The 72089-nt window shown below is 31.8% G+C and overlaps 4 protein-coding genes across 4 annotated transcripts in view; 2 read left to right on the forward strand and 2 right to left on the reverse strand.

Moving 5' to 3' along the window:
• LOC111699474 (small G protein signaling modulator 3 homolog) overlaps positions 1-7043 on the reverse strand; it is a 42951-nt gene extending 35908 nt beyond the window's left edge. The window contains exons 1-5 of the mRNA XM_023470168.1: positions 7000-7043; positions 6486-6678; positions 3219-3311; positions 2897-2956; positions 2294-2410 (exon numbers count right to left, since the gene is read on the reverse strand). Coding sequence (XP_023325936.1) covers positions 2294-2410; positions 2897-2956; positions 3219-3311; positions 6486-6678; positions 7000-7021 — 485 coding nt within the window. The 5' untranslated portion in view covers positions 7022-7043. The remainder of the gene's footprint in view (positions 1-2293; positions 2411-2896; positions 2957-3218; positions 3312-6485; positions 6679-6999) is intronic.
• Positions 7044-15329: 8286 nt separating this feature from the next.
• LOC111699479 (uncharacterized) lies at positions 15330-21250 on the forward strand. The gene is made up of 3 exons (XM_023470172.1): positions 15330-15467; positions 18750-18864; positions 20977-21250. The coding sequence occupies exons 1-3, from the start codon at positions 15336-15338 to the stop codon at positions 21204-21206; spliced, it is 477 nt and encodes a 158-aa protein (XP_023325940.1). The 5' UTR covers positions 15330-15335; the 3' UTR covers positions 21207-21250.
• Positions 21251-30548: 9298 nt separating this feature from the next.
• LOC111699476 (solute carrier family 23 member 2) lies at positions 30549-57515 on the forward strand. Its single transcript, XM_023470170.1, has 17 exons — positions 30549-30601; positions 32911-33047; positions 34450-34545; positions 35281-35386; positions 35736-35837; positions 36195-36264; positions 37415-37541; positions 37904-37984; positions 42946-43025; positions 44013-44093; positions 44483-44596; positions 51737-51876; positions 52321-52560; positions 54359-54494; positions 55698-55775; positions 56701-56740; positions 56982-57515. The coding sequence occupies exons 1-17, from the start codon at positions 30596-30598 to the stop codon at positions 57031-57033; spliced, it is 1686 nt and encodes a 561-aa protein (XP_023325938.1). The 5' UTR covers positions 30549-30595; the 3' UTR covers positions 57034-57515.
• Positions 57516-61487: 3972 nt separating this feature from the next.
• LOC111699477 (uncharacterized) lies at positions 61488-69513 on the reverse strand. Its single transcript, XM_023470171.1, has 6 exons — positions 69129-69513; positions 65853-65989; positions 64529-64581; positions 63299-63361; positions 62287-62356; positions 61488-61683 (listed from the first exon to the last, which is right to left on the reverse strand). The coding sequence occupies exons 2-6, from the start codon at positions 65872-65874 to the stop codon at positions 61583-61585; spliced, it is 309 nt and encodes a 102-aa protein (XP_023325939.1). The 5' UTR covers positions 65875-65989; positions 69129-69513; the 3' UTR covers positions 61488-61582.
• Positions 69514-72089: the final 2576 nt, after the last annotated feature.

Genomic DNA, 72089 nt, shown 5'->3' on the forward strand with positions numbered 1-72089 from the left:
ATACCTCTATACATGAATTGAGTTTTACTATGACATTAAAAATATAACTATTTATTAAGATAAACGATCAAAAATCAAGAAATTTAAAAGAACTGCTGTAAACTCTTATTTTCAAATCTCTTTATCTTTGAAACCTGATATCCTAGACCTATAATATTTTAAACTATAAATTCTGTTTAGGACAAAAAAATCTACGTTTAAAAATTTGTAACAAAATGGAAATCATATATGTACAATCTCCCATAATTTACCTTGAAACAAATAAATCTTTTTTGGTTTAGTCTAAATTCAAGGTAATTCTAAATTCAAGTCTAGTTCTAATTCTAGTCTAAATTCAAGGTAAAACTAAAAATTAATAGATCTCACTAAAATAATTTCGTGGAAAATTAATACAGAAATCTCAAGTGCAGAAATAAACTTTAAAATTGTTGCAAATAATTTAAGGAATGGAAAGTCTTACAAAAATCAAAAAAAAACCCCAGGAAAATACTGAATATTTAATAGCTTTTAAAAACAAAAGAAAATATTTTGAAAAATAAATGTAGGTTTCTTCATCTTTGTATTATACTACAATAACAAGCTGTAATACGACGCCATGTTTGTTATTGTAATATTGTAATATAGAGCAGATTGAATATAGAGCAAATTACGTATAGAACAAATGACGAAACGAGCAAATGACTTGATAGAGCAAATGGAACTAGAGCAAATGACCATAGAGCAAATGGAAATAGAGCAGATGTCGTAGCGCCGTAATACGACGCCATGTTGGTTATTAAACAATCAATCTACAGGGCTACCCATAAATAATGAGATTTTAAAGACGATCTAAAACTCCTAAAATATGACGATCCCAAGGTTAAATTTCATCTTCTGCCTTGAAAGGTAGTCCTTTAATACAGGGTGTCCCACAAACCATGACATTCAATGCATTTATTTTTAGTTAAACAAATCTTTTGCTTAATTATATTTTACTTTGAAATCAATTTCAATATAACATGACTCTCATATAATATTTGTATTGGTATTTGGTATCAAACAACTTGACAAATAATGGAAAAAGGCATTCTAAACTATTCACCAACTGTCATGTTTCGTGGGACACCCTGTAGCTTATTTAATGATTTGGCATAGAAACACAAAAGTTTACATTTGCAGGGATCGTGAATAAAAGAAAACAGACAGAATTAATTCCGCACAATTGTCTCTGAAGTCTCATCCTTTGTGGGTAACCCTGTATTTACAAATAAAAATATTAGCAATTATAGCAAATTATTTATTTCATGCATATTGTAGGCGCCAATAATCCCAGAAGAAGAGATGATTCATTTCGTACAGATAGAACACTTTATGTCGTCTTTTCAAGATTTAGGGGTTCTTCGTTCACAATAACCCTGACGTAGAAACCCAAAGGAGTTATATCAGACTTTCTCGCTGTCTTTTAATTCAACGCGGCATGCCAGTAACTCCTTTGGGATTCTGACTCAGGTATATTATGAACGAAAACCCCCTAAATCTTAAAAAGACGACATCTAGTGTCCTATCTGTATTGTTGTTAATCTATGCATTTGGTGAACTATCCCGTTCAGCTGTCTATAGTCTGTATGTATACTGTACAATTACAACTTGCTCTAGCTTCCTTAAAGTCCAAATCTTCAGCTGAACCGGAGTTTACGTTGAGGAAAGCTGTTCAAATTGCAAGTACAGATTCACAGTGTAGAAATATATAAATAGAGAGGAATTTATTCAACTACAAAATACCAAGGGTGAGCCTAATTTCCTATCTATATTTCATCTGTGTAAAATCGTATGCTATAGAACTTTATTAATAATTTAATCAAACAGAATTCATTAATAATTTACTTTAAAGAATTGAACTAAAATTTGTTTTCAAGGGTTGAATTTTAAGTATTTGAGTCTGGGTAAAGAACTTGAGGAAGATAAAAGAATTATAAGTCTACGTTCTTAAAGGGACTGTTTGCGTTATTTTATGTGACCCGTCATGCAAAGATGGCAATCCCCGATTTACAACCGTACCCTTGAAACCTTTATCTGATCAATAATGTTGAAGATATTGTGAAAACCCCACAATTATTTTAAATAATCAGTTTTTAAGGCTATAAACGTTTATATCTGTAATAAATACTTGATAAAACAAAGTTTATAAGTGTACCGTTGTAAATCGGGCATTGTCATTTTTGCATGGAGGGTCACTTTTAAACAATTACGCTTACAGTCCCTAGAAGTATTCTAGCTTAGATAGAAAGAATAGAGAGAAAAGAAAGATCAGAACCTGTAGCTAATACCAGCAGATTCTCGTTTCCTGTGAACCTGGAGAAGAAGGGGCCAAATAGATCTTCTCAAGGAGTGCGGGATACCAGTTCTAACTAGTTCATCAAACCTACCATTCCTAAATATACCAGTTCTAACTAGTTCATCAAACCTACCATTCCTAAATATACCATTTCTAACTAGTTCATGAAACCTACCATTTCTAAATATACCAGTTCTAACTAGTTCATCAAACCTACCATTTCTAACTAGTTCATTAAACCTACCATTTCTAAATATACCAGTTCTAACTAGTTCATTAAACCTACCATTTCTAAATATACCAGTTCTAACTAGTTCATCAAACCTACCATTCCTAAATATACCAGTCATAACTAGTTCATTAAACCTACCGAGGCCCCAAAACCATTTTTAAAATCCGTTAAAATTATTTTTCTAACTGCCAGTGAATATATTAATGGTACAGGATTACTAACAAAGGCTGAGAGTTCAAATACAACTAGAAACCACTGTAAATTAACATTTTTTTATTCAATTAGTTTCAGGTTGTCATTAAAGTCTCATTCTTTGTGTTAAACCCTGTATATTAAACAACTTGGTTTACCTGAGCAAGGTTTGTTTGTTCTGTCCCAATTCCAACTCTACTGACCACTGTAGTTTTCTTCTGAAACATATAATGTACATGTAGAAAGTAGTAATCAATGTTTGTTTATATTTACGATCATAACTCAAGAAAATACAATTTGTTTAAAATTATGGTTTTGAAACTTTGTATATTTGTCGTCTTCTTTATTTCTTTAATCTTGAAAAATTGCTTAATTTTTTGCCACTTTAAGAATTTTACAAATTATAAAATCCTTCGCAAAATAATATCATTAAAATTGAGAATAAAGACGACAATTAATCCTGTGTCCTCTGTACTATACCTAGGGGACTCTAGGAAGGGTATAGAGAGTAGTTTGCTTGAACTGTATTCAGGTCCATCCTCCTCTTCTACTCGGAATCCAAACTCATCATATCTAGACCATCAATCAATTTAAAGGGACTGTAAGCGTAATTTCAAGTCTCCATGTCCGTTTCACAAATCGGGCATTGAGACCCTTATCTGAACAATAATATGGAAGTTATTTTTCTAGATTTAAAAGTATTCTATTCCGATATTTTCTAAATGTTTCCTCCACTAAAAATAAAGGAATTGAGTCTTTGCCACAAACTCCTATTTTATAATCCCTATATCTGTGCAACCTGAACTATGAATTCTGGGTAATATTAAAGGTACACAGCATTAGGTTGAAAAGATATAGGGATATCAAGTTTAAATTCATAGCAAGTGTTTAGCTTCTTGTGTGTTAGATTCAATTTTTATCAATCATACACATTCTCCACTGAGAGAAGAAAACAAGATGGTTTCAATAAATAATACGAACACATAAAGGGGAATTAAATCTTTGCCATGAATTCCTATTTCTATATCTTTCTTTCGAAGACCTTATAAATTTTGAACTATGATTTCTGTTAGATCAAATAAATAATAATAATAATATCAAAGGTTTACACCATCAGATTGCAAAGATATAGATGTTTGAAAATTTTAAAATTGTGACAAAGACTCAATTTCTTTGCATTTCTTTTTTTGGTAGTTAAATCCAAACTAGAGGAGCTACGAGGTCACACAGTCGCTATGATAATTTCGCGTTTATTTACAACACACTTCAAAATTGGAACACTAGAATGTAAGTAGGTAATTATAGGATTGATAGAATTTATATATATAGCTCGGCCGGACGCAGTTTAGAGTTTTCACATTTTATTTATTTCACAGAAATTTTATTTTTAACCAAGAAAAGAAAATGAAAAATATATATTTAATTTATTTTTGAGCTGAGAAAAATAAATTGAATTATAGCTAGTCAAACGAGTTTAAAGAGTATGTATTCATCCTAGAAATAGATTTTTTTTCAGGTTCATTTTTTATAATGGTTTCTTGTACATATTAGGCTTTTAGGGCGCTTCGTGTCCATCTTCTATTTCAACTTTTAATTGTGGCTTTATGTGTGAGCATCTTCGGCATCTTCTCTTTGTACACTATAAACCAAAAACAAACAAAAGTTTGCGGATTTCATAATATTTTTTCGCGCATTTTCAAAATTTTACAAAAATAAAAAAAAACTTTTAAACACAAAGTTTTAAAATTTTGATCATTCATAAACCTTCCCATGGGGTCACGTAGGCTCTCACACAAAATTTGGGTCCGATCAGTTTAGCCGTTTTGACGTTTATTGGATACACACAAACAGACACCCAAGTTAAATTTATATATACTAGCCTTAGAGGGCGCTTCGCGCCCATCTTCTAAATTAATTGTGAACATGTTCTCTTTCTGTACATCGTAAAACAAAACAAAAATAATTCGCGGATTTTCACAAAAAATTTCGTGGATTTTCAAAATTTTAAAAAATTTAATAAAGATCGAATTTTGATGGAGACAAATATTTGAAATTTTGATCATTCATAAACCTTCCCTGGGGTCCCTAAATGTCCCACAAAAAATTTGGGCCCGATCGGTTCAGCCGTTTTGACGTTTATTGGATACAAACAGACAGACAAACAAACAAACAAACAGACAGACAAGCCAAATTTATATATAGACTAGCCTTAGAGGGCGCTTCGCGCCCATCTTCTTAATTAGTTGTGAACATGTTCTCTTTGTGTACATCGTAAAACAAAACAAAAATAATTCGCGGATTTTCACAAAAAATTTCGTGGATTTTCAAAATTTTAAAAAATTTAATAAAGATCGAATTTTGATGGAGACAAATATTTGAAATTTTGATCATTCATAAACCTTCCCTGGGGTCCCTAAATGTCCCACAAAAAATTTGGGCCCGATCGGTTCAGCCGTTTTGACGTTTATTGGATACAAACAAACAGACAAACAAACAAACAAACAGACAGACAAGCCAAATTTATATATAGATATACTTGTGAAGGTCTTAAATAGAATTATTTATCTGAAAACTTTTTTGTTAATTTTTAAAGTCGGTTTTAATCGTCTGACCTCACTAAATACATGTTAAAAGTTTATTTACCCTGTGTTAACTGAGCCGAGATCTAGTATTTTTAAAATAAAAACCGGTGTTCATTAGAGTCAAGTCTTTTTCTTACGCCCAGGCCCGTAGCCAGGATTTGACCAGGGGGGGTGCAACCTGATGCGCTGCAGGCGAAACAAATTTTTGGGGGGTTTTTAATGATTTTTTTAAACAATGTTTGGTTTGGTTTTACAGTGGTATATGGTTGTTTTTATTACATTGTAAATGCACACTATAAAGGCTAACCTTTTTAACAAGTGTATTTGAGCTTTTAAGGGAGTACTGCTTAACTAACAGAGTCAAGTAATCATTTATTACTTTGACTTTGCAATATGAAAATGATATGATCTTATTTCTTATTCATTTAAAAAAAAGCTTTTCAAGGGTCAAGAGGGAAACCCCTCACCACGGAAATGACTCAAAAAAACAGACCCATAAAACGACCAAATAACGGAATATCCCTGAAGGGTTTGACCATAACGGGATATCCCTGAAGGGTTTGACAATATAACGGGATATCCCTGATGGGTGTGACCATATAACGGGATATCCCTGAAGGGTATACTATATAACGGTATATCCCTGAAGGGTTTGACAATATAACGGGATATCCCTGAAGGGTATGACCATATAACGGGATATCGATGCGGAATTAAATTAATCAGTAGATCTGCATAACCTGGAGATCAAAGCTTGATCCAGAGATTCAAAACTCAACAGTTCTGACTTGAGATTGTATATAATCGGTTTCTAATTAGATTCTAGTTTTAAAATTTCAGCTCAGGAATAGCAATCTCAACCAGGAAATCCAAAATTTAAAAAAAGAAAGTAGATATATGGCATGGCACAAGGCGACAAGAGAAAAATGTTAACTTTATTGAGGGAAAACATCAGGGTTCAGATAGGGATAAACTCACAACTTACCTAACACATCTAGAAGTCTGGGGGGGGGGGGGTATGAGAAATAATACCCCCTTTTAAGGAGCTGCTGCAAGTACAATCCAAGTACAATCGTACAGTAAAATAATTATTTATGTTTTCAAACTTGTAAATAATCCCTTTTAATAGTAAATTAATTGTACTTGAAAAGTAAATATGATTTACCTAAACTCTGGTTGGGCATTAGGGTCCTTCTTCTCCTTCTTCTCATCCCCCCTCATCTCCCCCTTCATCGGGATCATACTGGAGAGCAGAGCGGAGAAGGGATCTCCTGGAGGAGGAATCCGTAGATTTAGCCCCTCATCTCCCTCATCCTCATCCTCAAGATGTTTTATTAGGGCATTCATCCCAGATCCTCCTATTCACAGACAAAATATTAGAATTCATCCCAGATCCTCCTATTCATAGACAAAATATTAGAATTCATCCCAGTTCCTCCTCTTCATAGACAAAATATTAGAATTCATCCCAGATCCTCCTATTCATAGACAAAATATTAGAATTCATCCCAGATCCTCCTATTCATAGACAAAATATTAGAATTCATCCCAGATCCTCCTATTCATAGACAACATATTATGTAGAATCATCCCAGATCCTCCTATTCATAGACAAAATATTAGAATTCATCCCGGATCTGCAAAACAATTCCAAACAATTGTTTAAACAGCAAATATACCTGTATATTCTGAAGAGTTCATTATCTAGAAGATTATGTTTTCTGAAATATATGTAGATTATGCAGTTTAAACAAGTTTTTAAAAATAAAGACCTTTAAAAACGTTTCTTGACTTTGAAATCAAACAACCAAATAGTTTTTTAACATTCTTGTTTTAACCATAGATTAATTAACAACGACAGATAGGATGCCAAATATCGTCTTTTCAAGATTTAGGTGTTTTAGTTCTCAATAACCCTGAAGCAGTGCATGCTCTCTCTCTGCCTGCGCGGAACTTCTTTGGGCTTCTGCCTTATGGACGGTTATTGTGAATGAAAAACCCCTAAATCAGTTCTACATTCTCAGTTCACCTTACATTGCCGGTCACTCACTAAAAAATTCAAATTTGTTAATACTTATAACGCCATACTTTCCACTAAATGCTTAAACAACTAAACATATATTTCAATATTATGTTAAATGTAATACCAAGTGCACAGATGTTAAAATATGTGTGTGTAATGTATAGGACCCAGCTGTTCTAAATATATTCTGTCTGCTGGTGGTGGATAGAGAACAGCTTTCTTATCGATCCTCTCTAACCAACAGAGGGAGCCCTAGTAAAGACGAGAATATTCAATGCATAAACTAAGGAGAAGAATAAAAGTATTTGAAAATTTCAGGGAATTTTGTTAGGTTTAGACATAATTTAATTTGCTGGTTTTATTTATTATTCATTATCCCCAGCCTAGGCCGACCCCAAATGATAATACCGCAACGATACGCTTTAAAAAGTATTTTATAACTTCAGGTATTCTTTTGTTTTATTCAGTGACTGATAACCAGAAAACTGCAGAATAGGAAGACGACATTAAAGAAATAATTAATTGTATTTGATGTGGTTAAAACACATTAGTTATAAGAAACTTATTAAATCACTTACTAAGTGAATTGTGCCTTTTTACATCGCACAATTTTAAAGTCATAAATTGAGTCGAAAAGACTTCTTCCTATTTCTATTTTCAGTTTATCATTGAACTAGATTAATTTGCTGGTTTTAAACTCAGACAAGAAGATTTTCTCTCTCATCTACGTACAAACGCAAGGATACACAATAAAATATATTTGAAAACTTTCTCTAAGGTTTAAATGATTTAATTTGTTGGTTTTAAACTCAGACATGAACAGGAACATTATTATTCCTAAAGTTATATATACTGGGATTATAGAAAGTGAATTTTTTGTTTTAATGTAATTAAAAATTTCATTGAAAATTGTAAGGAAACGAAGACATGTTTTAAAGCAGCACTTATACATACAAAATAAACTATTAAGATGTTTAATAAGTTTTTCGCATGTGACGCCCCCCCCTTTAATCATTCTCCCCCCCCCCTCAGGAAAAATCTAGCAACGGGCCTACTCCAGCCAAAACTGAAAATTAAAAATTAAAAACGCTAAATATCCATCATATACATACATATAATAAATATGTAGTGAACCCTATATTTATGAACCTGAACACACCTAGATATATATTACGTTGTACATTGTCTGTAAACCCAACTACGCTTGTGAATAACTCAGGTAAAACTTGTAATTACGTTCATTAGCTTAACTTGTATCATAGAATTCAAAATATATGTTAGTTGGAATAATACTCCGCATGATTACGGTGTTAGAGTAATATATCCTCGTGTAGCGAACGAGACGGATTTGAGTTGCATCTTGTAAGACAGATATAAAAGAATACATAGAACTAGTAGTATCTTGAGAGATAATACTAAAGAATACAACAGCGTCTTATCTGGATTGATAGAGATTGAGTATTATATAGAGAGGTAGTTGTATCCATAGATAAATAAATAAACATAGATAGCTTATGTACGCAAATTCACCAAGTATTGTACAGTCCGCGAACTCATACTTCTAGGGGTCAAAGTGTACTTCAATGATAAGTGGGGCGGTTTGGTGTTTTAATGGATTTCATAATAGAGTGTAAAAAAACTCCAGGAATGGAACTATTTGAACAACAATAATTCACTGAGCAATATATCATATTGACGAGAACTAAAGAAGGGCATGAGAAGGACTAAACTAACTTAAATTTCTCTCTACAGAACTCATGTACACCACAAGTACTCAATGGCATAAGAACAGCCAATGTTCACAACCAACCAAGTTAATCTATATAATAGATTAACTTTAAAACATCTCTGTACATTTATATTTTTCAAGATGAAAAATGTCGTCTTATGCGCAATCTATCATTATCTATTGTTGTTTCTGATTGATATATACTAAAGAATACAACAGCGTCTTATCTGGATTGATAGAAATTGAGTATTATAGATAGCTAGTTGTATCTGAGCTATAAATACACAAGAATACAACAGCCTCTCATCCGGTTTGATAGAAATTGAGCATTAATGATGGGACAAGCGAGTTTGAGAGTGAGAATTGTATCTTGTAAGACAGATACATGAGAATACAGAAGGAGTTGTATCCGGATTAATATTGAATATTATTATTGAGATTGAGTTGTATCTTGTAAAACAGATACCTAAGGATACGGAAGGTTATTAAAACGAAATAAACTGCAAACAGCCTTTAATTTCTAATACAAAGTATGGAAGACGACATTAAAAACTATTTACCAACTGTCATGTTTCGTGGGACACCCTGTACTATCAATAAATACTAAAAATGAAATTATTTGACTCTCTGTAGTCCTTTGCAACAAAGACGACAAATAGCTAGAAAAAAGATAATATAATATTATTTAAGAAATGGAATTTGTTTACAGTATTTTAATACGGAAATACCTCGTCTTTTCGTTAGTAAATGTCGTCTTCTTTTTAGCGGTTTTAAGAATTGAAAAATAAATGAATTTATATTATTCTACAGGAATTTCATGTACAAATCAAAGTATATTAGCACCAATTCTCAGCACACAGTAGTTTTGGTGAAATACTTGTATTGAATGCTTTGTGTGAATTTTTCACAAGAAGGAAGAGACCCAAGGAAGTAAGTGCACATGCCGCGTGGAATTACATGACAGAGAGAGATCCTGTTCTATCTGCGGCGCACGGCCCCTTAGCCTGTCCTAGCCGCAGCGCACGGCCCCTTAGCCTGTCCTAGCCGCAGATCTCGGCCCAGCAAGTGTCTAAACCTGACCCAATCCTAAATTATACACTAATCTCTCTCTTTTTCTAATTCACCGTGGCAAGTGCACATAACTTCAATACAAGCTAGGATCAACTAAATGAATTAATGTTTTAAATCTGTGGATTGTACTACGAACAGATATATTTAGATTGTTGGTTGGTTGGTAAAAGGCAAATAGATTCTAGAACAATAGATGGCAACGTAGAATTTGTACACTCTCCGTATAGCTGTATTTTTACGTCACACGTCTCAACTCAGTTTTTGTGTCCGACAAAATGATTTTTAATAGTGATAATTTTAGAAAAAAGTGCTTATCTTACAGTAAAATAAGTGCAAGTTTATCTGTTCTTTATCTGTTTTTTATTTAATCTTGGAAAACATGTCAACTAATGTAAGCAAATTTCGTTTTCATTGTTATATTTGACGCTTGTGACGTCGTGTTTAATATGTCCATTTCTCTGGTAAAAGGTAAATAAAAATTAATACAGTTTGCAGAAATCAAAATTTGAGGCACGGAAACAGAATAGCAAAGGCTAGGAGACGTAGGGATAGGCCAGAAGATAGTTTTGTGGGGCTTGGAGGTCATTCTGCGTATCAGGAGGCTCCGGAGGTCAGTTTGTGGGGCTCACGGTGGCTCTGCATCCCCTCCCTCAATGCTCGTAAACTGGAGGCCTGCTGGAGGGTAGACAGTAAATAACCTTGGTAAAGTAAAATTGACTAATCTTCTATGTTTTACGTTAACAGGAATCAATTTATTTAATTGGAGGATTGTTAAAATTGTTTATCTGATATTCTTAAGAGCTATCATCTTGTTATATCTGGCCAAACCCGGAGAAAGGTTAGACCAAAATATATTGCACTTAACTAGAGCTTGACACCTTCACACATTAAGTCGTTCGTTAACGGTTAGTTAAACCGTTCAGGTTCAGGTTCAAGTAGCCATTCGTTCTTTAGCTAAAAACTGAACATTGCGTTCGTTACCGGTATTTCCCCTGATTTTCAAAGTTACCGTTCATTAACAATCTCAATTTCATTTATTTGGCATTAACGAAAAATATTTTAAAAAAACTGTTTGAGCAGGCACCAGGGGCGTATTCAGGAATTTGTCCAGGGGGGGCTTAATTTTTTTTTCTTTCCAGGGGGGGGCTCAGCACCCGTTGGGGCATGAAAACCCCCTGAAATCAACAGATTTCACTGGTCCATGGGGGGGCTTAGCCCCAATAGCCCCCCCTGAATACGCCTCTGGCAGGCACGATGCACAATAAAGGTGGTGACTGGTGATCGATAAAACATTTTGCTCTAAAATGCCGTTTTAACCTTTAGAAAAGTAGGTGTCATATTCGAAAATGTGCTCGGTCTCTTTTAAAAAGGTTTCCAAAAAACATGTAATAAAATTTATTTTATTTTTCTTTATTTTTCTGTCTGTTATTGTTGTAATGTAATCATGAATCTAAAATATTATATTTGTAGTTTGCTTTGAAAATCCTTTGGATAAAAGACTTTAAATGTAAAAACGGCATTTGAGGGCCTACTCCAGCCAAAACTGAAAATTAAAAATTAAAAACGCTAAATATCCATCATATACATACATATAATAAATATGTAGTGAACCCTATATTTATGAACCTGAACACACCTAGATATATATTACGTTGTACATTGTCTGTAAACCCAACTACGCTTGTGAATAACTCAGGTAAAACTTGTAATTACGTTCATTAGCTTAACTTGTATCATAGAATTCAAAATATATGTTAGTTGGAATAATACTCCGCATGATTACGGTGTTAGAGTAATATATCCTCGTGTAGCGAACGAGACGGATTTGAGTTGCATCTTGTAAGACAGATATAAAAGAATACATAGAACTAGTAGTATCTTGAGAGATAATACTAAAGAATACAACAGCGTCTTATCTGGATTGATAGAGATTGAGTATTATATAGAGAGGTAGTTGTATCCATAGATAAATAAATAAACATAGATAGCTTATGTACGCAAATTCACCAAGTATTGTACAGTCCGCGAACTCATACTTCTAGGGGTCAAAGTGTACTTCAATGATAAGTGGGGCGGTTTGGTGTTTTAATGGATTTCATAATAGAGTGTAAAAAAACTCCAGGAATGGAACTATTTGAACAACAATAAAACAACAAACACTTTATTTTACGACGTTAAATATTAAAAATAGCTTAAACACATTTTTTCTTCAGAGACATGCTGTTGTTAATACCGTATCATATCTATACTAGTTTGGGAACCCAGCTTTGAAGCAATTTCTTAAACCTAGTTGAACACATTCACATGGTTCTCACGATTTACCCAATCAAAGTTTGAGGCAAACCGGTCGAGGGGCCATGAGGATGATTCGACATACAAACAAACAAATTGAGATTTCTACGTAAAGATACGGATTGTTAAATATGTATTTTTAATGAATATTAAATGAAAACCCCCTGGGCTCTGAGAGAGCGTATTTTTGATGAAATTACTAGCTCTGCTCTATTTGTATAACCACTTCTAATCCAACCGTCGAAGTGACGAGTATATCACATTTTTATTATCAAAACTTTAAAATTTAATTTTTCAAATTTTTGTTTGCGACATTATGACTATTAACAAAGAAGAAATGCGTAGTAGTGACGACTCTAATAAAAGTGATTATTTCCAACATTTTAATTATTTTGTTTTCCTCTACATGCTTGTCATTTTCTTATTCTCCAATTTCACCGCCGGTTCTATCCGTGTATACAGGATATCCCTGGTTTACCTTCATGTAAACATTATCTTGAACCTAAACTGCCTTCTGGTCCAGGCATTCAATGCTATCGTCACTATCATGGTAAACTTTAATAAATAGCTAATCGGTTGAAATCAAATAACACCAGAGCGTAGACTGTAGTTTTAAAACTTCTACAGGGTGAAACAGGGATTAGAACTTTTTAGTCCTGTTAATTGTTAAAAAAGACCCGAAGTTGCTTTTAATTTTAGTTGAAGTCGTATAATAACCTTTTAGTCGTCCTATCTTGCTATTTTGTGTAACATTATTGAAAATCTCAGCTTTAACTTTAAATAACCAATATTGTTTTTGACAGAAATATTTTATTTAAATATATCTGAACCCCCTTAAATTCTATGGAGAGAAAGCAAAAAAAAAGAGGTTGCAGCAATCCCGGCCCTAAAGTTGCAAACAACTTTGATGAACCTTAGAAAAAGACAATTTTTTTGTTCGGCATCAAAATGGGGCCTCCTATGACATAATTTGAAATAAAAACCTTTATCATAATTTCAAGCATATTTTTTCTCTTTCTGTAATATAGATTTGTATAAAATAAAAAAAATATTAATTGTTAAAAGTTAACAGATTTAACTAGTTTGTGACTTTGCTTTCAATCTCCCCTTTTAAAAAAAGGTATCAAAATTCAATAATACTGCGCAATTGATATTGCAGGTTTTCTTCAGCATTTAACCCGCTGTTTCGTTGATTTTTCTTGACTTCCGTCTCTGGGTCCTTATCCAGGTTTGGTCTTGTTTGATTTGATTCGTTTATCTTTTTGTCCTTCCATTCTTCTCTAATTCTGTTTGTTGCTTTTACTTCTGTTCCAGCTGTGTTTTCCTTACCTCTGTAAGCTCTTTCTAGGATGTCATTCTTTTCAATATCGTTCTCAGCTGGAGCTGTGAGGGTAGGAGGAGGGCTGGAACCTGTTTTCACAACTGTAAGACTTGCTTTTAACCCATTCTTATCGGCTGGTTGTCTCTATAAACTTTAATTCTTTTTCAAGTCATTACCATCATTCAATTTCAGGATTTCCAAACATCCATAGATAGAACCCTTTAAAAACCCGTATTCGATAATTTTCTTAGTTACCTCTTAAATATCCTTCTTGCATTCCGCCATTTCCGCCATTTGTCCGCCCTCTTTTCCTGAATTATCCCAAGAAATTGGTTCTTTGTTAGTATTTCCTGTCTTCTTGTTTGTATTCTTCTCCTTCCAGTCTTCATAGGACCCGCAATTCATCTTGTGATGACCGGGTTTCTATCTCTGGCTTGTAGCACGTTGACACCACCATGGACATCTCTCCTCTTTCATCTTTAGGCTCGTACACAATTATTCTTGTTATTGTATTTACTATCATGGGTATTTTTCATGATTCCCACATCTCATCAGCTTTCTAGCTGGTTTCTGCTGTCTCGAAACTATCTATATTTAAACCCTTTAACCCGTCCATATCTTGGGATATCTGGCGTTTCAGTACTGACTTAATCTCGTCTCGGTTTAATTATTATGGTGTAGGTATTTGCGACATGTATATACAGTTTCGTTGATTTTTTTCAACTAAAATAAGTGTTATTTTAAATCTGAAGCCAAACTTTTTTAATTAATTTGAAGGCTTTAAAAATTAGCGAAAATGCCCATAAAAGACGGAAACAATCTGAATGTTCATTCTTAATAACTTAATTTGTAAAAAAGGCGAACATGATCATGTTATCGTCTGAATGTACATTTTACAGTTCTGTGATGACCATGTACTGTACATAACATTGTAGGTAGTTTTTACAGGGCTGTGCTGTGATGACCTTGTACTGTACAGTACACTAAATATGTACATTTTACAGGGCTGTGCTGTGATGATTCTTGTACTGTAAAACATAAAAATGTACATTTTTACAGGGATGTGCAGTGATAACCTTTGTACTGAACAGTACACTGTATGTACATTTTATAGGGCTGTATAATGATGACCTTGTACTGTTACCAATTACCTCCACATTTTAAAAAAGATTTCACATTATCAAAAAATATCAAAAAGGCAAATCTTAGATAGATTTACATTAAATATAATGTAAACAATAAATATCTAATTTTCCTTTCCTTTCCTATCATTTTCCTTTGATTTCTATTTTTATATTTTTTTTAGAATTGGGGGAAAATATTCCGACAACCTCTATTTTTAGAGGTTTTAAACTGTTCTCTTCTGAATCACTTGATTTTGTATGTTTTTATCGTATTTCATAAATAAATAATTACTTACTTATTCTCACTATAGTACACTATATGTACATTTTACAGAAATGTGCTGCTTTAACCTTGTACTGTACAGTACACTGTATGTACATTTTATAGGGCTGTGCAGTGATGACCTTTGTGCTGTACAGTACATTCTATGTACATTTTGCAGGGCTGTGCTGTGATGATAAGTTCTGTTGTATCAATGCCCTACTGGTTTGCTTATATTGTAGAAATATTTATATTCTACTTTGTAAACCTCACCCTCTGTATATCAATGGCCATATCTATCGCCCGGCTACTCTCAATCGTGCAGGTAAAATCTACAACAAAGGATATAGTTACACAGCCTAGAGAAAGGCAAAGGATAAAATAACACAGTCTAGAGAAAGGCAAAGGATATAATTACACAGCCTAGAGAAAGGCAAAGGATATAATACGTCTTCACTGTTCATCTTGCGGAGACATTATAGACACATCTTAAAAGTATTTTACCCTTTTCATAAAATAAACTCTAGCAGACATAATAATATTATGGCTTTTGAAATTAGGTATTACAATGCTAATTCATAACAAAGACGATATCCAATTCGCCACTGAATTCCCATGTTTTTTGGGACACCCTCTATATGCTTTGTAATTATATGTTTTGTTATAATATATTTTGTAATCATATTTTATGTTACTGACACAGATTTACTAAAGCTTAGTAATTTTCCAATTGCAAACTTTAAATCTTTAGAAAAAGATTTATCTTTAAAATCTGCTAAAAAACATGTTTTTTTTATAACTTTACTCCTTTATCCAGAACTTTGACTGTAGACTTCGGTCATCCCATGATTTAAAAAACGCTTTATGAAAAATTCTAAAGATATTTAAGTAAAAACTTCCGTTGATATCATTTCAGGCAGGTGACGGAGGGGGGGATAGACAAAACTCTCACGTTTGCGCGAATATCTCAATTTTGTACATTAACTTTTTATTATTGAGGGTTAGGTTAGGTTAAGACAATTTCTGGGCCAAGGGCTGCGGCTAGGATGGGCTAGGGGCCGAGCGCTGCGGCTAGCACAGGCTAGGGGGCCGAGCGCCGCGGCTAGCACAGGCTAGGAGGAGTTTTGTCTTTCCCCCCCCCCCTCCGCACCTCTACGTCCCATGCCATCATTTCACCTCTTTCAATCTGTCAAGGGTTAAGAAACATATTGTTGGTAACTGTGTGTTTTTATCATATACTAGCTTGGGAACCCAGCTTTATCTGGAAATCTTAACTTTCCTTGTACCAGTCAACCAACGCAACTTTGAATTTTTAAACCTAGTTAAGAACATAAAACTATTATAACGGAGAAAAGTTAGAGTATAGAATGCTGATAGGCAATGTGTACAGGGAAATTGTACAGTCCCCTTAAAATTTGACGAAAAGGTCAACATGTACTTATAACGAAGAGGGGGATTTTTGTAGACGTTATTTTGATTATGAATCAAACTCTAGGGACTAGTATTAAGCCTTTGTCCATGGTCCCTAAAGGAACTTAGACGTAATATTTAGTTCATAGAGGGCCGGGCCCCTTAAAAAAATGAGTAAGATCAATATTTTAACTTTAAAAGTAAAAGGGACTGGCAAAAATGGCCAGAATTAAAATACTTTACAAGTTAGCAAAACGATAACGACGATATCTTCCAAATTATTGATCAGACAAAGGTTTTAAAAAATACCGTTGTGAGCCGGGCACGCTCCTCTTTAAATGAAGGGTAATGAAAATATATTACGGATAACCGAGTAAATAAAATATATTACGGATAACCGAGTAAATAAAATTTATTACGGAAAACCGAGTAAATAAAATATATTACGGATAACGGACTAAATCAAATTTATTAAGGATAACCGAGTAAATAAAATTTATTTCGGATAACCGAGTAAATAAAATTTATTACGGATAACCGAGTAAATAAAATATATTACGGATAACGGACTAAATAAAATTTATTACGGAAAACCGAGTAAATAAAATATATTACGGATAACGGACTAAATAAAATTTATTACGGATAACCGAGTAAATAAAATATATTACGGATAACGGACTAAATAAAATATATTACGGATAACCGAGTAAATAAAATTTATTACGGATAACCAATTAAAGTTTTGGGAATTTTGAAAAACTCCATTATCATAAAAGTTTTTTGACTAAAAATATTTTTTTTTTTGCTCCAAATTAAGAATTTTACTCAAAAAACTACTATTTTTCTCACGATCAATTTCTATTCTATTCATACGCATGATAAAATTTAACATCCAACATTTTTTACTTTAAAAGGCTTATTTGATAACTACATGAAGAGTACTAGACACAGTTAAATTAAATGGCAAACCAATATCTAAAAACTTTATACATTTTCCAACTAGAAAGAAAAAAATCTAAATCTGACTAAGCCTAAGCCGTAAGAATAATTCTATGAAGAATGGACAGCATACTGGGCAGAACAATTTATTAATAAAAAAAAACAATATTCTAATTGAGTTTCAAATTATTCTGAAATACTCCGCAACTCCTCTATTTTTTTCTTTTCTCAAAGATTTCTTGAAATAGAACTTCATGGTTTTCCTGATTTCCTTCACATGTGAACTTCATGCAGTACATAAATCTTCTGACAATCCCGGCATCATGAAACCTAAACAAGTTTAAGATTATTATAAGAATATTTGTTTCTTAAAATTAAAATACACAGAATGTATTCTCGGGGGTCGGGTGTGGGGGGGTTGGTGACAATTTTGCTGAAAATTTAGAAAGAACAGCAGTTGTTAGGTGTTTGAAAATGAGAAAACTTTTTAAGAATATGTGGTGGCCGTGGGCAAGGCATAACTCCCCCCCTCCCCCCCGAACGCCCCATCTATACGCCCTTGCTATGAACAAATAATGAACTGTTCCTTTAAAATAATCGATGACTATTAGTTGTAATATCTGAATGATTTTTTATAATAATCATGAAAAGCAAACTTATTTTTTTTGTGTTCTTCACTCTTCAGTTAAGATTTGAAAAGTGTGAAAGGCTTGCAGAATTCTAGGGGGGGGCTACGCCCCCCCCCTTTACAAGTCTAGGGGGGGCACTGCCCCCCATGCCCCCCCCCTGTATACGCCCTTGAGCGCGAGCACTCTCTCTAAAGTAGCATCGCGATATTTTATACCTTCTCCTTGAAAAGTTCATATTTCAAAACTCGGATTCTATTCAATAGTTTAAAGGGACAGGGTCGATGTAATTTCAAGTAGCCTATCATCTAACGAGCGGCATTACCAATTCACATCGATACCCTGTAAACCTTTTTCTGATAACAAAATTTAGGACATATAGTCGTTTATTTTTCACAGAAAACCTTCCATTGAAAATAATCAATTTTCAAAGAGAAAATGCTGGATAACACATTCATTCTTGATGACACAAAGATTTTGTTACAAGGTACTGCTGTCAATCAGAATCTATAAATGGACGGTCATTTGAAATTAAGTTCACAGACCCTTTAAATAAAAAAATATCGAATTCCTGGAGGTTTACTAGATCTGATACTATTGTGATGGATAACACCATGTTAATGTTCTAGTTTGAGAGAATGGCAGAGTTTGAACCTGAAGAAACATCAACGAAGATTTCCTTCTTTCTCTACGTGTTGACCGGTCTAATCACCTGCTATCCGTCCTACTCAGTTCTACAGACAGGTATGCGTCCTACTCAGTACTATGCAGGCAGGTATCCGTCATACCTAGTACTACAGAGAGGTATCCGTCCTACTCAGTACTACAGACAGGTTTCCGTCCTACTCAGTACTAGACAGGTATTCGTCCTACTCAGTACCACAGAAAGGTATCCGTCCTACTCCGTACTACAGACAAGTATCCGTCCAACTTAGTATACTAGACAGGTTTCTCAGTACTACAAACAGGTATCCGTCCTACTCAGTACAAGACAGGTATCTGTCCTACTCAGTACTAAACAGGTATCCGTCCTACTGAGTACTAGACAGGTATCCTTCCTACTCAGTACTAGACAGGTATCCGTTCTACTCAGTACTACAGACAGGTATCTGTTCTACCCAGTACTACAGACAGGTATCATCCGTCCTACTCAGTACTAGACAGGTATCCGTTCTACTCAGTACTACAGACAGGTATCTGTTCTACCCAGTACTACAGACAGATATCATCCGTCCTACTCAGTACTACAGACAGTTATCATCCGTCCTACTCAGTACTACAGACAGTTATCATCCGTCCTACTCAGTACTACAGACAGGTTTCTGTCCTACTTAGTACGAAACAGGTATCCGTCCTACCCAGTACTAGACAGGTTTATCCGTCCTCCTCAGCACTAGACAGGTATCCGTCCTACCCAGTACTACAGACAGGTTTATCCGTCCTCCTCAGTACTAGACAGATATCCGTCCTACCCAGCACTACAGACAGGTTTATCCGTCCTCCTCAGTACTAGACAGGTATCCGTCCTACCCAGTACTAGAGACGGGTTTATCCGTCCTCCTCACTCCTCAGTACTAGAAAAGTATCCGTCCTACCCAGTACTACAGACAGGTTTATCCGTCATACTCAGTACTACAGACAGGTTTATCCGTCATACTCAGTACTACAGACAGGTATCCGCCCTACTCAGTACTAGAATTAAGTATCCGTTCTACCCAGTACTACAGACAGGTTTATCCGTCCTAATCAGTACTAGACAGTTATCCGTCCTACCCAGTACTACAGACAGGTTTATCCGTCCTACTCAGTACTAGACAAGTATCCGTCCTACCAAGTACTACAGACAGGTTTCTGTCCTACTCAGTACTAGACAGGTATCCGTCCTACCCAGTACTACAGACAGGTGTATCCGTCCTACTCAGGAATGATTTACAAGGAGGTTTCTGTATTTATTCTCAACTCTTTTGCATCGCTTTAACGTTGATTGAAAGTATTTGGTTTGTAGACTTTTTTTTTAATTAACATTAAATTAAAATTTAAAATAAATTTAAAGAATAAATATTAATCAATGATTTTTGTTATTGATTTTCTGAATTGTTTTTTTTTCTAAGTTCTTGTTAGCTACCTAACACCTAACAAATACTCAGAATAGCTTAACTAGATACCTAACAAATACTCAGGATAGCTTAACTAAATATCTAACAAATACTCAGGAAAAGAATTAAAGAATCAATATCAAGCTTACGTTCAATAAAACCTGTTTAAAAAATGATATCTTTTAATAACTTTTCTTTATAAAGTGATTTGCAATTACAAATCAATCAAACTATCCGATGTTACTGAGCCCAATAGTTATTTGCAGAATAACCAAAGAAAGCCATTTTTACACCTGAAATATGGAAAGAAATCATTTCTTGTATTAACGTTGGATAGCCCGAATTTTAATAAACCAAATTTTAATGATCGATTTATGAAATGAATGCCAGGCTGTGACATCCGTCTTGTGTTTACATTACCGCGAAGAGACAGTACAAAAGATGCGTACACCTCTGAAATAACTTTCCTTGTATTATAACCTTGCTATATCTCATTGTTTAAAGTCCCATTACCGAATTGAGCGCGAAATTTTAACTAAACATGTAACTACTATAAAATAATCGGGAGTCTTTATTTTAACTAAATAATTTTTTTTTAACTTTTCGGATTTTAGAATTTTGTATTTTTCTCGATATTTCCCGTATAATTTTCTATATTTTCTATAATTTCGGCCATCTTGAGCGGTAAGGTGGACTTAAAAATTTGGGGTATAATTATAATTTTTACTTAAACTTAAACTTAAATCTGATTTGAATCCAGGTTATGTGTCCCCCCAGCTGACCTTCTACACTGGTCTGACCGGAAGTAAAACCTTTAATCCTCACATCATCACGACAGTGCTACTCTGCGGAGTCTGCTCAGCTACTTCACTGGGATTCTTCCTCTACGGAAAATACTATCTTCAAAAATACCACAAAATCTGGAACGTAATTAAATTTCAAGACATCTTAAACATTTTCAAAAATTTTTTTCTGAAAAGTTCAGCTTAGTTGCCGCTCGTGACTTAACTTAAGCCTTAAGCTCAAATATTTAACTCCCAAAATCGATTATTAAATTATTTAAACCAGTAAAATTGCAGTTCATTTTCTACCAATCAAAAATAATTCTTTAAAAAAGTGGCATTGTTGTATACAGTGGCGTTTGCGTGACATGCGTAATAATAAAAACTTTAGTAAAGATTTTAAATTAAATTGTTTCTACATATATCATCATAGAAACAACACAATACATAATTTGTGTTTTTATAGATTGACTTAAAAAACCTTAAAAACCCTATATTTGACTAGAATAGAAAACAATGATGAAGTCAGAACATATTTTTTTGACAAAAATCAAAGCCTGAAAATTAAATTTTTTAAGATATTTAAAGACAAAACCCTAATTACAATAAACAATAATACATAATAAGGGAAAAAGCTTTTAATATGTTTAAAGATAAAAATCTTTCTTACAATAAAGATATATAAACCATATTAATGAAATAAGCTTTTAAGAAACTAAAAGACAAAATCTTATGAAAAAGTACTTATAATAAAGATATAATATTATTGAAACAAGCTTTTAAGATGATCAAATTCTGAGAACTAGTAACAGATTAAAATAAAACCTTACTTTTATTTGAAAGGTGGGTACTGGGTATATTTATTATAGGTGAGTGAGGGGGNAACTGTCTTCAAGTCAGTGAACATACGCTTTCTTCAAAATGAAAATGAAAAAATAGAAAAATAAAGCTCGAGAGTTCTATTGCTAGAAAATTACAAAAGTTCAATACAAGAAAATTTGTGATTGAAAAAATAATATTAATATTGAGAACTACAAATCCTATTTTTGTAACTAGATTTGTTGTTCTTCTCTTCTGCAGTTTTTCTCCATAGAGAGAAAAATTTAAATAATCATTCTCAATTTAACCTCATTGAATAATTGTTAATTACGGATGTTGATTAAGTGTAAGGTCCGAGACGGCCGCAGATTCCTCCAAGAACATGGTGAGCATGAAAACTGTCCTCATCACGGTGTTGATCACGAGTTTCTCGGGAATCATCGTCATTTTCCTCCACTACATCGACCAGAGCCACATCCCATACAATCTCATTCTAACTGTGGCTATTTTCACCACATACCCGGTCAAATTTATCCAAAATCCTAAAATCCAAGAATTCCTACACAGGAAAATGTCGCAAAAGAAACTGCATTGGAAAGACTATTTGCTTGGCTTGAAAGAATCAATCTTAAGAGTTAGATCAAGAAGAGTGGGAGTTGAAAATATTCTTTAGAAAATGTACAAAAAGAGCACGAACTCAACCCTGTCTTTACTCTCCACTCTAAAACCCACTTTTCTTTCGGTCAGTGTACTGGAGCATGTCGAAAACATAGTTGAGGATATTTTAGTTTCTGGACAAGCTTGTTGAACTTGAATTTTTATAAGTCGTACTTTAAATGTTTAGCGGAATTAATCCTAGTAAGGTATGGTCTACGGGGATCGGACTGGACCGGTACGAATTAATTAGAGCAGGCCCCGTCAATGACTTTCTTATAAAGAGTGAACGAGATAGAGCTAAGATCATCCGGACTGTACTAATATATGCTTATCCACTTTATATCTGTTGTTCAAAATGTGATCTTTTAAGTTTAAGGATCAATAGTTGATTTTACCTTAATTAAAGTTATGAACATTGAACATCACGAGGCATTGAAGAGGAATTAAATCAACATGTAGATCTGCATAAGATGGAAATCAAAATTCTAAGTTTTGATCTCATTATTTGATGAATAGTTTTATATTTGTGTAAATATAGAGCACGGGGAACTAGGGTCCATTGGAGTTTGAACCGGACAAACCCCTTGTACCGGCCTTAGTGACGCGTGGAAAGTAACGGCCCGACACCATTCTATAACGGCTCGGTTTTAACTTTGATGATGTGGCCAGACTTTTTTCAGAACCTGTCCTATCCCATTAGCTTAGATTACTGTGATAGTGTAGATTGCCTCTAATAGCAAACTACACTAGCAGAAAACACAAAAAGTGAATACAAGAAATATCTTGCAAAAACAATAGTTTCTCTTTTAATGACAATTAATGAACCTAAATAGTTAAATTTTTTCTCCATACGCTTTTTAGCAAAAGATAAGCAAGACAAATAATTATAAAAAGGAGTTAATTGAAACTTTTTAAACATAATGATTAGTTATACAAAGGAACATTTTATTGATAAGTAAATTAAAAAATGAATGTCTGTTTTTTGTTGAAAAATAAATAAAAACATATATAGAAATATGACAAAAAATTAAATTACAATATAGACATAATTTTTAGATGAAAAAATATTTACTCACAAATTCCAGTGTTTTTTCTTCAAGTATACACTTTTTTACTTTTCTAAAATCCTAAAAAATCTAGATTTTCGAATGAAAATGTAAAAAAATTTTATAATGTTACAGAGTGTCTATTTAAAATTGTGAATTATTTAGCAGTATAAAAACATTCGGAAAAAAGCAGTCTTAAAAAACGGGGGACCAAATTTTATTAATTTAAGCTAGGTCGCTAAACTACCTACCGCCTATTCAAATTTGAATCACTGATTCAAAATTAAAGATTCCAGTGGATCTAAATATGTGATTAAAGATTTGAACCTGGCGGCGGTGTAGGTAGTTCAGCGACCTCTCCAATTCATTAAATTCGACCCTGAATTCTCCTTGATTTAACCAACTGATGTTTAAATGTACGGTTCAGATAAACTGTGCGTTTAACAAGAAACAAGAAAAAACAGAATCACGATAAATTTTTTATTTTAAGTAAATTTGTTTTGTGTTTTATTAATATTATATATTTAATTTTTAGTTGAATGCTTTTGTAAAGCTATAACTGTTAATAATCAGAAAATTGTTTTTGAACCAGAAAATACTAAAAATGATAATAGGAACATTTTGAAGTCGAACTATTATAGTCACGCTGATTTAGCACTTTGGTCCCTTTTCCAGCAAGCTGTGACTTTGAAGTCGAACAAAGTCACGCTGATTTAGCAGTTTGGTCCCTTTTCCAGCAAGCTGTGATTTTGAAGTCGAACTAAGTCACGCTGATTTAGCAGTTTGGTCCCAGTAAGCTGTGATTTTGAAGTCGAACTAAGTCACGCTGATTTAGCAGTTTGGTCCCAGCAAGCTGTGACTTTGATCACAATTTAATCTATCAACCAAATGTTTTCCTCTTTTTCTTTTTTAGATTATTTTTTTTGCAAGTTTTATTTTAAAAGATTTTTTTGTGTTACAATTGATTGTGAAGAATTGTTAAATTTTTTTATTTCTCTGATTGGTCCGATTTGTTCGTTCAACATTATGTAATTTTTCTACACGACAAAAATTTGTTTGTTTAGAAAAATTTCGTTTGTTTAAATAAACGATACCAATTTTTATATAAAACTGCTGTGTTTCACGCTCATTGAACTATTTATCACGAGTTTTATTGGTTAACAATATACATATCTGTCTATTTATCAACCTAACAATGTATTTATGTAATGTCAATGTTTGATAAGCAAGATTAAATATGTTCTGTATTCCACAAAGAATGAAACTGTCATGAGGATATTTGAATCTCTTGATATATCAAGATTTCATGGTTAAATTAAGTCTTTAGACTTAAGTATAGTCGTCTAATCACATATAATGACTTTTTTTAGTTTTACAAAGAAGGAAAAAAGTTAAAATTTGCAAGAAACCATGAATTTAAGGCAACAGACAGTAAAAAAGTCATAAAGTCGTCTCTTAAGAATTATTTACCCCTGTATTTAATAACAATTGATCACTTATATTATTTAAGCGAACAAAGAATAATGAATATTTTATTTTGCATTTTTTGATCCTCAAAAGAATATTTTGGTTATCGTAATAATGAACTAAAATTGATATTTTTATTATTTTCAAATTAAAAATAGGACCATTCTATAACATATAATCATTTGGAAAGAACGGAAATGAGTTTTTCTAAACCCACTTTACGACCCAAGTTCGCACACCTCTCATATTTCAATCTATGAATTCTGTTAGATCTAATAATCTAATTTTAAAATATAGAAGGTTCACACCAAATTTGAGTTTGAGGCATAAACTCAGTTAAATATATAACAGTACTTGCACGAAACTTAAATTATCTAACATATCTTTGCAACCTTGTAGTGTCTCCAACATCAGAGAGCAAGATTAGAAATAGATATAAGATTAGAAAATTTGAGTTTCGGCAAGCATTCAGTTTCTTTGCTTTCTATTGTAACATGTATGTACTGTGCTATGTACTTTGCTGTGTACTGTGTTTGTACTGTCCTGCATTGTATTTTTTTATTTTACGATTGCCCTGTATTCCGCATTATTTTAACTTTATTTTAAAATTCGAAAACTTTTTCAAATTTTATTATTTTAATTTCATTTTAAAATTCGAAACCCTTTTCAAGTGTTTATTATTTTAATTTATTTTAGAATTCGAAACCTTTTCAAGTGTTTATTATTTTAATTTATTTTAGAATTCGAAACCTTTTCAAATTTTATTATTTTAATTTCATTTTAAATTCGAAACCCTTTTCAAATGTTTATTTTCAGCATATCAATATTTCCCAATAATATCTAATTATAAAATTTTGGTCAGATTCAATATTTAGAATAAAGACATATTTTTATTATTTCAAAACAGATTAAACCCACTTTACTATAAGAATATTCCGTCAATATTTTTGTTTGCAGATTAGAAAAATTAAATCATTACAATTAATAAATTGTTAATTTCATGCACTATTTTTATAGATATACTAATAATCTTTTAAGACAACTATATCGATATAAAGATATTTAGAAAACAAATTCTTAAAGGGAGTGACCGGCAATGTATTGAAGTTGAACTGAGAATGTAGTATTGTTGAGAAATCTTTTAGGAATAATATTAGACCTAGGCTATGAGACGATTTTACATTCCATATTTGTTCAGCAAATTCAATCTTTTATTTCATTATTGTTCATTTTTAAGGAAAGATTTAAGTATCGTTTTTAAAAAATTATTCAATAACGACAACGAAAAAATTTACGGTAAACTAATAAGTTGTTTAGGAACAGCTTGAGGAAATAAAAATTAACTATTATCATCAAAAATAAGTAATCTTATTCAGTTATTGGTTTCTGTAATGTCTCATTGTTCAAAAACATATTATGAAGATTTATTTCCTGGAATTTTTATTAAAAGACGACATTTGAAGAATTTGTAGAAATCTGCGAACAAATTCTTATATAAAAAGAAATTCAATATAATGATGTAAAAGAAATAATTAAATCTACCATTGATTTATTGACAAATTTGATTCTTTTAATAAAAATTAGTTTATTACTGACCATTCACTAAAAAAGACTAATGTAGAACCCAAGTAATGTTTAAGCTTAAGTCAAGGGAAACTATTTGTTCACAATTTATAAATGCAGCGTTTTTTCTTCGCAGCGTTTTTTTTAGTAACGTTTGGTGTACTTTGGTTCATATCAGGACTACATATTTTATGTACTGTGGTTCCGCTCATTGGTAAATGTTTGGTGCACTGTGGTTCAGATCATTGGTAAATGTTTTGTGCACCGTGGTTCAGATAATTTTTAAATATTTGGTGCACTGTGGTTCAGGTCATCCGAGTTTGTTTTCTCTAGGCAAGGCTCGTGAGGATGCAGGGATGTTCGTGAATATCTCAATCAGTGAGGAATTCTTGTGTTCCGCCCATTCTGTACACGATAGTTGAGTTGCTTGCTTCGGGAGATAACTGAAAGTTTTCATGGAATATCTAAAATAAGAGAAAAATGTATTTTTTCTTCTCTTTATGATTTGTTAGATTTCAAACCTTAAGGATTTGTCTCTTTAAAGCTTCGCCTTTAAAATGGCTAGAACCACGGAGGGCGCCATCAGGGTTGAAACGTACCATTGTGAATCCGGAATGCCCCTTATATTAACCCGCCAAAGAGAGTGTTTTGGTACACATGGTATTTGAGCTGAGAGTGCTGTATTGTAGAGAATATTTTTAGAAATCATTTTAGACCAATAAGATTTTTGTACGGTGTATAATTCCTAACTAAGAGCGCAAAATTGGTCTTTAAAATCCTCCTGGCTCTCCCCTCCAGTCAGGTTATGACCCGGCCAGCGGTACTTCTGCCTGCAGGTTTTAAAGATTGATTTATTCGTACAAATGTCTTATAGATCTCCAATGATTTCTAAAATATGTCTCTACAATACTGCACTCTCAACTCAACTGCCATGTCTAGCCAGACACTCCCTTTAACACTCTTTTCAATTCTACTTCTTGGTGATATGTTTAAAAATTAGTAAATAAAGGGTTCCAATAGCGCCCCTTAATGAGTCAATAAATAGTTATCATTAATATTTTTTTTGTAGGGCACACCATTTTCCCCTCCTGTCCCTGTTTCAGAGTTATTATGTAAAAAATACTAAAATTCCTGGCAAGACATGCCATCGTTCAGGGATATTTTTTTTACATAAGAGGAGATAATCACCCCCCTCGGTAAGTTCTTAAGCCTCTGTTTACGGTCTAGTCGGTAAAATTTGAAAATGATACAATTGATAAATATATTTTTTATCAATGAGTGTTTACTTATTAATTAAGAGTATTGTATTTATATGTAAAATAACGAACTGTAAAAAGCTTAGAAATATTTGTTATTAAACAAGATAAAATAAAATACAAGTTGTGGGAATATGGTGCTATGGAAACGCCTCAACACGGTATCGGATCCAAAAAACGGAAACCTCCCCAAAATGATTTTTTTGATACGTTTCCTGCTTTTTTTTCAAAATTTATCGGAAATCACTTAAATCTAATTTTTATATGAATTTCCCGTTTTTTTTATCCGTTTCCTTGATTTTTAGGACAGATTCCAGTTTATACAGGTCTTATATTTTTGAGGGATTTCCCAATATTTTCGATTCGTTTCCTCATTTTTGGGGTCTATTTCCGGTTTTCAGAAAAAGTTTTAAATTCTCCGTTTGTTGATCGGTTTCCCCATATATTTTGTGGGTCCGAACTTCCACATTTTTTGGGTCCGTTTCCGGTTTCCAGAAAAATGTTTCAATTCTCAGTTTGTTGATCGGTTTCCTCTGTTTTTGGGTCCATATATTAACTCCGGGCCGACGGTCGCTAATTATGTGAAGAGTGGTTTACTGAAGGGACTGTAAACGTAATCTCAATAGTTGGCCGACAGGTGTCTCTGCTCTCAATGTTTCGTGTGTATGGTTCCACGTGAAAAAAACACTCAGCGGACAAAAAAATCACCATTTTAACTGCATTGTTATTTAAACAAATAAAAAATATTGGGAAATTTTAACTATATACGAATGCCTTAAACAATCAATGCTTAAAGGTTGCAATACCTGAATTAATTTGATAATAATTACAATCTGAGTCGAATATTGCAAGTTTCTGAATTTGTATGGACGCTACGTTCTTGGGTATAATCATTATAATAAGACGTATGCATAGTCTTTTTTATTTTTCACAAATACTCCCTTTATGAAACAGTAAAGAAATTATCAGAATTAAACTCTTCCAAGCCAGACAAACGACATTATATTCCACTAATGGTCAGATCAAGGTTTCTAAGTCACTTGTGAATTGTGCATGCCCCTCTATTGAATAAAAAGTAAAACTTTCAGTTTTTATTCCAATTTTATTTCCCCCATTCGCCTACACTTTCCCCCCTTGAGTGAAGCCAATATATCGAACCTCTCTCAAACTGTTAAAAATGTTTTAAACTTAAAGAAAAATAAAGTTGAAAAAGGAGCAAATTTTAGATCTTCAAATCAATTTACACTTTTATCAATTTGTTTTAATTTATATATTTATCAAAAGATAAGCGAAAATTTAGTTTTTTCATACAAGAACAAAATTCATCAAGTCGTTCAAGATACGTTTAACTATAAGTGAATTTTACTTTAACATAAACAATTGATTTTTTTTTCTCTCATATAATCGTTTTATTTCTCTGCTCTTATTTGATCTTTCCTCATTTTTCCTCTTTTTCTTTCCTCATTTTTTCTCTTATTCTTTACTAATTTCCCCTCTTATTCTTTACTCATTTCCCCTCTTACTCTTTACTCATTTCTCCTCTTATTCTTTACTTATTTCCCCTCTTATTCTTTACTTTTCCCCCCTCTTATTCTTTACTCATTTCTCCTCTTATTCTTTACTTATTTCTCCTCCTATTCTTTTCTTATTTCTCCTATTATTCTTTACTAATTTTTATCTTATTTTTTACTAATTTCTTCTCTTATTCTTTACTTATTTCTCCACATTTCTTATGGTCATTAACTAAGTCTTCCTCCTTCATTTATTGTCCTGTACTCTCGTATAGAATTCAAGTTCTTTGTATATTTGTGACATTTGCCTGCTTTATGCATGTTCAAGCATATTCAATTCAGAATAAGAGCGTACAGAGCTTAGTTAAACATTAGACTCAGTTCTAATCAGTCATTATAATTAGTTGTATGTATTGGGGGGATGAGTGCAAGATATAATTGTACAACCCACAGTAGAATAAGCTTTAAAGGGACTGTGGTCGTTATTTTAAGTGATTCACTGTCGTTTTTTTGGTTTCAATAGTTAATATTTCTAATAATTTCTTCATTCCGAAGAAAGAAATGTGCTTTGTGCAAGTCACTTTTGCAGAGAAACCACAAATGAAAATAGACAGTTTTCAAAAACAAAAACATGAATATCCAATTCATTCTGGATCTTGTCAATTGGACATCCCACTCTTTCAATGGAGGGTCACTTAAAACTATGTTTACGTTGTCAATATTTATCATATAATTCCATCCAGGTTCCGCTAGTTTCAATTTGGAATCGGACTTGATCGGTGGAAATACTGGGATCACAGCTAGATCAAATGTGATCCCCTGACCTGGTCGCCTGTTTAAAGTTGACACCAGAAATCAAATTTGAAACTTTGCGGGAGACTAAAACTGGTTCATAACCGGTTTTAAATCTTAATTTGGGCTTTATTTAAAGGAGTAGTAGCTCAGTTCCAGTCAGAAGCGATTAATTTTATTATCGTATTTTTGGTTCGATATACGCAGTTAGGACTACAAGTACACGGAGTGATCAATAATTTTCAACGCCATTTTTTTGAAGTAACAAGATTAGGTTAGATCCAGAGTTTAAACTAACTAATTCTAACTAAAATGCTTTTAATATTTATTGTTGCCCCTTTCCTGATTCTTTGTTTTATTTTATGAACAGATAGATTTTTGTCGCTGCGAATACTTTTATTCATATTCTCGTTTTTGTATTTTTATGAGGGTTTATTTCAGATTTAGTCTAGATATTTCAAATAAGAGGATATTGGAGCAAGAGAAATGGAGGTAGTACAATTTTACTAACCTCAAACTCTAATCTTCAAATTTTTATATTTTTGCCAACGGATGCAATTAACATTTGAAGCTTTAAAACTTTAACAATCTGATAGAGCCGATTTTATTGTTAGAATTATTATCACAGGTAAACGACATTAAAAAGTGTTCTAAAATATAGAGAAATGAGTTTGTAAAAGGACCATTTTTTAATGGGAGAGTTCACGAAAACTGAAAGTTGATGATATGGAGGTTGTTACCTTTTCAATTTAGCATTTGAGTGACCAATATCAATGCTTCCTTTTGTTTCTCTGTAAAGAGAAATTAAAATTAGATAAAAAATTTTCTTTTGTATACATGTTTTGTAATGTTTATTTTTTCAACTATTTCTTTTAATGAGAAAAGACGACTTTAAACCTCATGCTTTCATGGGACGTCCTCATAAAGATAGATTGCGCATAAGACGACATTTTTCATCTTGAAAGATATAAATGCACAGAGATGTTTTAAAGATATTCCTATTATATAGATTAACTAGGTCGGAATTGTGAACATTGGCTGTTCTTATGTCATTGAGCACTTGTGGTGTACATGAGTTCTGTAGAGAGAAATTTAAGTTAGTTTAGTCCTTCTCATGTCCTTCTTCAGTTCTCGTCAGTATGATATATTGATCAGTGAAATATTGTTGTTCAAATAGTTCCATTCCCGGAGTTATTATACACTCTAATATGAGATCCATTAAAACCAGGGGGCGGGCATAACTCTCCTAATTTTGCCTGGCTAGGTTTATACTGTACAGTGAATTTTGTCGAAAAATGTTTCCTTATGACTGAGTTGGTATCATAGAGTACAGTGGGTTTAATCATAAGTACATATAATTGTACAATATTGTGTGGACAGTTAATTTTAATATTTTTCAACAATGAGATATTGTAGTGTCAAGAATTGTGTAAACAACGATGTTTCGGGTTCAAAAATTTTTCATAACATACGAAAAGAGTGGATAGAACAAGTTATCTGGAATCAAAATAACCCAATTTTTATATGCAGTGAACCAAAATGTAAGAAAATGGATTGCGTCAAAAGCTTTCAAAACTGGTTCTCCTACAAAGCCAATAGATTATTTATAATTAAAAATTACTTGTTTCACGTTAAGTTCATTTATGTAAAATAAATATTTCAACAGTTTTCAGTTCTTCAATAACTTTAAAATTAAGTCTAACCTAATTTAGATCTATTATTAGTTGAGAATTGCTTTTCATTCTAAAAGTCAGAAACATATATTACTAAGAGTTAATGCACAATGTAGATTTCAGAAGTAAAGAATTTGATAAGAAGCAAGATGTTATTGAGAAAGATTTTATTTTTTTTCTCTATTTGTCATGTCTCATTTTTATACAAAAATCATATGGGCTTGTTTTCTTTGCTTGAATATTGTAGGCTTCGGATTCAAACTATAATGTCTTAAAACACTAATCTACGAATTGTGATCCCCCCAGGTAGAATTTCTGATCGGGTCATTGTGTACAGTAGCTGTACAACAAGAAGTCTAAAATTCCAGATGCCCCCTCTATTACTAATATCTCGATGATTAAAACAGCAAACCACTCCGCTCATTTAAAGTACACTTTGACCCCTAGAAGTATGGGTTCGCAGACTGTACAATTCTGGTGATTTTGCGTACATAAGCTATCTAGTATCTATGTTTATTTATTTATCTATGAACGTCCTATTATATTATCTACTTCATTGTATTTATATGAAAATCATAATTTGAGAATGGAGCAGGAGCTGTATTAAAGAAAGTCTATCATTCCTTCGGTAGACTGATTATAACCAAATTCACAAAACATCAAATGAAAAATATATATTATAGATAATAATATCGACGCAAATCACATAAGATAATATATCCTGCCTGCATGATTAAGAAAATATCATCTGGTCATAATAATCTCACAAGAATAAGATAATTCATTTGGTGTACAGTACTGTAAAGTTTTAGCCGTCAATGGTCCGTAACGTTCAAATTTTTCATAGTTTCCGGTCAGTTTATCAGTGTCAGTTTTCGACGTTTTTGCCACGATAGCAGCTTATTATGCAATCTCTATATAGTAAATAGTTTTGTTGTTGTTTTCTCTAACTAATCAGAAGCGAACAGCAGCATATCTTGTCAATCAGAGTGTTCATCAGGACGACTTGGATTTAATAATTTTCGACTGTTTGATCAATATAATAGGATTTTTTCTAACAGTTTGTACCCCGGCAGCCAAAATCCAAAATTAGTACACAGTACACACTTCCTTTAAATACTATTTTAGAATGGGATTATTTTACAAATGAATGGGAGGAAAGGATCGGAAGAAAAGAAAAGTAAAGATAACGAAGAAAATGGAAAGGAGAATCTGAAGAAAACACAAGAAAGTGTTCTCTACAAAATTGAAGATATACCCCCTTGGTAAATTTTAATTAAATACTGTCCTGAAAGTCATAGATTTTTTGACTACGTACTATTTGTAATTAAATGTTGTGTAAAGTACTTAATGTACATGTTAAAAGACTACATCCTTAACGTGTACCGGGATTTCCATAATGCATATATATAGGGCTACAAATTACAACACTATTTGCCTGCATGTACAATCTATATATTTAGGTACTTGTACAATACAGGTCCAGGCACTATCTACACATGTACATTTTATATATTTAGGTACAGGTACATGTACCTAGGGCTATACAGCACTATCTACACATGTACATTTTATATATTTAGGTACAGGTACATGTACCTAGGGCTATACAGCACTATCTACACATGTACATTTTATATATTTAGGTACATGTGCATGCTCCTAGGGCTATACAGCACTATCTACACAAGTGTATTTTATATATTTAGGTACAAGTACATGTACCTAGGGCTATACAGCACTATCTACACATGTACATTTTATATATTTAGGTGCATGTGCATGCTCCTAGGGCTATACAGTACTATCTACACAAGTACATTTTATATATTTAGTTACAGGTACATGTACCTAGGGCTATACAACACTATCTGCACATGTACATTTTATATATTTAGGTACAGGTACATGCTCTTAGGGCTATACAGCACTATCTGCACATGTACATTTTAAATATCTATAGGTACTATGCATGCTCCTAGGCTATACAGCACTATCTGCACATGTATATTTTATATATTACAGCACTATCTGCACATGTACATTTTTATATATTTAGGTACATGTGCATGTTCCTAGGGCTATACAGCACTATCTGCACATGTACATTTTATATATTTAGGTACATGTGCATGCTCCTAGGGCTATACAGTACTATCTACACAAGTACATTTTATATATTTAGGTACAGGTACATGTACCTAGGGCTATACAGCACTATCTGCACATGTACATTTAATATATTTAGGTATCTTAGGGTTACAGTATTATCTGCACATGTATATTTTATACATTTAGGTACATGTGCATGTTCTTAGGGTTACAGTATTATCTGCACATGTATATTTTATATATTTAGGTAAATGTGCATGTTCTTAGGGTTACATTACTATCTACACATGTACATTTTATATATTTAGGTACATGTGCATGTTCTTAGGGTTACAGTACTATCTGCACATGTATATTTTATATATTTAGGTACATGTGCATGTTCCTAGGGCTATACAGCACTATATGCACATGTACATTTTATATATTTAGGTACATGTGCATGTTCTTAGGGTTACAGTACTATCTGCACACATGTATATATATATATTTAGGTACATGTGCATGTTCTTAGGGTTACAGTATTATCTGCAATTGTATATTTTATATATTTAGGTACATGTGCATGTTCTTAGGGTTACAACACTACCTAACTATGTTTGGAGGAACAATATCAATTCCATTTATTCTTTGTGAATTCCTCTGTATTGGGTAAGCACTGAAGATTTTGAGAAGTCAAGGGAATGTTAACTTTTTAGAATCAGATTGTTTTCGTCAAATCATCACTATAATAATTTTTTACGATATTATTATCAAACTTATTATCATTATCATCATAACTATCATTATCATTATAACTATCATTATCATTATAACTGTCATTATCATTATAAATTACCATTATCATTATCATTATCATTATAATTATCAGTATCAGTATCAGTATCAGTATCAGTATCAGTATCAGTATCAGTATCAGTATCAGTATCAGTATCAGTATCAGTATCAGTATCAGTATCAGTATCAGTATCAGTATCAGTATCAGTATCAGTATCAGTATCAGTATCAGTATCAGTATCGTTATCGTTATCGTTATCGTTATCGTTATCGTTATCGTTATCGTTATCGTTATCGTTATCGTTATCGTTATTATTATTATTATTATTATCTATATTAATATTACTATTATTATTATTAGCTGGAGCTAGTGGTGGAGTATATAGTTTAATAGCTGCACATCTGGCAACCCTGGCTTTAAACTGGCAGGAGGATTCTTCAGTCAAAATACGAAAGGTAAATTTGATAATAATTTATTATATTTGACAGTCCGATACGTCCAACATATAAAAGAAGATAGACCGTACCAGAAACTCACATATTTTGTTTTCAAGTTTAAAAATATGTCTGATCGGAACTTAGTAAGAGTTTGTTTTTAATTACTATTAGAGAGACAGATCCTGCCCGGGGTTATATTATTTCTACAATATTTTTTGTGTCTGGCATTGTGACTCTTCTACAGACTACAATAGGATGTCGTCTTCCTATAATACAGGTTAGAAATTTTATACAGGGTGTCCCAATAAACATGGGAATTCAGTGACGAATTCAATTTCGTCTTTTTAAATAATTTTTTGATTCAGTGCTTGTCCTAGCAAGTTGTAATTTTTGACTAATTTGACCATCTAAACATGAATTTTTCTATTATTTTCTTTTAAAAAAAACTTGTTGGCAGATGTGTTGATGAAAAGATAACTCCGTAGTTTTGAAGATGTTTGAATTAAAAACTAAAATACGATTAAAGTTTTTAAAATAGATAAACCGAACGCATTTAGCCCTGGTTAGTGGTTTGTTCGGGATGATAAACAAAGTAACAGAAAAAAACACTCCTTATATTATTACAGGGTGGAACATTTACATTTATTGTTCCAACCTTGGCTCTTCTAAACCTGGATAAATGGACCTGCAAGGAGACGGATCCAGTTGACCCTCAAGAATATTGGCAGGTCAGTGAACAATGTTCCTCCTCGCCATTAAAGTCGTTATTGACTTTTTAAAATAATAATAATAATAATAATAATTCAGCGCATCTTTGTATCATGTATCTTTGAGAAATATGAAAAATTGCTAAAAGGAATGATTTGGGCTTGTTTCTGACATGTAATTAATTTTTGATACTAAAAAAACCTGTTCACAGTTCATAGGTTCCGATATGACACTTTGAGATTGAGTTGGGATCAATATGATAATAATAATAAAGTAATATAATCGATTGAGGATATTTAAAATAAAGTAATAGAATAATAAATTTCTAAAAAATTAAGTACAATTCAAAAATAAAGCTGTAAAGATCATTTTATTAGCTTCGAATGCGGGAAGTTCAAGGAGCCATTATTGTATCCTCTCTCCTTCAAGTTATCATAGGGTATACAGGTATAATCATATATACACTAGATTATTATTGTATTCTCCCTCCTTCAAGTTATCATAGGGTATACAGGTATATTCATCTATACACTAGATTATTATTGTATTCTCCCTCCATCAAGTTATCATAGGGTATACAGGTATATTCATCTATACACTTAGATTATTATTGTATTCTCCCTCCATCAAGTTATCATAGGGTATAATCATCGACAAACATGTTCAATATTGCATCCGATCCTTTCTTATTTCGAAATTTTGTATTATTTCGCTAATTTTAATATTACACAAAATTAGGGTTAACTTTAATCCTAAACAGGCTGGGGGGTTGGGGGGGGGGAGGTCATTTGATGCTCTCCTCCCTCTAGTTTTTTTTGTCCTAGCACTCTCATTTTTGACACGATCACAGTGAAATTGTGTGACTTTACGGGTGGTAAAAAGTTCGCTCTGTGTAAAAAAATCTAAAATAGCACATAACTTATTTTGTGACAAAAGCTGCAGATCTAAAAATTATATTTTCGAAAAGTCCTTTAAACGGATGTAAAAACATGTGTCAAACTTTGATATTTGTTTAAAACAAATAAACATATTTTTACATTTTTTTTACCCTTTTTCGGCAATTTTTTTAACCCTCCCTAACTCCTAAACTGTTAAAGTTATCTGTCTAATTTTTTTTTCAATGAGCTGGCCTTGAAAAATTGGGCTATGAACATGCATTTCTACCCGATACCTATTCGATCAGGCTTTTTTCTAAAGGGGGACGCCCCCCCCCCCCGGCTATGCTATAGATTCAGAACCCCCAGCCTTTATCTTTATAGGGTTAACAGTTTAACAAACAATGGAGAGCAATTGCGAAGGAACTTTCAATATTGACAATCATCCAGAGCGTGGAGAATTCCCAACTTGTTAGAATTGCTTTATAATATTGACATTTAAAAAACTTTTGTAATTCTGTGCTTTGTGAAAAATGTCTTCAAAGAATAAATATTAAAGTTTTGATTTAAGCATAATTATTCAATGTAAAATTACGTTTTATAAATTATCCAACATTAAGCCTAGCTTGCAATATCGTTACATAGTTTATTCCATGCTTTCTCCAATGATAATTTTTTTTTTACATTTTGAAAATTGAAAATCATCCAACTTTATGTTTAAGGTTTGCTAAGTTTGATAATGAGATGGATAACACCTTTAACAATTGGACCCTCTGTAGCTATGATTGGTTTATCTCTCTTCGATGTCGCAGCACATAATGCGTCGGGACACTGGGGAGTAGCAGGAGGGTAATTATCACTTCAATCTAATGTTTTAAGAGAGTGGTGTTGTTTGTTTAAAATAACCATTGTTCTGTCATTTTTTATTTGCTCGGAGATCTAACGAGTGATTCAATCAAAGTTTGAGGCAAATCGTTCAAGGGGGTTTAATCGGACATAGAAACAGGATTAAACTGGATATTATTTGCTCAATCTTGTTCGTATTTTATGATGTTATAAAGCAAATGATTTACCGGTGTTCACTGGACAATTGCTTAGTTTCTTGTTCCTTGGACCATTTAAAACCAAAACTTGAGTTTAACAGGTCGTCTTCGTATTCCACAGTATTCAGTGTGTCAATGTATACTAATATCTAAAAGTTGAATATTTAGAACAATCCTTCTGATGATCTTATTCTCCCAGTACCTGGAGAAAGCCTGGATACCTTTACCTGGAAGGAAGAATATGATTAAGTAAGGTTTATTTATTCATATTGTTTAGTTTAAAATATATTAAGAACATTTAGATAAATACTTCGGATTTAGATTCATTTTCCGTGCACTGAGATTGGAACTTTTGTGTCAAATCACACTAATCTCGACAGTTTAATCTCGATCTCCGATGTGGAGACTTTTAAATTTTGAAGATCATTCATTTTAGTTATCCCAGAATATTACAGAGCAATTATTTTTAGATTAATCCATAAGATGAAGATCATTTCTTGATCCCGAGATTCATAATATAGGAGTTCTGACTTCTGATATTTCTTTTTTACACTTCATACCTTTTAAGATTACGAGGAATTAAATTGGGTGATTTTCTTTCTAGATTTACTGCCTCTGAGATCAGGTCTATATTTGTGGGTTTCTTTCAGATATTCTGTCGTCTGGGATTATCTATATTTGTAGGGTTCTTTAAGATTTTCTATCGTCTGAGATTGGATCTACATTTGTAGGTTTATTTCAGGTTTTCCGTCGTCTGAGATTAGATCTACATTTGTAGGTTTCTGTCAGATTTTCTATCGTCTGAGATTAGATCTACATTTGTAGGTTTCTTAAAGATTTTCCGTCGTCTGAGATTAGATCTATATTTGTAGTTTCTCTCAGATTTTCTGTCTTCTGAGATTATATCTATATTTGTAGGTTTCTTTCAGATATTCTGTCGTCTGAGATTAGATCTTCATTAGTAGGTTTCCCTCAGATTTTCTGTCTTCTGAGATTAGATCTACATTTGTAGGTTTCTTAAAGATTTTCAGTCGTCTGAGATTAGATCTACATTTGTAGGGTTCTTTCATATTTTCTGTCTTCTAAGATTAGATCTACATTTGTAGGTTTCTTTCAGATTTTCTGTCGTCTGAGATTAGATCTACATTTGTAGGTTTCTTTCAGATTTTCCGTCGTCTGAGATTAGATCTACATTTGTAGGTTTCTTTCAAATTTTCCGTCGTCTGAGATTAGATCTTCATTAGTAGGTTTCCCTCAGATTTTCTGTCTTCTGAGATTAGATCTACATTTGTAGGTTTCTGTCAGATTTTCTGTCGTCTGAGATTAGGTCTACATTTGTAGGTTTCTTTCAGATATTCTGTCGTCTGGGATTAGATCTACATTTGTAAGTTTCTTTCAGATTTTCCGTCGTTTGAGATTAGATCTACATTTGTAGGTTTATTTCAGATTTTCTGTCGTCTGAGATTAGATCTACATTTGTAGGTTTCTCTCAGATTTTCTGTCGTCTGAGATTAGATCTACATTTGTAGGTTTCTCTCAGATTTTCTGTCGTCTGAGATTAGAGCTACATTTGTAGGTTTCTCTCAGATTTTCTGTCGTCTGAGATTAAATCTACATTTGTAGGTTTCTTTCAGATATTCTATCGTCTGAGATTAGATCTTCATTAGTAGGTTTCCCTCAGATTTGTAGGGTTCTTAAAGATTTTCAGTCGTCTGAGATTATATCTACACTTGTAGGGTTCTTTCATATTTTCTGTCTTCTAAGATTAGATCTATATTTGTAGGTTTCTTTCAGATTTTCTGTCGTCTGAGATTAGATCTACATCTGTAGGTTTCTTTCAGATTTTCCGTCTTCTGAGATTAGATTTACATTTATAGGTTTCTTTCAGATTAGATCTACATTTGTAGGTTTCTGTCGTCTGAGATTAGGTCTACATTTGTAGGTTTCTTTCAGATATTCTGTCGTCTGGGATTAGATCTACATTTGTAGGTTTCTTTCAGATTTTCCATCGTCTGAGATTAGATCTACATTTGTAGGTTTCTTTCAGATTTTCTGTCGTCTGAGATTAGGTCTACATTTGTAGGTTTCTTTCAGATTTGCTGTCGTCTGGGATTAGATCTACATTTGTAGGTTTCTCTCAGATTTTCTGTCGTCTGAGATTAGATCTACATTCGTAGGTTTCTGTCACAGTTTAAAATGATATGAAATAAAGTGACTTTTCAAATAGAGGATTTTAAATAAAAGTTTTTTTTATGAAAATTCATGAAAAAGTAATCATTAGATTAAATTCGTTTATTAAATTTCAAATGGATTTTATATAAGTTTGTCTCATTTCAATATTTAATTTTGCCCCCTTCCTTCCTTCCTTCCTTCAAAGCAATTTAGTCAGTTATACATAATAGATACTTCTCTTTCTTCAAACAAACTCTGTATTCCAGGGTATTAAAAAATAGGGGGAGGTTGGAAACATAAAGATAATATACATATTAGAATTAAAGGGACTGTAAACGTAATTTCACATGATCAACCGTTTAAATAGGAGTATGTCCAAGTAACCTGATGGCTGATTAATAATGTGGAAAAAATGTACGTTAAGTCTAGCTTGAACAGTGCTTATGGTTTTAACATTTTTCTCCATTGTTTTAATAGCAAGAAACCAAAATCGGAAGTTACCAATTATCATGGATTCCTGATCAATCAAAGCGTTTAAGGGTACCGTTGTGAATCGGACATGACACTTTATAAATGGAGGGTAAATTAAAACAGTCTATCCCTTTAAACCTCACACTTTTGCAAAACTGATTTCGGAATGATCAGACCTTGAAGTAATCCAGACTTGTAAACTTTTAAATAGGAATTAGAAAAAAGTCTATTTTAGTGACGTCATAGATTTTGTTTGCATTCTCTTTCTATCCATCTCCATCCATACAAGATTTAAGGAATCGGTGGGGGCTCCATGCATTATTAAGCTCTCCCAACATCAAACCTTCAACTTTTCATGGATGGGAATATTAAATATTTACGAAACCTTGGAATTACGAAGAATGGATTATAGATTTATAAATCCCCGTATAAAAAGTTAACATTCTCCCAGGGGAGGGAGGGGGGGGGGGTTATGTTTCCAGAACTTTGTGAAACCAATCAACCAAGTTTAGGAGAAAGACTCTGTTTCTCATACTAGAGTTAACTAATTTTCATTCGCTAATCAATCATGCAATTATAATAAAGGGTGGCACATATAGGATGAGAATTCAAAGACGACCCTAGGAGTATAATTCATACTATTTTGTCTGAGTTCTCATGATTCCCTATTGCTTGAAACTTTTGTTTTTCTTTAAAGCATGCATTTTTTGGATTTTATAATTTTGCCCTAAGAAATGTTGATTAAAGGGACTGTTAAGGTAAAATGAAAGGCCGGGTATAGGGTGAAGCCTAAACATTTTAGAAGTTGATCGCAACCAATATTAGTTCTATCTGATGTCTTTATCTAAAGAAATTGATATGAAACTGTTTATATATATATTATATATGTATTATATATATATATATATATATATATATATGTGTGTGATTTGGTATATGAATTGAAGTTTCTAACAGAACATAGCAAATACGCTTAAGAGTTTAGGTGCGTATTATAGTTTGAATATAATATTTATTACTTTTTAATATATTTAATTGAAAATATAATTTTTACGTCTGTATCACATGGTCAGAATTTCCACCAATGGCAGTGAAGTATCTGGTCACGTGACCAGAATTTCCACCTTTGGCCCTTCAGTATTTGACCACAATGCTCCTTCGGCCATATGAGTCTTGGTATAACTTTGAAACAGTTTTATATCAATTTCTCTACACAAGGAAATCACATAGAACTAATATGAACTCCAATGTGTAAGAAATACATAGTTTGTAAACTCTAGTTTTATGAATATTCAAAAATCCAAATATTACCTCTAATATAAAACGTTATATGCTCATTTCACAATTAAATTTCTCTGCTGCAGAAATCCACTATTTAAGAGAATCCATTTATTAGACAAAACCAAAAAAAACTATGTAATTTTTTGCTCAGGCAGTGGTTTAAGGCTTGACACACAAATCTTTCATGCAATAGAGAATAGTCTACAGACCCTTTCAAAACAAACCCACTGTTATAAATAAGTTACTAACTTGCAATTGATATCAAATACATTGATTAGAATAATGGATTGACTAGACAGGGGTTGGGTAGTATATTTCACCACAGTTCTCGATCACTGAAGTTAAGCAAAATTGTCCGCAGCCAGTAACTAGATTGGTGTCTAGACTGGAATACACGGATTCGATTCCCGCACTTAACTCAAACCTTTGGTATTCCCGCACTTAACTCAAATCTTTGGTATTCCCGCACTTAACTCAAACCTTTGGTATTCCCGCACTTAACTCAAACCTTTGGTATTCCTGCACTTAACTCAAACCTTTGGTATTCCTGCACTTAACTCAAACCTTTGGTATTCCCGCAATTAACTCAAACCTTTGGTATTCCCGCACTTAACTCAAACCTTTGGTTTCAAGAATATCTGAAGCTAACATCTAGCTAAACAGCTATGACGGATGTAGGAGGACCGAGGGGCAGCTGTCAACAGCCCGGCCTTGCACCGAAAGGGTGCATTATTTCTACTCAACAGGATCGAAAACTTAAGTGGAAACGCGGCTTAAAAATAACCCCTGGCCGATCGATAAAATCCCTACAACACTAAAATTTCGAAATAGAAAAACTCCTAGATTTGGTTGTTACAACCGCAACCCCGATCGTGTTCTGGGGACAAACAAATCTATAATAAATCATATGAAATAATAGATATTGCATGACCGACATAATATTGCTTGATCGAGTAATAATCGGTTGATTGTTTAGAGATTGATTTTAAATATGTATCAAGCTAACCTGTCCTAAAATAAGATTGAGAAATATATGAATTTTTGATTTGATTTAATTTGATTTGATTTACCTTCTAGAAATAATTTTACAAAATTATATTTTTTAAACAATCATTTTAAACCAAGTCAACATTTTCAGTCTGTGCCTTATCCTGATGTTATTGTGTAATATAATTTTTAAACCATAAATCTAATTGGAGGTGTTTCGGATTTCGTTCAAGGGGGAAAGTATTAGGAAGTGAGGGACTGTTTGATTAAAATTGAATATTAACACATATGTATTTCAGGTTCCGAGTATTTAGCTTGTTTCCTGTTCTGCTGACTATCCTGATAATGTGGGGTATATGTGGCATCTACACTATACTAGGTATCTATATCTATTTATCCTGATAATGTGGGGTATTTGTGGTATCTATACACTATACTTGGTATCTATCTATTTATCCTGATACTGTGGTGTATATTTGGTTTCTACGCTATACTAGGTATCTTTCTATCTATCTATTCTGATAATGTGGGATATATGTGGTTTCTACACTATACTAGGTATCTATATCTATTTATCCTGGTGGGGTATTTGTGGTATCTATACACTATACTAGGTATCTATCTATTTATCCTAATAATGTGGGGTATATGTGGTATCTATACACTATACTAGGTATTTATCTATTTATCCTGATAATGTGGGGTATATGTGGTATCTACACTAAACTAGGTATCTATCTATTTATCCTGATACTGTGGTGTATATGTGGTTCTACACTATACTAGGTATCTATCTATTTATCCTGATACTGTTGTGTATATGTGGTTTCTACACAATACTTGTTATAAATCTATTTATCTATTCTGATTATGTGGTGTATATGTGGTATCTATACACTATACTAGGTATATATTTATTTAATCAAAATAATTTTGCAACACTTTTAAATATGTAAGGAATAGAAGTTAATTTATTCATGTTTTTTAACTCTTTAAAAAAAGACGACATTCAAGACGAAATATTGTTTCTTCATATTTTCTGGAATTGCTACATTTAAAAACTAATTTAACCGTATCTTTAAGTTTAGCAGATGTTTATCAATGCATTCATAATATGATATTGTGGAAAAAGTGTCCAAATCATCAAATATTGTGGGGAAAGTCCTGGCATTGTTTCACGGCCTGACACTTTTAACACCTCACCGGAGATATAAATAATTTCGTTCAGATTTCAACTTTTATTAAATAAATCAAATATTGTTGTAAATCAGAACGAAATTCTTCATATCTTAGGTAATATTGAAAGCGCCAAAAAAGCAGACCACATTTTGGAAATGGAAAATAATTTAACCTTGACATATTCTAGATGGAAGCAACCCAAACATATCTGTAACTGCCAGGAAGGATCTTTTCATTAATTCAGATTGGTTTCGAGTTCCGTATCCATGTAAGCGTTTTTACACTTGTTTTTGAAAGGAACTGAGTTCTTGCCACAAACTCAAATTTTACAATCCCAATATCTTTAAGTGTGATTGTGTAAACAGTTGATATTTCAAACTTGATAATTTGACATAACAGAATCCATAGTTTAAATAACAAAGGTCTACGACATTGGGTTATACAGATGTAATAAAAAAATCAGGAACTGGGTTCCTTTTATGATGTTTCAAGTTTGAACTACTAAACTGTTATATTGATACAATATTTAATTTTTAATGATGCTTCAATTGAATCTTTAAATCTTTAATGTTGTTTCAAATCATTCATCAGACCTAAGAAACAGAAATCTGTTTCTACTCCCAATATTTATGAAATAATTGTAATGATTGTATTAAGTTCAATGGGGAACGCCCACAGTATCTGTTGAGGGCGTGGTTGGGATGATGGCTGGAGTGCTAGCTTCTGCTATAGAAAGTGTCGGAGATTACTACGCCTGCGCTAGGTTATCAGGTTAGTTTGAAACTTCTGCAGAATATTGTTTTTTTAATGTTTCTAAAATTAGCTTCCTTTATCGGACGTCTTGATTGTATCTCACTTGGGTTTCCAGACAGTCTGTGTAAAAAAGCGCTGTACCATAAAAGACTGCTTATCGAATTTGGTACGCCCAGTTTGTACTTGTATTTGTACTGCATGCCGGGCAAATTATGGTATAATTGGTTAGTATGACAGCCATCTAACGCCTTTTGTTTCAACTATTCTATTTTAAGTTTAGTGAAATTTTAAAAACTTAAAAACTTTAAAAAGCACAAGCAGGACAAATACAATAATGGTTTAATGGTGAACCATGATAAACATGATTCTAACAGGTTGTTACTTGTTAATTGTTCAATTAGAACATGATAGGATCTTAGTAATCGTATACCTAGAAAACAAGACCCTATTAGAGGCAAGATAGAACTCATTATTGCGAAAAAACTTTGGTTCTCAAGTTTTCCTCATGAAAGGGACTGATTACTTATCTAAAACGCGACTTGGTTAATCTTATCTTGGTCCTTTGATATTTCAAACTCTGAATTAAATTAGAAAAATAGTCAGTTCGAATTAACGAAGATATATGCACTGCCAATTTGCAAAAATAAAGCTATGAGATAAAAATATAGCTATGAGATAAAAATATAGCTATGAGATAAAAATATAGCTATGAGATAAAAAATATAGCTATGAGATAAAAAATATATTTATGAGATAAAAAATATAGCTATGAGATAAAAATATAGCTATGAGATAAAAATATAGCTATGAGATAAAAATATAGCTATGAGATAAAAAATATAGCTATGCGATAAAAAATATATTTATGAGATAAAAAATATAGCTATGAGATAAAAATATAGCTATGAGAAAAAAAATATAGCTATGAGATAAAAATATAGCTATGAGATAAAAATATAGCTATGAGATAAAAAATAAAGCTATGCGATAAAAAATATATCTATGAGATAAAAACTATAGCTATGAGATAGAAAATATATAGCTATGAGATAATAAATATAGCTATGAGATAAAAATATAGATATGAGATAAAAATATAGGTATGAGATAAAATATATAGCTATGAGATAAATATATAGCTATGAGACAAAAAATAGCTATGAGATAAAAAATATAGCTTTGAGATAAAAAATATAGCCATATGATAAAAATTATAGCTATGAGATAAAAATATAGCTATGAGATAGAAAATATAGCTATGAGATAAGAAATATAGCTAATTGAGATAAAAAATAAAGCTATGAGATAAAAAATATAGGTATGAGATAAAAATATAGCCATGTGATAAAAAATATAGCTATGAGATCAAAATATAGCTATGAGATAGAAAATATAGCTATGAGATAAGAAATATAGCTAGATGAGATAAAAAATAAAGCTATGAGATAAAAAATATAGATATGAGATAAAAAAGTGGAGTTTTCAGTTACTTTAAGCTCAATGTGTTTTTTGGTAGAAAGTATCTCATCCAATCTTTGAAAAGTCAGGATTCAGAATTTTGCCTTGAAAAAAATCTGATCTTAAAAAAAACTTCGCAGTGCAGTGCATTGTGCATGGTCTTGTAAATTATATAAATTGCTTCACATAAAAATGATGTTTGACATGACTCTGATTTATAAAACATCTGTTGTCTGAGAAAACATTTGATTGAAACTATTTATTTGATTCTTGCTTTATGGAAGACTTATAAATTTGCATTGTTGACAATTTTTCAAATCCTTTTTTAATAAAATTTGTTTGCTTACAACAACCGTCCATCACGGCAAAGAATCAGAGGTGTACGCATTTTTAGTACTGGTCTATAAAGTAAACACAAGACAGATGTAACAGCCTGACATGGGATCCATCTTTCACATAAAAAATCAATGAAAAATTTTGGTCATAGGAAACTATTATGTTTGGTCTGAAAGCAGTTCTAGGAGTAAGGCATTTACATGCCATTATTAAATTTAGAGCCAACTAAATTAAATTAAAAGTCAATATTGAAACTTTATGAGACACAGAACTCGTTAATTTTTACAGTTTAATCTGTGAGAAAGGATGTTACTTTATATCCTTCTATCTCCCTGGTCGTAGATTCAAGTTTAGTTCCATTTTGTTCTGCAAGGTTGCCAGAATACCCGATATACAATGTCGATATAGTTTCTAATTTTCAAATACAGGAGTTTTTTCCCACTTTCATTCAGAAAACAACAGTTATCTATTCAAACAGAGGAATTATTTTTATAAACAATATACACTCTTCCTTAGAGCTTGATTTCACCTGAATCATTTTGGGTAAAGGAGTTGAGTCTTTGCAACAAATTCTAAATTTATAATCTTTATATTTTTGCAACCCAATATCAAGGACCTTAAATATTTTAAGCTGTGAGTTTTCTTAGATATAATTATCTAGCTTTGAAATGTCAAAGTCTTCCACCATCAGGTTACACATATATAAGGATTAGAAAATTTGAGGTTAAAAATAGGTTAGAAATACAAAAGGTACAAAAAAATCATCATATTAAACTGTGAAGCACACAATGATCCAAATTTTGCAAGCTCACACGTAACAACCGGTGAGAATTTTACCAATTACTTTTTAAAAACTAAAGCTAAACACAAGCGCTTTAAAGTTTTAAAATTTATATTTTTGAGGCTATAAAAGTACTGTTTAAGTGAGTTAGTGACATCATATCAAAGAATCAAAGACACTGAAAGCTAAACAGAAAGAAAAGTTAAAATTTATGGGACATTACTACAAAGACATTGTGACCTCGTAGCGCCTCTTGTTTTAATTTTAAGCACACGTATGGGAAAAAGAAAAATATGGGGAATTACATACCAGAATATTCAAACATTTTGTTCTTCTCAGGAACTCTAAACAAAGGAAGTTAAGATGGAAAACATATATAAGATTTTATTCTTACTTTCAATTTACTTTAGCTTAACGTGAAGATGGGTTTTCGATCATCTTTATATACTTTGGTTGTCTGTTTGTGTATATCCAATAAATGTCAAAACGGCTGAACCGATCGGGTCCATTTTTTTGTGGGGCCTCGCGTGATGGGATGGTTTGAGAATAATATAAATTTCAAAAATTTGCCTCTAACAAAATTCGACTTTTGAAAACTTTGAAAATCCACGAAACTTTTTTTTATAAAATCCGGGAAATCTTTTGTTGTTTTTTTGTTTTACAATGTATACAAAGAGAAGATGTTCACAATTGAAATGGAAGATGGGCTCGAAGCGAAGCGCTCTAGTAGCCTAGTCCTTCTAAATTTTTTTATCATGGTTTGATCAATATTTTTCTATTTCTCCGTCTAGTGTCTAGAAGTCGAGATTTCAGTCCAATTCTGTTATCTTCAAGTGCCAGGAATACCCTTGCCAAACCTAAATGGAAAATTTGTGATTGTTAAAAGTTAATATTCACGTCAAACTAAAGCAAATTGAACGTAAGATTGAAATCTAATATGTTCTCGTAAAGCTTATTCAGAAAGAGAAAATTGTTATGCATTTCTATAATCTGATACATTTGCGTTTCTCATCTGGGGCGTAAATAAAAATAAAAAAAGTCATACAATACATTTTACATTTTCATTTTGTCTAGTCTGATTTTTATTACTTCTAAAGAAACTTTCTTCGTGTCCCTATTTATCTTATTTGAAAATGATTTCTCCGTCCCTTTATATTTTCTTCTTATCTCTGTTTATCTTATTTGAGAATAATTTCACTGTCCCTTTATATTTTCTTCTTATCCCTGTTTACCTTATTTGAGAATAATTTCACAGTCCCTTTATATTTTCTTCTTATCCTTTTTTTATCTTATTTGAAAATAATTTCACAGTCTCTTTATATTTTCTTCTTGTCCTTTTTTTTATCTTATTTGAAAATAATTTCACAGTCCCTTTATACTTTCTTCTTATCCCTGTTTATCTTATTTGAAAATGATTTCACAGTCCCTTTATACTTTCTTCTTATCCCTGTTTATCTTATTTGAAAATGATTTCACAGTCCCTTTATACTTTCTTCTTATCCCTGTTTACCTTATTTGAGAATAATTTCACAGTCCCTTTATACTTTCTTCTTGTCCTTTTTTTATCTTATTTGAAAATAATTTCACAGTCCCTTTATATTTTCTTCTTATCCCTGTTTATCTTATTTGAAAATGATTTCACAGTCCCTTTATATTTTCTCCAATACTGCGGAATAATAAGAATAAATTTAAGATACACGTGTCTCTAACTTCTATTCCTTTTTGGAATGTTTTCAAAACATTTAGTGGACTGAAAACTTTGCAAGCAAAATCCAATATTTACAGGCAGAGCTTAACGCCTAAATTTGTGAAATTAATTCATAGAAGGATTGTTTCAAAAGATGTATGCAGCAGAAATAAAAAAGAGATTTTCACAAAAAACATGTTTAAATATGGGAAAACGATATGTTAGTATAATGATATAGCTAAAGTGCCCGACGTTGCCCGTTAAATTTAAGAAACACTTCGAATAAAAAAAACTTTGATTTAAAAAGAAAACTTTATTTAAATTTTGTAGAAAACTCTTTTTTTTTTAGCCTATGTTACCCCAGGCTACCAATGGGTTACCTCAAAAACTTTTAGCCAACTTGGTCCAGCCGTTTGGCCATATATAGCTAACATATAGACACATTATTTTAAAGACTACTAACTGAAGTGCCCGGCGTTGCCCGTGGAATTTAAAAAAAATTTAACTTTGAAAAAAAAAACCATTTTTTTAAAAGAAGAAAATTCGAATTTTTTTTCCCATGGGAACCCATAAACTTCAATCAACCTGTTCCAACCGTTTGGCCAGCTATAACTAACATACAAATATTTATGAGCAAAGTACTTTATTATATAGATTCCAATAATTAAAGCAAAGTATTATAATATTAATACTAAAATAATATATTATGAAAACACTACAAATAAACAATATCAGAATCCATTCAATTTTATAGTTTGCGCAATATACTTCAAATATATTATTGCTCAGAGAATTTTTGTCTTAGAAGAAAAAGAAGATAAATATGTAAATTTTATATTTTCAAGAAATTTAATATTTTTCGATTTTGAAGAAATAAATTTCATTTCCACATTAGATTAAATAAAATAATACTTTTTCAAACAATTAATTTAACTTCAAAATTTTTGAATATATAAAAAATGGGTTAACATTTCATGATTATTTTTAAAGGGCCAAGATTTGAAAATGTGGATTAAATTCTTCTCAAAACTGATAATTATAAAGAACAAAAAATCTGCAAACATTTGTAACGTAATGCAAAATTTAGAAAACATCTTTGCTGGTAAAAAGAGCTGCAAAACCCTTGAATTTGTTTCTTCATTATTTAAATCAATACAGACCTCGGTGTTATGGTTGAAAAAACTTGTATGAAAAGTTTTACTAATATATATCACACAAAATGGCAGGTTTGCCACACAGTTTATAAGGTCTGGAGGGGAGATTAAGCAAATATATGATTTATACAAAAAAAGTTTGTTTTAGTTTTACTAATATTATATATATCGCACAAAATGGCAGGTTTGTCAGACAGTTTGTTAGGTCTGGAGGGGAGATTAAGCATATATATGATTTATACAAAAAAAGTTTGTAGTAAAATGTTTTTCGTCTCAAAGAATCAGGCAAAATTCCTAAACTTAATTAATATAGAAAAATAAAAATTGAAAAGATTAATTTAAAACATCATATATTTCAAGTCCAAACATAATTTATTTTGCCAGTCGATGTCCGGGACATTGTCTAATCCTAATAATTGATGATAGGAATATCTTTTTTCTGTTGCCTAGCGTTATTCAGCGTTATTCAACGTTATTCAGCGTTATTTAGCGTTATTCAGCGTTATTTAGCGTTATTCAACGTTTTTCAGCGTTATTTGGGTTTAGTCAGCGTTATTCATCGTTATTAAGCGTTATTCGGCGTTATTTCAACATTATTTTGAGATTTAGACAAAGCCAATTAATGGTTGAGGAAAACAGCATTAAATATTTCAGTGGTAAGAAATACTATTTTTCAATTTCGAATGAATATTTAATTTTCATTTGGATAAATTGAACTTCAGGGTTTAGATGTGTGTAGTTAGTTAGATAAAGCTTTTGTGTTACTTTAAGTAAACTTGAAGTTATTGTTCAATAAAACTATATATTACAGGTTTAATAGGGTTGTTTCTCTTAGGTTTGTAATAATTCATACCATGGTCACATCAAATCATGAAATACAGAATGTATATAATATGAACTGTATTATATACTAAAAGAAAAAAGTATTTAAGAATTCCAACAGTTTTTTTTGTATGAAGTAAAAATTTACGAAATGCTGAATGCATAAAAAAAATTTAATACTTTTTGTGGACATTATTCTGTAACATTGTCGGTGGTTTCAGTGCATTCTCTAAATAAAATATGGATTTAAAATTTGTTTTCAAGTGTTTTCTAAATATTTTTACTCTCGTGACTGTTTAAAGGTGTTAATTACTTTCATTCTTATCAATATAGCTTTGCAACCTGATTGTGTAAACCTTGTGTAAACTTAAAGAATGCCAAAAATCGGTGCAAATTAAAAAGAAATGCTTAAAATACCCGTTTTGTGTAGAACCTATATCTTTATCACAACCCATTAAACCTTTTTTATCTTTTCAACATATCAAATAAATCAAAAAATTTTAATTCTAAAAAAATACTAACAATCCACCCCCAGCTATATTTATCGTAATGTATATAATATGAAACTTTCTTTTCCTTTCCTTTATTTTTTTTATTTTAATTTCAAATAATTTCAAACTATATTTATATACAGAATTTTTATATACATGATACATAAAAAGTCTACCCCTGATATTGCCAAGATATAAGTTATACATTTAAAATAGAATAGAGTTTTTGCCACAAACTCAAATTTTTAATACCAATTTCTTTGCAATCTTACTTTGATATTTCAAACGTAGACTTTTTTCTAATAGAATTTATAGATTGAAATATCAAAGGTCAACAACATTTGGTTGCAAATATATAGGGATTAGAAAATCAGAGTTTGAAATTCATTTAAGATTATAATCAGTTGTTGAAAATGTTCTGTATTTTAGGTGCTCCACCACCCCCCAGCCACGCTATAAGTCGTGGTATAGGAACTGAAGGTCTAGGATGTGTTATTGCTGGTCTAATGGGAACTGGAAATGGAACAACCAGCTACAGTGAGAATATTGGAGCTATAGGCATTACGAAGGTAAAAATTGGTTAAAGAGAGAGTTATGAAACAATAATGGAATTATTGCTTTTAAAGGGACAATCATTATAATATCAAGTGATACTCTATTTAAAGAGGGATATGCCCAAATTATAACCTTGACACCTTTATCTTAATTTGGAAGATATCATCTTTGTTTTAAAGTATTTATTTTGACAAATTCTGAAAATGTTTCTGCACCAGAATTGTGCAAGTCAGCTTTGTATTCAGTATTCGAATATGGACATTTCATTTAATCTTGGTCAGAGAAAGCTATGTACGGTACTGTTATGAATTGGACATGCCACTCTGTACATGTCAGGTCACTTGAAATTTAGTCTACAGTCCCTTTAAAGGTAAGATCAAATAAGGTAAACACTCCCTTTCTGAAAATATAGAAGGATATGTATTCCTGGTATAATCTAAACAATGATGAATTGTTAGGTGGGAAGCAGGCGTGTTATCCAATATGCTGCTCTTATCATGATTATGTTTGGAGTAGTAAACAAGTTTGGAGCACTTTTTCTCACCATTCCCACACCCATCATTGGAGGAATATTTTGTGTTATGTTTGGAATAATAACAGCTGTTGGTCTCTCCAATCTTCAGTTTGTGGATCTCAACTCGACTCGAAACCTTTTCGTTCTTGGCTTTTCAATATTCTTTGCTCTTGTCCTTCCGAAGGTAACTATTGCATTATATTTATTACAGCGAAATTTTGAAATAATAAAATGCAGGAATTTTTGTTTATTTTACGAGAGAGAATGATAGATGTTAAAATTGCCGCTGTTGGTTTAAACATTTCTCTGACTTGTGACAATAACAAACAATATTCTTAAATATTTTCTTAAACTTTCCAGAAATTCAAACAAAAGGGTTTAGTACATCGAAACCCTACAAATTTTACATAAATATTACAAACATATTTAGTTATGTTTTTGCGTAAAGATTAAGATATTTTAGTTACTTAAATATTACGGGATTAAACATTAAATTTTCTATATCTTACATGAGGTTTCTAAAAATTGTAGGGAGAATATTTCCAACTTGTTTCATACGTTTTTTTTAGCAATACGCACAATGTTTACTCTGATAGAAGACCTAGATACGAAAATATTTTAAACATTTTGTTTTTGTTTTGATCAAGTCAATATATTCGACCAGAGTCAAAAAAGCACACTTTAGAGCATTTTCGCACAATAAAAATCAGAAATATTACAGCAATGAGGGAGGGGGTGCAGAGGCGCCATGATCCCCGCAAAAATGACCTCCGAGCCTCAGGATTTGCAGAATTACCTCCAGGCCCCGCAAAACTGGTCTCCCAGCCTCCGTGACGTTACCAAGCCTCCCGCCATTCTGTCTCCACGCCCCGCATTTTGGTCTCCGCTTGTTGTTTTTATTTTTGTTTAAATTTATTGGCTTAACCAAACAAATATCAAACTATATCTCTTCATAGTAGACTCAGTCATAGTTTAAAGAATCGTTTAATCAACAATTTTGACATGTTAATTCATTCAATTGATCTGAAGTTGCTTTTCTGTAAAAGTTTACATTAAGATGGAATGAGTAAAAGACGACCTTTATAAATGACTTATCTAATATTTTGAAGGCATCATGATTTTAAGATTTTATTAACTCTCGATTCCTTAGCATTACATTTTATCATAAAAATTAATGAGGATCTGTCCTATAATATACGAGTTTTTGCGCACCCCCCCCCTCCCCCCCTCCCACCTCTGTATATCAATTTTTTCAGTGAAATAAATGAATTCTCTCGCTAAAAGAAAAACTATTTAGAATTAAATTTAACTTATTAAAACAACAAGATATGACACGAAGCTGCCCTAACCTGTTAGTATAGCATGTAATAGATATTTAGATTATTTTAATTCTTTGTTTCAATTTTTAAAAAAAATAGTTCTTCAATATTTTCTAAAGCATACGATAAAATCACAAATACAAGGATTTCACAAAAACTACCTTGTTTTGTAAATTGCCGCTGATTTTGTTTGATTTGTATATGCGACCCCTCTAAAATAATATAAATTTTTTCTATCTTTATACAAAACTGCAATAGTTCTTCACAATTTGAGGAATTTTTGAAATTTAGAAAAACAAAATACAAGCCTTTAATCTTCATTAAAATTCACTTTTTAATACAAAATGTTAATGTATCATTCTGAACTATTTTATCATGTTGAGAATTTTTTAAAAAAAGGTTCTTGGTGGAAATAAAAGCCAAATATTTTTTATTGGAGCCAAAATGCGGGGCGTGGAGACGGAATGGCGGAAGGCTTGGTGACGTCACAGAGGCTGGGAGACCAGTTTTGCGGGGCCTGGAGGTAATTCTGCAAATCCTGAGGCTCGGAGGTCATTTTTGCGGGGATCATGGCGCCTCTGCACCCCCTCCCTCCAGCAATATGTATCTCCTTCTATATAGTATATTGTATAAAGTATCGTACATAAACAATATGTACTTCAGTGGATGGAGAGTGAGGAAGGGAAGGGAAGTATAAAAACCGGTTCTGATGCAGCTGATCAAATAATAACAGTACTGCTCTCTACCAGTATGTTTGTTGCTATGTTTCTAGGATTCGTTCTTGATAATACAATTCCAGGTAATTTGCTTTTAAGTAGATTAACCTCATGGATTGATTTTTTTTAGTTTTCGACGGGAATTTTTTATTTTAGGATTAAAGCCTTATCTCTTCATTTCAATTATCCCTTCCGATTATGATAACCATGTGGGATATCGAATAAAGATTAAACTAATCTGTAGATTATTAAAAGATCAAGATGAAGCATTGATCTCAAACTCCACAATACAAGATTCCTCACCTCTGTATGTATCATATACTCTACAACTTGCTTAAGCTACCAAGATGTCTATTTGATACTTAAAATAAACCTAGTTTACCCCCCCCCCTTTATAGACCGGGAATTGATGTGTTTTATTTTCTTTCAACTTTTATAGGAAAATATTATGATTTTCCCCTGGAAAATTTCCCTACATTATACAATAAAAGAACTACTTTTGATCACGCTAGTCAAAGGAATTGACTTTTTGTCACAAAATCTGATTTTCTTATCCCTATATCTTTGCATTTCAATGTCGGAGACCTTAGATATTTCAAACTATGAATTATTTTAGATCAGATGATAATAGTTTGAAATATCAAAGGTTAACACCATCAAGTTGCAAAGATATAACGATTTGAAAATCCGAATTTGTGGCTAAAACTCAATTCCTTTCTTGTTATAATTCCCATAGGGGGAGAAAATTATCTTGAGATTTTTAAACGTACGTTAAGTAAATTTATAAAAAAATCCTTTCTAAATATTTGTTTTGATTTAATAATCAATAAACAAACATTTTCACGGATTTTTCTGTTAACATTAGTGCATTTAATTTTTCTTTGATATTTTTCTAGGTAACATTTTTCCAACTTGACGGTCCAAAAAAGTTCTTTTGGGCCATTTAAGTTGCAACAACAATTAAATTAAACTTGATGGTGAACATCTAAGATAGTTCAAACTAAGACTAATTCATCTTAAAGTATATCTCAGTTCTATGATATAGGGTTGTAAAGATATGGGGATTTCGAAAATCAGAATTTCCTTAGTTTAGACCCGATCGACTGAGTCGCTTTGACGTATCTTGGATACACAAAAACAAAAGTAATAACAGACAGGCATGAATAACGTATATGCATATATTCAGAAGATTTATACTTTTTATATTTTTATATTTTTCATATTTTTTTTATTTTTATATTTTAATGTTTTTATATTTTCTACATTTAAAAGTGAAATATTTTTAGGGACTGATGAGGAGAGAGGACAAATAGCTTGGAAGAATCAGCATTTATCAGAAGAAAACTATGATGCAGTCACAATAAGTATGTTATAGCTAGGGAGTATTTTAACTAAGGAGAGGTAGACTGGGTTGTGAGAGCTAGGGAGTATTAAAACTAAGGAGAGGAAGACAGGGTTGTGAGAGCTAGGGAGTATTAAAACTAAGGAGAGGTAGACAGGATTGTGAGAGCTAGGGAGTATTAAAACTAAGGAGAGGAAGACAGGGTTGTGAGAGCTAGGGAGTATTAAGGATTGTGAGAGCTAGGGAGTATTAAAACTAAGGAGAGGAAGACAGGATTGCGAGAGCTAGGGAGTATTAAAACTAAGGAGAGGAAGACAGGGTTGTTACAAAGTAAATAGCTTTTCAGGTAAATTATTTAATCACTTATTAAGTTAAATGGTGCTGTTTACACTACACAGATCACACTTGCTGTGTCTCGTGTTCATTTGATTATTTAAAGTTATAACTTGAGTCTAAAAGTCGACTTTCTATTCCAGAATTTTCTGGTTTTCACTGTATATTGCTTTTGGTTTAAAATAAGAGTAGTTCTAGAGTTCTCAGCTAGTTTTTTTTATATTATGTAAACAAACCATGTTTTCTCTTAATGCATAGACTTTAACAAATTCTTTAACTTTGCAGTTAAAAGGCGTTAATCTTTTGTTTATCATTTCTAACTTTAAATCGATCAGAGCTGGGAAGTTTAGAATGGGATATCCTTAATACCGATCTAATTAATCTGAAGATTAATCAAGAGGAAAAAAAGCATTATTTAATCTCGAGATTAAGAAAAAGATCAAGCATTAATTTCAAAATCCACCATTCAAAAGTTCCCAGCTCAACTTAAATAGTCAAAGTTTGACATATGAAAGGTTTACAACAACACAGGGTTCAAAGTAAAAGAAAATGTTTTCAGTTTCTTTGATACTCGGTAAAGGGAAAGTTGTCTTTTTAAAATAATTTTCTTTTAGGATGTTATGATTTGCCCTGGATTACTCCACTGTTAAAGAGGTAAAAAATAGGTACCGAAAGCCCCCCCCCCCGGGTTTCTTTATGTAAGCAGCTAGCGTCCTATTTATGCCCAAAAGTCTACAATAATAATAAATCACAGATTTTTTCTAATTTCAGCCCCTCCCCCCAGCTCGGCCTGTTTCTTAAAGCTTCTAGCTATGCTGATGATGATGCAAATGACAGATTTTCTATCAGTAGATAATTATAGCTTTCTAATTATAGTTTTCATCTTGTAATTTAGGATCTCATGGACTAGATATTTACCCTTCTCTCCGACCTTTCAGTACTGGTGAAACTGTTCGAGGCCCTTGGCCCCTTAATAGTGAAAAGTACAATATTTATCTTATTCTAGGCCCCTTAATAGTGAAAAGTACAATATTTATCTTATTCCAGGCCCTCAATAGTGAAAAGTACAATATTTATCTTGTTCCAGGCCCTCAATAGTGAAAAGTACAATATTTATCTTATTCTAGGCCCTCAATAGTGAAAAGTACAATATTTATCTTATTCCAGGCCCTCAATAGTGAAAAGTACAATATTTATCTTATTCCAGGCCCTCAATAGTGAAAAGTACAATATTTATCTTATTCTAGGCCCTTAATAGTGAAAAGTACAATATTTATCTTATTCTAGGACCTTAATAGTGAAAAGTACAATATTTATCTTATTCTAGGCCCTTAATAGTGAAAAGTACAATATTTATCTTATTCTTGGCCCTTAATAGTGAAAAGTACAATATTTATCTTATTCTAGGCCCTTAATAGTGAAAAGTAAATATTTATCTTATTCTAGGCCCTTAATAGTGAAAAGTACAATATTTATCTTATTCTAGGCCCTTAATAGTGAAAAGTAAAATATTTATCTTATTCTAGACCCTTAATAGTGAAAAGTACAATATTTATCTTATTCTAGGCCCTTGATAGTGAAAAGTACAATATTTATCTTATTCGAAGCCCTTAATAGTAAAAAGTACAATATTTATCTTATTTATGCTTTTTAAAACTAAATATATAGTCTTCTCTAAATTTTTATTTAGACGAGTTTTTTCGCAGAAAAAGAGCATGCGTTCACAAATCAAACTTAAATTACTCGAAAAATTGTTGCATTCATTATCGTTACGCTAAAATGTGACAAAGATGGTTTTCAGGCACACGAGTAAAATTTTGAGTCTTTAGGGTTTTTGGAGTTGATCTAATAATGTTGATATATGATTTTATTGTACGATTGTATGGCAGCAGATTCACGCTGGAACTGGTCTTCTTATTTTACTCAATAATGTAAATCGCACGCAGAAATAAAATCTATGTTAACAATAAATGAGAAGGTAATTATTTTTTTGCGACAAATCCCAGGCAAACTTTAGTGTGTGCACACTTGCAAGTAAATATGTCTTTTGTTCTAATTTTTAGTGCGGCATTCTAGAATTCGGTTGCAGCAAATTTATTTTTCGAAAGGAAAGGAATTGAGTTTTACCCACAGGCCACAAACTCTGTTTTCTAATTCCTATAACTTTGCAACCCAATTATGTAAACATACCTTAGATATTTCAAACTATAAATTCCCGTAGATTGAAGTAAAAAAGGATGTTAAGATGTAGCTAATTAGAGGTCGTGTCGGTACAAGAAGCTGATTAAAGAGCTGCCCGGAACAAGAAGCTGATTAGAGGTCGTGTCAGTACAAGAAGCTGATTAGAGGTCGTGTCGGTACAAGAAGCTGATTAGAGGTCGTGTCGGTACAAGAAGCGAGATTGATATAATTTGAAATATTTTATAGCAATTACGAATTACGGGAGTGACACGACACATTGGGAACCTTAAAAAATCAAGCCTAATATAAAGGGAACAAAGTCAATTTCTTGCAAAAAAGATTTACAAAAAAATGTAATTTTCGCACATATTAAAGCACGTTAAAATCTAGAGAGAAGCTTGCTTGTAGCCTATGAAAGTGATATTCAATGAAAATGTGCACTTGAAAGAGTTATGTATGGTAGAACTATACCTCTCTAAATGTAATACATTTATTTGGTAGAACTTTCCAAAGTTCTAAAGAAATCTAATCCTATAAAGATAGAAAAGATTTGTTTGACTCAATTCTTTATTTTTACTTTTTCTTTATCTATACAGTTTTGTTAATACAATATACAAAGTATTTAGAAAGGTTTGATAATGTATCAAAACTGAAACTTATTAGACATTAATTAAATACAATAGATTGACATTTTAAAAATGCTTGTGAATAAAAATTTTGACATTTTTTCTCAACATTTAAGTTAAAAAGCTAATTTAATTTTATATCTTTAATGATGTAAAAATAATTGATAAAAACACACAATATAAGACTCTACCATTGAATAGAATAACGTCATTGGGGTTTAACAAAAGCCTTCTTTATTAAACTTAATAAGGTGGAATCAGATGAATAGAAAAAATATTTTTCACTTTTAAATTTGTTTATAACAGTAAATTATTTGAATATTTTGTCTTTTCTGAAAATCAATCTTTTTTTCTTGATATTAGCATTTTATATAAGGAAGTCTATCTTAAAATCCCTGTCTATACAGACTGAACTCTACCTTAAAAACTCCATCTCCACAGACTGAACTCTACCTTAAAAACTCAATCTCTACAGACTGAACTCTATCTTAAAAACTGTATCTCCATAGACTGAACTCTACCTTAAAAACTCTAGATCTTTACATACTGAACTCTACCTTGAAAACCCCGATCTCTACAGACTGACCTCTATCTTAAAAACTCTATCTCTACATTAAAAACCCTTTCTCTAAAAGCTCCTTGATTCAAACTCAATAAAACTAAAAAGTAAAAAATCCCCATAAGGAACTATATTTATTAATACTAAATTAATGGTAATGAATAAAATTAAGTATGTTGGAATAAAACTAATATCAAAATAGTAAGAACAGTTTATTATAAATTTCTTTACTTTGTTCATTGGTCTAAACTCTAAAGAATTAACGTTTGTACAAACTGACAAAATGTCGCTTAAAAGATGGTAAAAATATTTGTAATTTTTAAGTTTTAAATTTTAAATACTAGTAAATACATTGTTTGTTTTTTTATGTTTTATAATGTCCTAAAGGGTTTTACAGTATGATATAATTTTTCTATATACTTTAGAGACGGATTGAAAGAATTGAGTCTTTGCCACAAACCCAAATTAATCCTTATATCTTTGCACCTGATGGCGTAAACTTTCCATAATTCAAACTTAAATTTTTTGATCTTACAGAATTCATAGTTTGCCATATCTTAGGTCTACGACATTGGGTTGTAGGATTAGAAAATCTGTTTGTGGCAAAGACTCAATTCCTTTATTGAAACTGTTCATTCCCTGAAAATGTTTCTTGTATGAACAAGGTTCGTCCTTTCGACGGACGATAGTTTGGCCGCTAGATGTCTCAGAATATTTCAAAATACACTTTTAATGGGATAGGATTTAAAAACTTGAAGTAAAAAAGTCCAAATCAAATCAAATCAAAAATCAACATCAATTAAAGGAAAATAAATTCCAAATGATTGTTTTGATGTACAAAGTAGACAATAATATCAGCATATTAAATGACAACTAATCACTATGGAAAATTTCATCTTTAAGTAGGAAAGGACTGTATGTAACAGTCAGAACTATAAATTTTTATTTACCATAAACATACCTTTTTAAACATACAAACGTAAACCTAATGTCAAAGGGTTTCACCATCAGATTGTACAGATATAGAGATTCGAAAATTTGAGTTGTGTCAAATACTCAAGTTCTTTAAAACCCCAAGGGACTTAATAATAATCCCGAGGGCCAATGACATTTTCTTAGTAAATATATTCTTAATCAATGATCTTTTAATTTTCCATTTAAAAATTTGTTAAAAAACAAATAAACGTGAAAGAGATTCTAGTTTTTACATAAATCAAAGTTTGTTTATTTAAAATCAATGTATATTCTAAGATTAGAATTTCTTTTGGAATCTAGTAGGAAGGGATCTACATAGTATAAACTACATGTACATTGTACACACAATACGGTTACATATCGAGGTTTTGATTAAAATAAATTTATATTTATATGTGACAAGTTTTACATAAGTTTTCCTGAAAAACTAAAGAATCAAATTCATGCAAGATGATTTTTCCCTCCATTTGCGGAACTAGATTTTGAAGTAATTATTTTCTTATGATACATCCGGTGTGAACCCTAACTTCCATTCTTTCACCAAAAAATTGCCCAAAACTATTACAAAAAATCACAATCCATTTTTTGTGTTTCTGGACTTAATTTTTAATATAAAATGGCAATATTTTTACATAAACGCTTATAAAATAAGAACATTTTGGCTTAATTTTTTTATTGTTCAGGAAAGTATATTATATAATAATGGTTGGCACTATTTTAATATTAATCAAAAACAAATACAAGGTAAAATCGGGGGGAGGGAGGGGTGGGAGAAATAGTTTTAAATATGTTGGATTTTCATGTATGTAAAAAAGGGGCAAATAAAATTTTCAAAGGGGCACTAATCGACTTCCCCCCAAGTACATAAATAAATATGTATAAGTCAGGGAGTAAGGAATAGAAGGGAGATAGATATAACTGACGCGGTTCGCCCTACCATGTGATTATACATGCTTTGCAGACGGTACTCCATTTGAATAAGAAATATTTGTCTGATGTACATTTACCGCGTACACAATAACCTATTCTGAATATTTCATATACAAATGGAGTACCTGTCTGCAAAGCATTTATAATCATATGGTAGGGCGAACCGATTCAGTTATATCTCCCTTCTATTCCTTACTCCCTGGTATAAGTTTAAAAGTACAAAGGTTAAAGAGTACAAAAGCAGCAGTGTATTAATGGTTTTCTTCTTTTCCTTCTAATTCTCCATTTTCTGCGGTCCTGCTCTTCAGAGGTTAAACCGTCAATTGCTGAATATTTAAAAAATATAAAAAACTTGAAATAATAAAATTTATTTTAGGAACTGTTCCTTTAAAGGAACTGTCCTATAAATATACTGTCGTCATATTATTATTTGATCTTCCTTTTAAAGAGGGGTGTGCCCGATTCACAACAGTACCTCTGAATCCGTAATCTGATACTGTGTGGAGGATAACGTCGTTTTTCTGGCTTAAAGACTGTTCGAAAATGACAAGCTCTGTATTGTTTATGGAGATAAAATTCTTGAGTCTCTTTTGCAAAGAAATCACAAACGAAAATAGAGTATTTGAAGGAAAAACTATAATACATACTGGATGATTTGATTCAAGGGTACTGTCGTTAATCAGACATGCCACTTTACTCTTCACCAATATTACCTTTATTTGGATCTTCTCTGGGTAAATGATCAGCTATATCATCAACAATATTACCTTTAGTTGGATCTTCTCTGGGTAAATGATCAGCTATATCATCAACAATATTACCTTTAGTTGGATCTTCTCTGGGTAAATGATCAGCTATATCATCAACAATATTACCTTTAGTTGGATCTTCTCTGGGTAAATGATCAGCTATATCATCAACAATATTACCTTTAGTTGGATCTTCTCTGGGTAAATGATCAGCTATATCGTCAACAATATTACCCAGTTCTCTCTTATCCTACACAAATTTTTGTAAACTTTATAACTTCGAGAAAAAAATTCAATTCAACCAACATTTGTTGAATGATATCTTTTAGATTTAGAATTTTTTATGTAATAAACCAAAATCTTGCAGCGAAAACTTTCATTCGGATAAAAATATTCACATTCTAAACAAAATCTATTTTAATATTTTTTCGTGGATATTCAGAATTTTACGAAAATAAAAAATTTTTGAAGTCAATTTTTTTTTATTTTGAACATCCATAAAGATAAATATATTTAGATATAGATACAGAAATTGTTCATACAGTTAAAAATATCAGACAAATTATTAATAACGTCTACAGATAGTGCTGAGCAGTAGAATATCTCAGCAATTCTACAAGCTTAGACAACATTTCTTTTTTTTCTAAATTGCTAGAAGGGACATGTAAACAAAAATACAGAATGAAGAAGAAAAAGGCTTGATTTTTTAAAGTTTCTTCCCCAAGAGATTAAGAGCCGTCATTTAAAGCAGGATTGTCCAAACCGAATATAGTCCTGGCATTCTATTTCCATGACATTGGGATATCAATTTCATTTTTTTAATGCATAAGGTAGGGTACAGGGCGGTAAAAAAAATATAAAATAGCCCATAACTTTGATATATGCTTAAAACAAAATTTTTTTTTTACATTTTTTGAGCTTTTTTTGGCATTTTTTTTAACTCTCCCTAGCGCCCAAACTATTAAAGTTATCTGTTTAATTTTTTTCAATGAGCTGGCCTTGAAAAATTGGGCTATGAATATGAATTTTAACCCTATATCCAATCCCCCAGGCCTTTTTCTACGGAGGAAGCCCCGGGACCCCCCCCCCCCCAGTTTAAAGGTAGATTAATCTGTAGTAAACCCAATAATAAAAAATTTTAAATAAAAATAAATAAATGTTAATTAAAGAAACTTTTAAAAATGAACTATACCTTCTCTACACTAGCTATCTCTTCTATATTGAAGTCAGGACGTCCTGTGTTGCATAATACAATCTAAAATTATTTAAAATAAATTCTAAATATTATATTCAACTTCAACACTTTCATATGACGTCTAGAGGCTGGAATTAACCCTAATACGCTTCATTTTCACTTTTAGGGGTTCATCTGAATCGTTTCTCAATCTCTTGTTTTATCCGTTTCTACCTAATTTTCGCTCAACTTTCTCGGGTTGACCTGAACCGTTTCTCAATCTCTTCTTTTATCCGTTTCTATACCTAATTTTCGCTTAACTTTCACGGGTTAATCTGAATCGTTTCTTGATACAGAAGTCAAGATTTACAAAAAGGAATTTCATCCGTTTTGGCAGATTTCAATAATTCTTTTTATTTAAAGCTATATTAAAGCTATATTAAAGCTATATTAAAGCTATATTAAAGCTATATTAAAGCTATATTAAAGCTATATAAAAGCTATATTAAAGCTATATTAAAAACACAATTTATCATTTTTAAATTTGAGAACACGAGAGCAACTCATTTGAATATTAAACTTAGGGTTCAACTAAAGATATCAAGTTTAAGGTAAGTACTTATTTACCCAAAAGTTTCAACCCCTGGTGTATGAAACAAGGTTGTTCCAATTCTAGGAGGCTCAGGGATGAAACTTTTTGCAAAACACACTCATTATTTTCAATTGTGGTTTCTCTACAAAAGTGACTTGGGCCTTTGAACCTAGAAAACAACGTTAGCTCCCATCAGATGAAAGTTTCAAGAGTACCGTTGGGATCTAGGTATTGGAAATTGGAATCCATGGAGGGTCACTTGAAATTAATCTGACAGTTTATTTAAAAGGGTTCATTTTAAACAAGCTGGTTGTATAATTAGGTTAGATGCTCTCCAATGTAGGTAAAGACGACCTTTATATGGACACTCAAATCTTCATGTGACGTCATCATTGCTTATTTTAAAGAATAACAAATTTTGCGGCTCGCTAAATATTAAAGAACTCCAAAATTGAAAACTTTAATTAGAATTCAATTTTTAATATTCAAACTTGTAAACACAATAATTGTAAACAATTGTGATGATTGTTAGATTGTTAGTTAAGTATCAGTGACGTCATATGAGTATTTTGAGTCTCCATTGCAAAAAAAGACGACATTTACCTACATTGGAGCGCATAAATCTAACCTTATATACAACCTTTATAAAGGGTCACCTGAGTTAACATATTTCCAATCCCAGCGCTCACAGGACGTTTGGACATCGCTTCTATAACAAAAATGCAAAATAAATTTTAATAAAGTTTAATTTTTGAATATTTTCCATTCGAAGTTTAGATATGTGTGACGCTTGATGGACTGTTTGAGGTGAATATTTTTTAAGCTTGTACCGCTGGTTTAAATTAATCTTTAAATTTTATATTTTGGTATTAAAATTTACATTACTTAAACGTTTTTATTTAAGAAGCCCACTCTTTTTTTCTAATTAGAACTGATATATAAAAAGTATTTTAAAAAAACCATGACTGCGATTTACAAAATTTTTCCTTTTTTCCCGCTCTTCAGGGGTTTCCTTATTTAAGCTTGAAAGTTGATTATATATATATATATTCATGAAAGATTTTTATTTCTCAAAAGTTCCTTAGACACTGATTAAAAGATATTTAATACTTTTTGCATTTTGAATTTTGAAAATAATCCTTGCTACTTTAAAAGAACAATTATTCAAACCCACGGGATTTTATGTAATTAAACTTTTTTTAAATTTTTAAAAACCGTATTTTTTGAAAATATGTAAATTTAAATCCAAAGTTAAAAACATTAAAATTTATTAAATGATGGAAATTTTTCAGAGCAATTTAGTTTAGCTTATTCTGCTCATTTAAAAAATGATCCTGTATCCTGTATCCTGTATCCTGTATCCTGTATCCTGTATCCTGTATCCTGTTTCCTGTATCCTGTATCCTGTATCCTGTATCCTGTATCCTGTATCCTGTATCCTGTATCCTGTATCCTGTTTCCTGTATCCTCCTGTATCCTGTATCCTGTATCCTGTATCCTGTATCCTGTATCCTGTATCCTGTATCCTGTATCCTGTATCCTGTATCCTGTATCCTGTAAATTCCGTGTTCTGTTTTAAGATTGGATTTGAATCTTTATGATTTGTGAAATTTATCTTTTGACATTTGTGTAAACAATAGAAATCAATTACAAATTTTAGAAATTGTCGATAAAATAGTATCCGAAGCATAGATATAATATAATAATGATATTAAGTGCACTGTAGTTACTGTAAATATTAAAAAGATAGAAACTATCAATATTATGCAATTAACACTTTCTATCTTTATTTCTTTTTCTTTTAATTGTTCCTTTCTTGTCATTAATATAATCCAATATTACAAATAAAATTAATATTCATTATTTAATATTATATTAAAAAAGAAAGATATAATTCGTCGAAAAAAAAGCAATTTAGAAGACGTTTTATTCAACTAAATTAAAATGAAAATAAAAAATTTATCCATTTTTTATTCTTACCAAAATATTCATCCATATCCATGGGAAGTGAGGAGACTAATCGGAGGCACTTTTCTAGTTCTCGTTGGAGGAGTCGAGACAGCAGGTATAAACAAATCAGTTGGGAGTTATCTACTATAGTTCCCTCCGATACACACCTAGAGATATGTAATATATCTGGTATCCTCCGATACACACCTAGAGATATGTAATATATCTGGTATCCTCCGATACACACCCAGAGATATGTAATATATCTGGTATCCTCCGATACACACCTAGAGATATGTAATATATCTGGTATCCTCCGATACACACCTAGAGATATATAATATATCTGGTATCCTCCGATACACACCTAGAGATATATAATATATCTGGTATCCTCCGATACACACCTAGAGATAAATAATATATCTAATATCCTCCGATACACACCTAGAGATATTTAATATATCTGGTATCCTCCGATACACACCTAGAGATATGTAATATATCTAGTATCCTCCGATACACACCTAGAGATATATAATATATCTGGTATCCTCCGATACACACCTAGGGATATTATAGAATACATCTTAAGTATCCTCTAAGCTATATTAAAGCTATATTAAAGCTATATTAAAGCTATATTAAAGCTATATTAAAGCTATATAAAAGCTATATTAAAGCTATATTAAAAACACATTATTCGAATTAATGTATAAACTATTTTGCATAAGATAAATTCGCACCCTGATCTCTAATCGTTCTCCTTAAATCTATTTAATTGAAATGTTTTGTTATTATTATCAAGATTAGGTGGAAAAAATAATCAAAACAGCCAAGAGCTATTTTCCACCTAATTGCTTTATACTTGTACTGTTAACATAATCATCAATTTGTAATTGTAAACTCGTTCTGTATACAGATACATGTATTTTAGAAATAAACTTTATCTTATCTTATCTTATCTATATCTAATATCCTCCGATACACACCTAGAGATATACAATATATCTGATATCCTCCGATACACACCTAGAGATAAATAATATATCTAATATCCTCCGATACACACCTATGGATATTATAGAATACATCTTAAGTATCCTCTGATACACCCCTATGGATATAAAATATATCTAGTATCCTCCGATACACACCTAGAGATATAGAATATATCTGGTATCCTCTGGTACACATCTAGAGATAAAGAATATATCTGGTATCCTCAAATACACACCCAGTGATATAAAATATATCTAGTATCCTCTAATACACACGTAGAGATATGTAATATATCTAGTACCCTCTGATACACACCTAGAGATATAGAATATATCTGGTATCCTCCGATACACACCCAGTGATATAGAATATATCTGGTATCTTCTGATACACACTTAGAGATATGTAATATATCTAGTATCCTTCGATACACACCTAGAGATATAGAATATATCTGAGCCCGCGATTTAAAAACTTCAGCTCGAGCCGGAATTCCTTAAACCCGACTTTAAGACCCAATCTTCGACCCAACTCTAACGACAGCTTGTGTCACGTGATTGACAGCTGCAAGATATTCGGCTCGACTTAAGGAGTTAAGCCCAATGAAAATAAAACCGACCTTGATTGGTTTTAGTTGAGAATAAGACTCAATGTTGCGTCTTGTTCTAATAAAAACTGGGAATGTGCCAATTCCTACCATGAAAATTCGCCAAATAGAATATTAAACCGGTTTTTTAAATTCAACTCTGTGGAAAATAAGATGCAGCTTTAATCCGGAAGCTCAAGCCGTAAATAAGGTCCAACGACAGCTTAGACCCGAGTCGTATTTCTCCGAATTTTTTAAATCGCGGGCTCTAGTATCCACCGATGCACACATAGACATAAATAATATATCTAATATCCTCCGATACACACCTATGGATATAGAATATATCTAATATCCTCCGATACACACCAAGATATAGAGAATAAATTTAGTATACATGAAATAAAAACGTCATAAAGGTTTCCCCTCTGTAGAATGAAAACGTTGTAAACGAAAATAGGATGTCACATTTTCCCCACATGAAGTAAAATGTCATAAAGTTTTCCATTTAAAATGTCAAAGTTTTTTCCCTCCAATTTATATAAACGTCTTAGAGAAATATACGTCTTAGTAATTCCCCACGTGAGGTAGAAACGTCCTAACGTTTTCTCCGCATATGGAATTATCATCAAAGCATTTTTCTCGATTGACGAGCAATTGAGTCTTCGCCCCAACCTTTCTTCCCGATATTTCAAACTATGAATTTTGGCCGATCTAAGTTTGAAATATAAAATATTTGTGGCAAAGATTTAATCCTTTTCAACTGCCACGTTATTCTTTGTTGATACATCTAATACAATTTTTAAGATAAACTTTTTAATTCAGTTTGCCACACATCTTTATATTCACAACTTTAAGTCCGTGTCTGAACCAGATTTATGTGTTCGACAATTAAATCATAATAAATCATAATAAGAAAGAGAATAGAATATATATTAGAGGGGAATTTACTAGAAAAAAGTGTAAAACGGCCATTTTGTTGTACAGTTTCCATACTGCAGGTGTACTTCACATATTTATGCTATATAACCTTTTGGGCCCTGGAATATCATTTTATGGAAAATCTAAAATTAATGTTAAAAGAAAACCAAATTATGAAATAGGATGGTTTCATAATTGACCAATGATCATTTCACATCGACTCTATGCCTTTCACTTTACAAACGATGATTTTCCGTTATAACTATTAATCAAATGATGGTACTCTATTGCACATAATTTGCACACTTTGAACTACCTTTCAGGCTGAAAGGGACTGAAAAAATTCAACCCGAGAGATTCTTTAAATTCCTCTCTAATATATATTCTATTCTCTATTCATAATAATCTGATTAAAAATAAACTAGTTTATTTAGTATCCTATAAATGTGCAAATAAGAAAATTAAAAAAATTCAAAGAAACAAAAGTCATTCCGAAGCAAATTTTGAATTAAAGGCTGTACAAAAAATGCCTTTAAAAATCTTTAGATGAATGTTTTAGGGATAAAAATTAATATCTATCAAACAATGTTCGCGGAGATCTACTGAAAACAAAATATTAAAAAGTTTAAATATCAATAATTTCATATAAAGGCCAAAATTTACTTCATGAAGGGGTTAACACCTTTTCAATGAGATTTATCTGTCTCAGTCTCCTTCTGATCAGTGAAACTTTCAACCTATTCCGCTAATTAAATTCAGATCTTTGGCATAATCCCCTATTTGGTTTCAATACTAACCATTTTGTGCAGATACTGTTAATCTTGAATGCTTAATCTTAATGTTGGCATTTTTAAACTTGAGGATCAATGATTGATCCCTCCATTAATGCAGTGTATAACCATAACGTGACATCGAAGAGAAATTGAATTAATCTGTTCCAGATCTGCGTAAGATGGAGAGCAATGCTTGAACCCAAGATTTCCGTGATTTGTTTTTATTTATTCCAGACTTCCAGTGAAGTATGGTCTGGTGTTGGTGAACACTATACAGGGTATACAATACAAAATAGATTATCCATCTAGCAAACGTAATTTATGAATGATTGAGAAATATTGAATATGTATTGTATTGTAGATTACGTGTCAATATGTACATGAACACAGAGAAAAAACAGACATCTTAGAGTAGAAGTATAACAGAGGAGAGATCAAACCTTTGAGTAGAAGTATAATAGAGGAAGAGATCATACTTTAGATTAGAAATATAATTGTGGAGAGATTAAAACTTAGAATAGAAATATAAAAGAGGAAAGATCTAGCCTTAGAGTAGAAATATAATAGAGGAGAGATCAAACCTTAGAGTAGAAATATAATAGAGGAGAGATCAAACCTTAGAATAGAAATATAAAAGAGGACAGATCTAGCCTTAGAGTAGAAATATAATAAAGGAGAGATCAAACCTTAGAGTAGAAGTATAACAGAGGAGAGATCAAACCTTAGAGTAGAAGTATAACAGAGGAGAGATTATACTTTAGAGTAGAAGTATAAGAGAGGAGAGATCAAACCTTAGAGTAGAAGTATAATAGAATATAGATCAAAACTTAGAGTAGAAGTATAATAGAGGAGAGATCAAACCTTAGAGTAGAAGTATAACAGAGGACAGATCATACTTTAGAGTAGAAGTATAATAGAGGAGAGATCATTCTTTAGAATAGAAATATAATAGAGGACAGATCTAGCCTTAGAATAGAAATATAATAGAGGAGAGATCAAAACTTAGAGTAGAAATATAATAGAGGATATATCTAACCTTAGAGTAGAAATATAATAGAGGAAAGATCTAGCCTTAGAGTAGAAATATAATAGCGGAGAGATCAAAACTTAGAGTAGAAATATAATAGAGGACATATCTAACCTTAGAGTAGAAATATAATAGAGGATATATCTAACCTTAGAGTAGAAATGTTACAGCGGGGAGATAATTCCTTGATGATGAGAGATTGATGCAAAGGTTAAAAATTGATTTTAATGGTTTTCCAAAATGTAGATATTATCTTGTGTTAATTTCTTGATAATTTTTAATGTAATTGTCATGTGATATCTATGCTAACATTATGTAATAGATGGTCCTCAGAGATTTTAATAAAAAGAAAAGAAAAACAGAAGAAATGTGTTATTTTAGCAAATATGTTGGTATCACTATCCACAACATTGCTTGCTGACCCAATTCAAGACACTGGGTTTCTTATTGGTTTCAGTACAATAACCTGTATAAAAAAATTCTGCCCTGTTTAAAATTTCGTTCGATATATCGAACTTTTTCATATCAATCTTCAATCTGTGAGAATTGTCTAAATCTGAAATCTTCGGATTAGGTTGGATATATTGTCATTCTCTGAATTAGATTGGATATATTGTCATTCTCTGAATTAGGTTGGATATATTGTCGTTCTCTGGATTAGGTTGGATATATTGTCGTTCTCTGGATTAGGTTGGATGTATTGTCATTCTCTGAATTAGGTTGGATATATTGTCGTTCTTTGGATTAGGTTGGATATATTGTCGTTCTCTGGATTAGGTTGGATATATTGTCGTTCTCTGGATTAGGTTGGATATATTGTCGTTCTCTGGATTAGGTTGGATATATTGTCGTTCTCCGGATTAGGTTGGATATATTGTCGTTCTCTGGATTAGGTTGGATATATTGTCGTTCTCTGGATTAGGTTGTATATATTGTCGTTCTCTGGATTAGGTTGGATATATTGTCGTTCTCCGGATTAGGTTGGATATATTGTCGTTCTCCGGATTAGGTTGGATATATTGTCGTGCTCTGGATTAGGGTCGATATATTGTCGTTCTCCGGATTAGGGTGGATATATTGTCGTTCTCAGGATTTGTAAAAAACAATATTGTTCTACACTCTAGAGTGAAAACATATTTCAAGTTGGATAAACATTGGATCAAATTAAAACCGAATGTACATCTAGAAAACCTGGACATCTGAATCACCGTGAAGTGCCTGTATTAGTAGTCTAAAACTTCTACAAAAACCAGAGTTGAGAGGATAGAATAGAATAGATTAGAGAGAGGATATAAGATAAACAGATTATTTTCACATATATACATAGATCCTGCAATATTAAGCTAGGATATTAACCAGATATACAGGGGGCCAGGGTTGGGAGGGTAATATAAATATCTCAATCTACACTAAAATTAACGTTGATGATAAAATATGAAAATATAGTGATAATAGATTTGTATAGAAATATTTAGATACAAAAATCAAAATGAGTGACATTATAATTAAAATTTTCTTAATCCTGATTCCTGATGCTTATTCCTCCTCCTAATTATGGAAGATACTGAATAGGCCTTTGTATTCATGTACATCTATCAAAGTTTAAGGTTATGACATATCAGAGGTTTAGTATTTACCCCTGGGGCGTATATTTTCTCGAAAAATCATTCCCCCCCTAATTTTTGAAAAATTTATATTTTTCCCACCAAAATATAAGATTGTGCCGTGTGCGGTGTGGTAAAACATTTAAAGGTTTTTTATCGGAAATTGAGAAAATAAATGAAGTATTGGGTAAAAAGTATTAAAAACTAAAAAAAACTTGCCTCATAATGTCCAATGTAAATTTTTTACCCCAATCATCAAAAATCATTGGAGGGGGGAAAACTTTTTATTTCCTTTCTATGATTTCCATTTCCAGGCAGATATTTTTGTCAAAGATTTTTTACTCTTGATTTTTA

Source organism: Eurytemora carolleeae, unplaced genomic scaffold, assembly GCF_000591075.1.
Source record: "Eurytemora carolleeae unplaced genomic scaffold, Eaff_2.0 scaffold281, whole genome shotgun sequence".
Lineage (NCBI taxonomy): Eukaryota > Metazoa > Arthropoda > Copepoda > Calanoida > Temoridae > Eurytemora > Eurytemora carolleeae.

Coding starts and splice junctions, on each gene's coding strand:
- LOC111699479 (XM_023470172.1), top strand. CDS start 15,336: ATGATAAGTTCTGTTGTATCAATGCCCTACTGGTTTGCTTATATTGTA. Junction 15,468..18,749: donor GGCTACTCTCAATCGTGCAG/GTAAAATCTACA, acceptor TTAATGTTCTAG/TTTGAGAGAATGGCAGAGTT. Junction 18,865..20,976: donor CTACTCAGTTCTACAGACAG/GTATGCGTCCTA, acceptor ATTTGAATCCAG/GTTATGTGTCCCCCCAGCTG.
- LOC111699476 (XM_023470170.1), top strand. Junction 36,265..37,414: donor AGTTATCATAGGGTATACAG/GTATAATCATAT, acceptor TTTATGTTTAAG/GTTTGCTAAGTTTGATAATG. Junction 52,561..54,358: donor TTGCTCTTGTCCTTCCGAAG/GTAACTATTGCA, acceptor TATGTACTTCAG/TGGATGGAGAGTGAGGAAGG.
- LOC111699477 (XM_023470171.1), bottom strand. CDS start 65,874: ATGGATATGGATGAATATTTTG. Junction 63,362..64,528: donor TTGGAAATATGTTAACTCAG/GTGACCCTTTAT, acceptor AAATAATTTTAG/ATTGTATTATGCAACACAGG. Junction 62,357..63,298: donor AGATAGCTAGTGTAGAGAAG/GTATAGTTCATT, acceptor AAATTTGTGTAG/GATAAGAGAGAACTGGGTAA.